Raw genomic sequence first — 72,089 nt, 5'->3', positions numbered from 1 at the left:
ATTCTCTTGTGTTTTCTGATGACTGCACGTTAGCATTTGAGGAGATAAAGAGGAGACTGGTGACTGCACCAATCATCATTGCACCCAACTGAAAGCAACCATTTGAGCTCATGTGTGATGCGAGTGACTATGATATAGGAGCAGTCCTGGGGCAGCGGAAGGACAAACTGGTGCACCCAATTTACTATGCAAGCAGAACGCTAAGCGGTGCACAACTCAATTATACCGTGACTGAGAAAGAGATGTTGGCTGTGGTGTTTGCATTCGACAAATTCAGGTCTTATTTGATTGGTTCAAAAGTGATTGTTTATACTGACCATGCAGCACTTAGGTACCTGATAGCAAAGAAGGAGTCAAAGCCACGCTTGATCCGTTGGGTTCTTTTGATACAAGAATTTGATTTGGATATCCGCGATAGAAAAGGGGCAGAGAACCAAGTGGCAGACCATCTTTCAAGGTTGGAGCGAGCTGAAAAGAAAGTCGAGGTAGAAGATATAACTGAGACATTCCCAGATGAACAATTGCTAGCAGTGACATTGGAGGAAGCGCCATGGTATGCAGGCATTGCAAACTACCTGGCAAGCGGTATTGTCCCCTATGATCTTTCCTCTGTTCAAAAGAAAAAGTTCTTTCGTGACAGTCACAAGTATTATTGGGATGAGCCTTACCTGTTTAGGATTTGTGTTGATAACATGATCCGGAGATGCATCCCCGAGATAGACCAATCTTCTGTTTTGCAGGCTTGTCATGCATCACCATATGGTGGCCTCTTTGGGGGAGTAAGGACCGCCGCGAAAGTGCTGGAATCAGGCTTCTACTGGCCAACAGTGTTCAAAGATGCACACTTATGGGTGAAAGGTTGTGACGAATGCCAACGAACTGGGAATATTTCCCCCTGACATGAGTTGCCTATGAACCCAATTCAAGAGGTAGAAGTGTTTGACGTGTGGTGAATCGATTTCATGGGGCCTTTCGTCAACTCATATAGCAACAAATACATACTCGTAGCTGTGGACTACGTGTCAAAATGGGTGAAGACTGCAGCGCTCACGACAAATGATGCTAAGGGGGTAATTGGCGTTTTAAGAAAGAACATATTCACCCGATTTGGCACTCCAAGGGTGATAATCAGTGACGGAGGCACTCACTTCTGCAATCGAGCCTTCACAAAGCTGTTAGAAAAGTATGGTGTACGTCACAAAGTTGCCACCCCATATCATCCACAAACGAGTGGGCAAGTAGAAGTGTCGAACAGAGAGATAAAGAGTGTTTTGACAAAGACTGTGAATGCTATAAGAACGGATTGGGCAAGAAAGTTAGATGATGCACTCTGGGCCTATCGTACCGCTTTCAAAACTCCAATTGGTATGGCGCCATATAAATTGGTATTTGGGAAGGCATGTCACCTACCAGTGGAGTTGGAGCATAGAGCTTTATGGGCACTGCAACAATTGAATCTTGATATAGAAGCTGCGGGCACAAGTAGAGTCACAGAGCTGTACGAGCTTGATGAATTTCGTTACCACGCTTTTGAGAGCACAAGATTATACAAGGAGGGAATAAAAATAATGCACGATAAAAATATTCTTGAGCAGAGTTTTAAACCTTGAGATAAGGTATTGCTATACAACTCAAGGTTGAGGTTATTCCCCGGTAAGTTAAAGTCACGATGGTCGGGACCATTTAGTGTGGTGGAGATTTACCCCACCAGAGCTATAGAGATTGCTGCATCAAATGACTCTCGCACGTTTAGAGTCAATGGGCACAGGTTAAAACATTATTTGGGCATAGAAGATGCAAAAGTAGTGTTAGTGACTCATTTGCTCGAGCCACCAAGTTTAAGCGAGCTTTAAGTGCAATTATCTGTGTCGTGCCGCGACATTAAATCAGGCGCTCGTTGGGAGGCAACCCAATTCGTTTTTGTTTTGTTTTGTTTTTAGGTACTAACAAGTTTGCAGGCGAGTTTGGCAAGTCGACAGGATTTCAGCATCACCTGACGTACACCAGGAGCTGGGGCAGGCGACGCCAGGATAAAGCCGGCCAAAGCTGGCATTTGGGCTGGCGAAGCCTGGCTAACGCCAGGTTTTGCTTGGCCTTAGGCTTTTGATGCCTGGCTAACGCCAGGTTCTGCTTGGCCTTAGGCTGGCGACGCCTGGATAACGCCAGGTTTTGCTGGGCCTTAGGCTGGCTACACCAGGTACTGGGCCAGGTGACGCCTGGTAAGTTATTTCGACCCAGTTTAAGTTATTTTAGTCGAACCTCCTCACATTACACGCCCTAAACACTGAACGCAATACAAACAACCCTAAGCTCACTTAAACCAAACACACATCAAACTTTAGAAAAGAAATTCACAAGCACACACATCTTCTCATCAGCGTTGCTCTCAACCAAACACACTGCATGAATTACCCTCACCCACAAACACTCAACAGCACATTGCCTTAGTGGTCTCCCTCATCCCCATTGAAGTCAAGATTAGACTTGCTATTCTTTCACACTCATCAGAAATTCTTAGGCAGCTCCCTCCTCTCAAAAGCTTCAAAGGTATGATTTGATCTCTTTCCTTTGTAATTTCGAGCGGGGTACAGGTATACAATTACACACAAAAATTGGTGGTTGTTATTCATTGTAGTATTGAGTTGGTGTGCCCCAACCCCATGAAACCCCATATGAATGGTGCTGCGATTGTGGAAACATGTGGTAGTACGGAACCCCCAAACCGATTTGGGAGGATGAGGCAATCCCTCATTTCCATAAGAACTCCCATGGAACTAATGCATGTTAAGTGTTTGATATAATGCCTCAATGGCATTCCTTGTCCCCATTGGAGCCCGAGTCTCCGAGATTAATAGACTAGTGTTATGAAGTCATACACCACGATAAAATCTTAAGTGTGGGGTGGCTCGCAGGTAGCCCATGTATTGTTATTTGATTCTAATATTAAGAAAATACGAGGTGAAGTCTGAGTAACCTCGAAAAGTCGGGAAAAATTATGTGTGTAGTGTGTAATGCAGTTTTATTTGATTACTGCTTATTTGTGTAGGAACAACGATGCCTCCCAGAAAAGACACAGGCAAAGCCAAGGCTACTTCCACTACGCTGACTAAAGTAAAGGCTACCTCAGCACCTCCCCCAAAGAAGAGAAAAGGGGGGGGGGGGAGAAACTACCTCCAATCTAAGTGGAGTACAAGCTGTGGCAGCTATAGCAGCCATGCGTCAACAACCACAAGGCCAACGAGAGTTTGGCATCAACAGCATACCACCGCATACTAAGGATTGGTGCAGGCGTTGTAGGCCTAAACATGTACACCCGGAAGCAGCTATCAATGAACGTAGCTTGAAAACAAAGTATCAGGCAATTTGGAGGGGCATTCAGGATATGGGGTTGAGCTATGTATTCAAGAACACAGGGAACATTAATCTCAACTTAGTCCGGGAATTCTATGTAGGGTTTGATCCGTAGAGTACTGAATAGCTGGTGTCGATTCGTGGACGATTGATAGATTTTTCACCCACGGCCATATGTAACTTTTTAGGTGCTCCGGATGTTCCTGTAGAGCCATTGGACCACTTCATTCGCCGGCCTACATATAGAGAGTTGAGATACATGCTTTGTGGTGCCGATTCTACGGCATCATGGGTCATGGATAAGATAACTAATCGGCACAAGAGGTTTCCCAAGAAGAAGATGAGGGCGGAGGCTCAAGTGTGGCTTAAACTGATAAATGCACGGCTCCTACCGTGCAATCATGACACACTCATTAGCCGTGAGAGGACCTGTGTACTCTACTTCCTCATGACGGGTCAAAGGGTAAATGTGGGTCATCTGATCTGCTACCAGATGTCTGTAGTCAGAACGAGTAAAAAGATCGATCGAATGCCATTTGCCAATTTTCTAACTCAGTACTAAAGACACGAGGAGGTTGAGGAGGAGCCAGAGTTTGACCACACCATCGATCAACCCCTACGACAAACGGACATCACTAGCCTCCGGCTGAAAGAAGAGACTGCCATGACATCGTTGACAAGTACCGAGCACAACGCTCGGGATGATAGTTTTATGGCCCATCTCTATGGGATGATGGATTTGCAGCTAAGGATAGGAGGTCGACATGCCACATCTGAGGAGAGGACTGAATTGGAGCACCGGTACCCGCTCAATGCTCATGCTCAGCAGCTGGTTGGGTTAGGAGATGGATACAGACTCCCCGATGATGAGGATATCAACACACCAGAGCAGTCTGAGGCTGATCCAGAGCAGTCAGATGGTGAGGGAGATGATTATGATGAGGGGGATGAACATGATGAGGAGTGGAGAGCGTCAGAGGATGAAGGCGTTGCTTGATCAGGGAGTTTCTTTACACCCTACTCATTTTTTCGTGTTTTGTCATTTTGTGCATGCACTGAGGACAATGTATGAGCTATGTGTGGGGTGGGGACTTGTACATAGTTAATTTTAGTTATTTAGTGTTAATTGTTTTAGTATGTGTTTTAGTAGTTTAGTAATTGATTTGGCTATGTGTTTTAGTTATTTAGTGTCGTTAAAAAAAAATAGAAATATTAGACTCATCCCGACGATGGATCTCCCAGACAGTTTTCTTAAGGGAAGTAAGTCAAAAGAAAATACCAAAATAATTTTTTTTGTGTAGGTAGTGTAGTAATTCCCCCTTGGTTTTTCTTTGGGCCGAGGTTCTTTTCTAGAGGCTTTTAGCTGAACCAGGTGTAGTTAGTTTTAATTTTTAGGAGTAGGAACCACGAAGCTATGCATTTAATTATAGCAATATCTCTTAGCTTTGTTATGCCTTGAGAATTGTTAGTACTATAGTTGTGACGCTTAGGCTCGGTTTTTGACTCTCGCATAAGTACCTTAAATCGTAGATTCCTAATTTTGCTTAACTGCTTTGACTGGAGTGTCGCGATGAAACCAATCCTGAGTGAGTTATGTTCCATGTGTGAGTGAGTTTTGTATGTATTTTGTGCATTGCATTTGATGTCTAGAACTTGCCCTGTGTGTGTGCAAAGCGAAATAGTAGTCTTGTTCAGTCTAAGAAGTGATATAGGCATTTTTTTTGTTAAGCCAGATATAAATAGTTTACCCACCTAAAAGTTATGTAACGTAGTTAACTCCTTTGAGCTTGTAATCCTGTTTCTTTGGCAACCACACTACAAGCCTTACCCAATTGTTTGAATTAACCATCTATTTGAACCTTTTCACCTCTAATGAGCACTTGAATTGTTATGAACTTTGTGAAAGTTAAAGTCTGGGGTGGTTGGTTTGGTTTTTGCGTGGAACTAATGAAATAAGGAGAAAGGTGAACTGTTTTGAAAAAAAGTAAGAGCCGCTTGAATTGAAAAAGAAAGAAAGAAAAAAAAAATAGTTGTATTGCTGGGAAAAAGAATATTCTTTGATAAGTGGCGACTCTTAATGTAATTATGCTTAAAGAAATATGGGGTAATATAAATTGAAGTGAATGTGGAATGTTTGGTTTGGCATAAGTATGGGATGTGTATCAAAGTATATGTATTGAAGTGCTTAAGGGAGGTGTAGTCACTCATATCCAAATGTATCCTACCCGACCCGCAGCCTAGATTACAACCAATGAAAGTCCTACTTGATCTTAGACTAGATGAACTCGATTAGTAGAGTATTACACTACGGGCAAGCCTATGGTGCATCATTTATGGCATATGAATGTTATTTATGAGAGCGAGTGAATTTTGTCTATCTTGAGTTCCTATGTTCTTAAAATTCATTGTGTGTGGAACTAAGCTCTTTGATTGAGTGAGGGAACATGATTCATAAAGGAAAGGTAATGTTGTTGACATCCATGTTAGAGTAAGTAAGTGAATTGTGAATAAGGCACGGTATTTGTGAGTCAAATTTTGAGGCGAGGATGTCACACTTGTGTGCTTAAACTATTTTTAAAAAACAATTCTTGGTGTAATGAGTTAAGAGAATTGCTTAAAAAGGTCGTATCTACAAGTGTAGTTTGATTGCTCGAGGACGAGCAATGTTTAAGTGTGGGGTATTGATGTGTGTCTATAATTTCATAGTTTCGTACATTATGTGCCTTGCGTTTTACATGCTTTAATGATAAATTACACTTTATTTGCGCATAATGGAATCTATTTTATGTGTAGGTGAATTAGAGATGAAAGTAGAGCAAAAGGGATACTTAAACGTTGAAAGTGTGCTCGAGAACAGTGAAAAGGAGAGATCTGGTGAGGCCAGCCAAAGGCCAGGCTGAACCAGGCTTTAGCCTGGCGAGGCCAGCCAAACTCCAGCCGTTAGGCTGGCGACGCCAGGCCTGAGGCCAGGTCCAATCCGAGTTTTGAAGACTTAATTCATTTCCGGGTTTGACTAGGACTTGGCCTACACGTTTAGGGTTTCTTATACACATATAAATAGACCTAAAAACACTACTTTGAGGGACTTTTGCAGCCAGAGGCAAGAAGAGCTGGTGGAATCACCTGTTGGGAGTTAGAATCATCAATTTCTAGTAGCTAAATTCCTAATCTAGGGTTTTGATGGAACCTATTGAAGGATGATTTTCTTATTATATTAATATAGATTTGTCGTAGTATTTTCTCTATTTGTTCAACTATATTATTCTTGTGGTTGATTGAACGGCCCTCAATTAGCTGTGCCTATTTAGTATGTATTACTCGGGAGAGAGTGCATATTTAGGTAGTTGTTGAACAACATCACTCCTAAACGTATATGAGGGATAAATACGGAGGTTTAAAGGTGGGTTTAGGGATAACGAAACTTTGATGCGATTTGAGTGGGCTGTACTTAATGCCAGCTAGCGTAATTTGGGAGAATATGCCTAGTAAATTATGGTAATTACTCGGGAGAGAGTTACGACAGTTAGAGTGCTCATGGTCGATAGAGAAGACTTACAAAAATTTGTATAAAATGTAGCGGAAAAGATTCCGACAATAGGGGAAATCACAACCTTAGATCATTCCAATTCTTGTTTACAACCCGTTCGTAGTTAGTTGTTAATTATTACATTTTTATTATGTAATATTTAGTTAATGAAACCCAATCTGTTACTTAAATATTTCTGAAGATTGATTGTGTGAATTTGTGCGAGTCTAGTAGCTGTGTTTGATAGGTTAATTCCCTATGGGATTCGACTCCGGACTTATTAGCCGGAATATATTTGCAACGACCGCTTAATCCTTTTTATAAGGCATAGTTGGGCGTGATCAGAAATCTTAGGAAATGTAGTGAAAGATTGAACGAAACTAGTTTAAAATCACTTACCAGTGATTTGAGGAAGAAAGGTTCTTTGAAAAATCGCCTCTAGGGTTTCTTGTTTTGAAAATTTGAGAGAATGAACCAAAGTCCCGTCTAAGTCCCATTTTGATCAGTTGCAGAAGTCGCATTTGCGACCTAAGGTTCACAAATGCGAAGACCTTCACATCTCTGCTTTCATCGCATTTGCGATGAATTGTTCGCAAATGCGAAATCTGATCTTCCGCAAATGCGACCACCTGATCGCAATTGCAATCTTGTACCCCCCTGACCCACTTCGCAAATGCGAACATAAGGTGGCCCAGCTACTCTTCGCAAATGCGATGAGTTACTCGCAAATGCGAACCCATCAGAGGTCGCAAATGCGATGCCTGATCTCGCAAATGCGAAATCAGAGGCCTGCACCACAACTGAAACACCAGCTGAGTTTTTTCTAAGTCCAAACCACTCTGTAGCCTATCCGAAACTCACCCGAGCTCTCAGGGCTCTAAACCAACTATGTACACAAGTCTCAAAACATCATACAAACTTGCTCACGCGATCAAATCGCCAAAATAACACTTAGAACTACGAATTGAATACCAAATTAAATGAAATGTTCAAGAAAACTTTGAAACTTCTATTTTTACAACCGGACGTCCGAATCACGTCAAACCAACTTCGTTTCTCACTAAATTTAACAGACAAGTTATAAATATAGTATTGGACCTATACCGGATTCCAGAACTAAAATACGGACCTGATATCCAAAAGGTCAAATATTGGTCAAATATTTCAAAATCATTAAGCCTTTAAATTTCAAATTTCAACAAAGCGTGATAACTTGGGCTAGGGACTTCCGAATTCGATTCCGGGCACACGTCCAAGTCCCAAATCACGATACGAACCTACTATGGCCGTCAAAATACGAATCCGAGTCCGTTTGCTCAAAACGTTGACCGAAGTCAACTCAAATAGATTTTAAGGCAAAATTTTCATATTTTTCTTAGTTTTTAACATAAAAGTTTTTTGAAAAAATTCCCGGACTACACATGCAAATCGAGGAAGGTCAGAATGAGGTATTTAAGGCTTTATAGCATAGAATTAGGTTCTAAAACATAAGATGACCTATCGGGTTATCACAAAAGGGACGTGTTCGTAAAATTTATGAGAATTTAGCAATTCAAGAAAATGAACAAGCATCTCTCGAAGACTACTAAGATAATATATATTCTTATGCTAGATCAATATTTGATAAATATAAATCTATGGAAATAACAGGTGGTGAAACTGCTCCTTCTACTTCTAAGGCTAGAGTAGAAATTCTATGGGAAGGTATGAATGATATAACAGGTTTTGATTCTTCTATTGATGATGAACTTTATTCTTATCTAAATCAAGGATTGGAAAGTATTAAAGATGAAGAAGGCAACGAACAACTGTTGACATGGTGGAGAGAGCGTGGCAAGACTTTTCCAACACTTTCAATAATGGCCCGAGATATTCCGGCTATTCAAGCATCATCAGTAGCATCAGAGACTGCTTTTAGCATGACAAGATTTCAAATCGGAGACCATATACATTCATTAGTGGAGGACAGCTTAGAGATTTCTGTATTATTCAGAGATTGGATTAATTCAGAAAGAAGAAATCTTGGTTTTGAAAAATTAACCACTAGGGAAGAAGAAGAATACAATGAGATACTTAGCACTGGGAGCGATGACGGCATGGAACTCATGGAATAACAATCAGCATTGCCAATTCCAGAACAATGTCCGAGAGAAATTATAGATAAGTTACCATGAAGCTATATAGGAGCTTGCAAATATTAGTATGATAATTTATAGTTGGCTACTAAGAGGCCTAGTTCAAACAGAACCCTTCCTAGAAGGTGACTGCGTAGATTAGATGCTCTTCAAAAGAATTATATTTGTATGTGAAATTTGAAAGTTCTATTAATAAAATAAAAGACTCTAAGCCTTGAATTTTTTTATAAATTATCTTACACTCTTACTTAGTTACTTAATGGCTTGAAATTATATTAAATAAATTATAACTCTATTATAATTAGTAAAATATTTCATTACAAGTCTTTTGTTTTAATATTTTATAAATCTTTACTTAGTTTCCTAATTTTCTTATTATTTATTAAGTTTTAAGTTTATTAAATAAGTCAAAAAATTAGTCGTTGCAAACTTTAAAAACTTAGTCATTGTCAAAAAACTAGTCGTTGCCAAACTTAATGCTTAAATAATTAATTTTTTTAAAAAAGGCCCACTTAAGGTCCGCGAAACCGTCCCGTCCCGTCCTATCCCGGGGATGGGATGGGCCTATCGTTTCGTTCCGTTTATCGCATCCCGTTTAGACTCGTCCCGATTAAATGTCGTTATGTCCCGTTTATTTGGTCAAATACATAAAATGACTTGTCCGCATAGACTTTCTATTTTAAATTAAAGAATTCTTAATATGCAACATGTCTTGTCATTATTAATATTATTTTAATTTAATTAAGTGCATGCATCATTTCTAACATCCGCCTTTAATGGTCAAATGTTCGGCAGTTGTCATCTAGGAATTATCATAAGATGGATTCACGTGCCATGTAAAAATTACCATTGCTGTTTTTTTAAAAAAAATAAAATTTAACAAATGGCATGATATGTTTCGGTACTATTTAAAGATAAAATATATAACCTGAATTCTCTAATTTTGAAAGTTTTAGGTTCCATTTAATTCAAAAACTCAAGTTTTTGCAAAAACTATTTTCCAATTGAATGCCAAGAAGAAAACTGAAAACTTATTTTTTTTTGCAAAGACTATTTTCGATATTTTTATGTCCAAACACCTCCCGCCGTCTTTGAAATTTTATTCAAGAACTTTTCGTGGTCTTTACTGGCTACATACAGCTTTTGACAGCTAAATAATGAGTGTATTTTTGGATTGCATATTTACAAAGTCTTTAAAATGAAACGAGAAATATACCTTTAATTTAGTCATACATACAAGTGGTATACAGTTCAGTTGTCAATATGATTAACAATAATTAGAAAGGTCATATTGCTTCATATATAAAAAAGAAATATGGTGTTAGAGAGAAAGTTCAAATATATTGCAAGTGTTATTGGGAATGAGGTAGTGTTGTCCTTGGTTTGCTTGTGTTTCTCCTTGAAGAATGGTAAAAATTCCTTGAAAATAATTGGTATTTCGACAAATTCAGCAAGCAGTTACAACAACTTCACACAACTCACAAATAATTGGATAAGATGGGAATAAACAAGAAGGAAAAAAGAAGTGAACGGATGAAGAAAACAAAATGGGGGAATTTCATGGATGGTATCTGAGAAAATAATGAGCAATTTCAAATTTCAACACAATATGCAGAAATTTCTCTATCTTTTATCCAAATTTTATTTTATATTAACAAAAAGCTATAGATGTTTAAAAATTAACAAGTGATCCAAAAACTGACGATATTTTACGAATCGATCAGTGGTCAAAATTGAGCTCAGTACTACTATTCTCTCCTGGTATGGTGTAACTATCTTTTCAAGTATAAACCCTCAGCATAAACCATTATACATGCTGCATCAATACAATGTCAACGGGTAACTTTTCAACCAATGTCACCGGGTTACAAAATCATACTATTTTTTTTTATGTGAATTAAGTATTTATCCAAACAAAGTATATGTAGTTTCATTTTTAATTTCTTTTTGCGTGTAACAACAATTGGCCGGTCGTACTATTATGTACTAAATTCATAGGTTAAGTAGAATCCTAATCGATTTCCAAACATGAAAGATTTAAAATACATGATTTCACTAGAAATAAAAATCTATCGACAATAAAAGGTGGATTGCGTGTTTTTCTTTAAAACTTTTTCTGTGGAAAGAGCAATTTGAATTAGTGGCAAATGGGGGCATCAAATGATTCATCTGTGCACACTTTGTCAATGAAGGCAATCCTAGCCAAATACTGTAATAACTCCTCCTTTTCTTGTCAAGAATTGAGTGGAAAACTAAGTTTGGAGTGTATGCACAATGGATCATAAAGAAAAGGGTGGATTAACACAAGTCTTTTAAAACATTTGAGTGGCGTTCTCTATTCCCACTTTTTCTCTTCCCTTTTTCCCCTTCAAAAAGACAGCTTTTTAAAGGTGAGAAGAAAAAAGAAAAGAAAATGGCCCTATCTTTTTAACATCACAAAAGTTATTCTTTTCTTTTATTTTTATTTATAGTGTTAATATTCGGATTAGGTTGCGTGCATTTGACTATTTCACTCAGTGCTATCTTACGCTAACTAATATAGTGATTTAACTCTATTATCAAAGGCTTAGGTAGAAGAAAAAAATCAATTAGTATTTCTATCTCTTTATGATTTGAATACTAATTTCTAAAGTTTGCACCTATTTTATTGCTAACTAAGCCACACCAATTGATGCCTCCAAAAGTAACTTTCCTCACAAAAGAACATCAACTAGGAACTAAGAAAGTGACCCTTTTTCATTTCATGCTATGAGTACAGAATCTTGAGTTGGGGGTAAAGGGGATAGGATTCCCTTTGCTAGCTCTAAATTTGAAAGACTTAATTTCTAGTGCAAGTCAACTAGAAAGTTGATTCTTTTGTTAATTATTGGAAGAGAACATTATTCTTTGATGGTGCACCCCATTATATTTTGGTGATTTTAGGGAAGTGTTATCTTGTTTAACATGGCATAAAAGAATATGCAGTGGGAGCATTAATAATTTGACAGAGCCTTTCTCAACTTATTAGACTAATTATGGTGGATTACTTTCAATAATCATCATTTCAAATTTTGACCACCTCTTTGGAAACCTCAAGTAGTTTCTTAGTGTTACAAAGCCTTCAATGAGATTTGTTTTAAGTGAAAAGATATATTCCGTTTGTTTCAATATGAAAGTATATGTGTAGAGATAATTAAACCAGTAAGTATGTGTGTTAACTGTCCTTTATATTTTGTTGGAACATAGATGATAGTGCACAAAAGTTGATGAAAAGAGTCGGAGAGGGAGCACTTTTTTGGTGAGAATAAAGGGTTTCGTTCTTTCCCATATAAGCAAAATATAATCAGCAGTGTAAATAATAGTAATAGGAGCTTTATTATCATGATGTCACATGTGGATTGATCATAATCACTAATCAGTAACAGCAGCAGCAAACAAGTCAAACCTCATCCACTAATGCTGGTTCCATTTGCCAAATACATACTTAAAATTTTGTAAAGGATGTCTTCGAATTCTATGTATAATGTATTATTATTGTTTCATTCACCAAGCTGGGAACCTTAATATAAAAATTACGTGCTCCTTTTTGGGAATATAACTACGAAAAACAATTAACATAATTTTACTGAGCAAATCCTTATTTAGTACACAAGACTAGATCCTGAATTTTATTGATGATTTCTAAATATCCAAAAATCAATCACAAATATAGCACCGTAGGTATTTACTTTATATTTGGCTTATACTATTTTAGTTGTTGTGATTGGAGGTAATCGTTTACTTTCTTGTCGAGCAGGGGCATGTGTGGCCTAAAGTCAAAGTTTAATGTGATGAGACCTAAATTTTTAAAAGAAAGTTGTGATATATATTTTTATTTGATGTCTAACTTTCTACCTTTTTGAGATGCAAAGTTGTTAATAATTTTTTTTATGATTGATTTCCTCTAGTAGTTCATTTTCAATTGATAATATAGCTAATACATATAATCTTTCTTGAGACATTTTAGGTAAGATTTTATCAATTATTATCTTGAAATTTTATTTGTTCTTTAAGGTAACTGTTTGTTATAAGAAAATTCTATTTTTGTACGAAAAGTATTAAATATTATTTTTAAATACTGATAAATCTAAAAAAAAACATGTTCTTCATATTTGAAAGGACAAATCCAACATAGAATGTGCCCTCAGCCTCAAGGGTCCAAAGTCAATACGGGCTATGGACATGTCTAGCTAAGTTGTTGACATTTTCATTTAAAGATAAAACACCTCCCATGGCAATGGTTAATTAATTCAGAGCTATCGAAATTAAAATCTCTACTTTAAAACAATTTAATTCTTGTGCTCTGTTTATATAATAATATGATAAGAGAGGTGTGCCTATTTATAGATGAAAATTATTAAACTTCCACAATCAATGTGTTGATTAGGCTTCTGCATTAATAGTGAACTTTTAAACACCTCAATCGTAATGTTCCTTCAACAACTAAAAAGCCTAAGAGAAACTACTTATTTTTAAAAAAGTACTTTTATTTAAAAATGCTTTTTCAACGTAGCAGTTTGTGTTTGACCAATTCATTTGAATAGTGCTTTTTTAAAGCAAATTGTGTTTGGCCAATCTTTCCGAAAAGTATTTTGAGTATCAAATTACAAAAATAAAAAAATACACTACAGAGCATCTTTCAAAAGTATTTAAGAAAATGATATTAATTCTTGTTTATTCCATATATAGCATATTCTTTTACAATATTAGCATATGGTAAAGATTATGTGCACAATTAATGAATAACATAAATTATGGGATCAGTTTTATCCTTATTTATCTTCTTACATTCTCTCTCCTCCTATTTTCTATTTTAAATTTTAGTTGCTAGATTTAGAATTCAAATCTCTCTCTCTTTTTCTATTCTAAATTTCTTTCCTTTAATTTAGCGTTTTAAAATATTCTTTGAATATTTATATGAATAGTATAAATAAAATATTTCATATACATTATTTATACATATATTATACCCCATTGTATATGCACACGCACTATTATAATATCATGTATATACTTATTCCATGTATATATTTAATTATCAACTATTATTACATGAAAACACAATATATATATATATATATATATATATATATAAAATGGCTGAAGGATGTATATTTATATACTAAAAATACCATTATAATTTATGGACTATTAATACCATCATTATACTGTGTAGAAATTTATCTTGACATACAATTAAAATAAAACTTTATACCAATAGTACATATAATTATACTATTTAATTCGATGTTGTCTGACAAAAACTTGCACGATCATGTTAATCTGCAACAAGTAAGATACATAAAAAATTTCGAAAATAAATGTACGATATGTTTTCAAAATGAAATAGAGTCCACTAATCTCATATGTCCATTAACACTACTAGAAATTCGCTAAAAATCGATCAAAAATACCGACCAACGTTGGTCGGTTATGGCAAATTACCGACCAAAATGCGACCTTTACGGTGTGGACGGTATTTTGATGGTCGGAACGGCTTACCGACCAAAGTTGGTCGGAAATTACCGACCAGCTTTGGTCGGTATATTAAAACGACCATCTGACAAGTTTAATTACTTACCGACCAACTTTGGTCGGAAATATATTTTATTAATTTAATTTTACCGACCAAAGTTGGTCGGATTATCTTTTTTTATTAATTATTAAAATTAAAAAAAACCGACCAACTTTGGTCGGTAATTGAAAATATATATTTTTTAAAACTAATTAAAATTAAACATTACCGACCAACTATGGTCGGTAATCTCAACAATGCAAGCAAAATACCGACCAAAGTTGGACGGTAGTCTTGAATTCTGGGAATTCAACGTTCATTAACCGACCAACTTTGGTCGGTATTTTGGAATAATTTTTTTTATTTTATTAAAAATCGACCAACGTTGGTCGATTTTTCTGGGATTAATTTTGGCATAAAATGCCTGTTTTGGCAGCTAAACCACCTGCCAACATACCAATACAACAACACAACAACACAACAACACAACAATAACAACAACAACAACAAAAACACAACAACAACAACACAACAACAACAACAACAACACAACAACAACAACAACAACAAAAATAAAAATACAACAACAACAACAACAACAACAACAACACAACAACAACAACAACACAACAACAACAACAACCAAAACATTCAATAAATACTTTAAAACTAACAAATTAAAGTTCAATTGAACATAAAAATCCAAAACCAAGTTAAAACTAATTACAACTAGTTCAAAACTGGTTCTATTTGTCTAGTTCAAAGTATATAAAAGTCAAGGGGTATTTTGTACAACATCATCATCACCGTCTGATGAACTTTCATCTACAAGACGATATAGAGAACGGTCTTGTGGAGGACGGGAAGCACGATCACGGGGAGGACGGGAGGAACGATCACGAGCAGGGCGGGAGGAACGATCACGTGGAGGTCGACCCTCTGGAGATGACTCACGAGATCGGGGCAACGGAAAAGCTCCACTAGATAGGAGAGTTCTGATCTGAGCTTGCATGCCAAGGAATTGAGCATCTCTAAGCCTTTCTCTTTCCTTGGCCGCTTCTAGCTCTGATGTGAGCTTTGTCACTGTCTCCCGCATAGCGGAGAGGCTCTCCCTATTAAGTTGCTCGACATGCGAGGAAGTCCCTATTCCTCGCATTCCACACTTATAGCGATGGAAGTTTTTAGTAGGAAGCCCGTATACCTTCCCCCATTTTGGACCGCCAACAGACTCCAACCATATTCTTTCAGCATCCTCGTCCGAAGGTTGGGTTGGCTCACCCGATTCACCAGCTGGATGACTACGGATGAATTCCTCCACGTTACTTTGGTAGCGACCCTATATTATTTTAAATTAAATCAGTATTTCAAGTTGTTTATAAAAGTAAATTATAATACTTAAATAAAATTGAAAGCTTACATATGCAGTCGAGGCCCGGTCCTCGACCCATCTATCTTGATCCCCCTCTTTCTTCTTCTTCACAACATGTGTCTCCTTGAATAGCTCATCATGACTCATTGGACGCCCATACTTCTTTTACTGAAAACAAATTAATTTAGTTAATAAACAGAATAGATATACTTAGAAAAGTAAAATAATTTAAGCAATTACGTACCAATCTTCTTTTTATTGTCCCTAGGCTGATCGCACCTCCAGTGTGCAAGGAGCCTCCCTTCTCGGATGCACGAGCTTTTTTTCCTTTTTCGCTCCTCTCTAAGAACTCTGCGGTAAGCCATTGCCTTTGCAAATCATTCCACAAATTCTCAAGTAACCAGCCAGGCCTCTTGTTCTTCTTTCTAGCATCTGAGAAAGCATCCGCCAATCTCTTGCGAGCTTTATGATGAAAATTTGTAGCCACTTCCGTGCTATAGCGGTCTTCCCATACACACTTGCTCTGTATTTCAAAAGTTAAATATTAGATGGAAACATCATAAATATAAATTATTAAACTGTTTAAAAGAACATTTATACCTTAAATTGATTAAAAATTTGCTCCTTCAGTGAGAATGGGCAATCAGTCCAAGTCGCATAAGGGCCATCATAAAGCTTTCTGATGGCATTGGTGATTATCTTCGTAGTTTTATTACCCGGCCTGAACCTGCAATTTAACAACAAAAACACATTAATATCTTAGTAAAAATGTTACAAATCAATAGACGCAAAAATAATGAATAACACTTACCCATCACCCTCAGGGACTATGATGATCCTGCCATATCGATCATAATGTACTACCTCGTCATCACCATCCGAAGCATGTGTATCAGATGCATGTGAAGACAGTGTAGGCGGGTCAGAGCTAATGCCTCCCAGGCGAAGGCCTGCAATAGATGGAGTCGATGATGAAGATGGTTGCGATCCCTGTGACTGCGACATAGCTGGATGCGACCCAAGTGGATGTGATACCGATGGCTGTGACCCGAGTGGCTGTGACCCGAGTGGCTGTGACATGGGTGGATGCGATCCATGTGGCTGTGATATGTAGGGATGTGATCCATGTGGATATGATGCAGATGGCTATGAGACAGCTGGACTGTATGTCGGACGTATAGTCCTGTGACCCTGTGATGGAAGACTGGGTGTCTGAATGAAGGTGTACGGCTCGTGATGCTGTGGCAGCTCAGTATAGCCGTGTGGTGGAGGATAAGACATAGGCATCTCTGAAAAAGGTGGACAAGAGGGAGTATTATTTTCTACCCTCCTCTTTCCCTTCCTACCCTTTTCTCGACCCCGAGAACTAGTAGGGTCATTGTTATCTTGACCCTTGCCTGCCATCTGCATAATATAATACACATTTAGATTGAAACATATAAGAAACTAGCTATAAAACGAGAGTGCTTTAAAAAACTAACTTTTTAATCCTCATCGACGTATTGTTCCTCGTCCGAGAATTCTTCGTCCTCACTTGTTTGAGCTTCATCAGTTGATTCCTCGTCCTCATTTTCTATAATTGTTACTTCATTTATATCAACTTCTTCCAATATGCGTTCAGGATGTTCCAAATCATTTTCTAACTGATCGTCCACTATTTGGTGAATATTGGAGATATCGTTTTGATATGCAACATCTAACACATTCTCGACTTCCACCCTACCTACAGGCTTAGTTTTTATTACAACCCACCAATCGGACTTATTCCGCCGCAATGGATAAGGAGCATAATACACTTGCCTAACGTTATGTGCAATTATGAAAGGATCATAGCGATCATACTCCCTCATATGATTAACCTCAATTATGTTGTATTGGTTGTGTACTCTTGTACCTCTTGTTGGATTTGGGTCAAACCACTTGCATCTAAAGAGTATCAATTTCTTATATGGCCAACCTGTATATTCTAGTTGTAATATTTCTTTGACCACACCATAATAATCAATATCTCCAACTTGGTTGCCATCACCACCTAGGACCCACACCCCGCTGTTGTTGCTATTTTTATTTTTAGAGCAATCCTCTACGTACTTAGACATTGTTGTGACCTGAAGCCCAGGTCCCCAAGATATATCTTTCAAAAATTGATTTACACCATTATTTGGATTATTTACCTACATAGAGTTAAAAAAAGTCATAAGTTAGCACAACTTATGAATTAATTTTTATACATTCACTACATATATATATATATATATATATATATATATATATATATATATATATATATATATATATATATATATATATATACACTTACAAATTGTTTGAACCACGTATCAAATCTCGTATATACAGCATCATAGCCAAATTGACCCACGAAGTGACTGTGACATATCAAATATTTTTAGTAATTGCATCAATATATAGTCACAGTAAATTTTACATTTTGATAACTAATAAATCAATACTTACTTAAGAAATGGTACAACTTCGGGACAATTTAGCAATACATGAAGTGTAGCTGACTTGTACTCCATATCACTCAAACTTCTCTTTCTAACATCCTTAGAACATCGGCCTGGTTGATTGAATGCATTTTTCATCCTTCTAAACTCATGATCATCAGGCAAGAATTGACGGTGACAATCAAACCATGATTGCTTTCGGCCATGTTTCAAAGTGAACGCTTTACTATTTTTCATGCAGTAAGGACAAGCTAGCTTCCCAGCAGTTATCCACCCAGACAACATTCCATACGCAGGAAAATCATTAATAGTCCACATTAAATTAGCACGCATATTAAAATTATGCTTGGTTGATATGTCATATGTTTCAACACCATCATACCACAATTGTTTTAGCTCATCAATCAAAGGTTGAAAATATACATCAATAAAAATTTTCGAATTACGTGGATCGGGGATAATACAATTTAAGAATATATATGGACTAGTCATACACAACTCAGGTGGTAGATTATCAGGTGTAAGAAAGACAGGCCAACATGAATATGGTGTCGCAGATATAGAAAAAGGCGTGAAGCCATCGGCACACATACCTAACCGAATGTTCCTTGGTTCACTAGCAAAATCTGGATATGTCCTATCAAAGTGCTTCCAAGCTTCTCCATCTGAAGGATGACACATAACACCCGGTGGTCTTCTATTTTCAAAATGCCATCTCATATGAGGAGCAGAACTCATCGACGCATATAACCTCTTTAACCTAGGTATAAGAGGTAAATAATGCATTGCCTTGACAGCGACCATATTCCCGTTGGAAAGCCTCTTGAAACGAGGCTTTTCGCAAAATTTACAACTGTCTAAAGTTGCATCATCTTTATAATATAACATGCAACCATCTTCACAACAATCAATTCTCATTGACGAAAGTCCTAACTTAGAAACCAATATCTTCGCCTTATAGAAATCACCAGGTAAGTTGATATTGGGTCAACTAGTTCACTCATAAGGTCAATGAAACAGTCCATGGCTGCTTGAGAAATATTCCAATTAGATTTGATACTTAGTAATCTAACTGCAACAGACAGCTCAGAGTGCGGACTTCCTTCATGTAGTGGACGACTAGCTTCCTCTAACTGTTCATAAAAATATTTTGCGTCATCATTAGGAGTTTGTTCAACATTTTCATTGGGCTCACCCCCAAAAGCATCCGCAACCATATCCTGAATTCTAGAATCAAGATTTGTATTCTCCACCGACCTACTACTTTCACCAACAACCATGTTATGAAATATCTCACGGCTACCATCGATCTCTCCATGATTAGTCCACACAAAGTAATTCTCTATAAACCCCTTTCTATAAAGATGAAGCTTAACTTCCTCCGATTTTTTAAACTTCATACAATCACACCTGACACAAGGGCACCTAATTACTCCTTCACTTTGGTATGGTGGAAGTGACATTGCATGTCTAATAAAGTCATCAACCCCTTCTACAAAATTCTCCCGCAATCCCCGCCGATTAGGATAATTTTTATTGTACATCCAAGTACGATGTTCCATCTATACAAATAAAACAAGAACAAATTAATTTATTCTACAATTATAAATTAATTATATCTTTTTTAGTTAATTCAAGATAATTATTTTTTTCTAATTACACCAATTTATATCCTAAAAGTTCAATTCCTATCCAAAAGGTCCAATTCATATCTTAAAAGTTCAAATCATATCCTAAAAGTTCAATTCACAAGAACAAATCCTAAAAACTAAAATTTCAATTCATATCCTACGAGTTTAAACATAAACTAACTAAACTAAAGAAATTCAACACATACCCTAAACTACACTAATTCATAAATAATTGACTAATTAATAAAACTAATTAGTTAATAAAATTAATTAACAAAACTAATTAAAACAAGACCTAAACCCTAATCCTCAATAAAATACAATGTTCAAATAATTAAAACACTAATCAATTGAAACTAATTCATAACTAATTAACAAAACCTGGAAATAATAAATAAATGGGTTGTAATTCAAACCTAGAATTTGTAGGAGATGGAGAAGGAGATCGAGGGGCGGCAGTGGCAGTGGCAGAGGCGACAGCGACGGCACGGCGACGGCTGGACGGTGAGGGGAGGCCTGGACGATGAGGGGGAGGGGCTGGGAGAAGGAGAGAAGGGAAGGAAGAAGAGGGAAAATTTTTAGAGAAATGGGGGTTTCCCCCGTTTTTCACTTCTCTGATTTTAGAATTACCGACCAAAGTTGGTCGGTAATTTTGGTCGGTACATTAAGTGCTGACCGTTTGACCAAAAATCGGTTGGTCGGTTTTTTTTTTAAAAAAAAATTAAAATCTTTAACCGACCAACGTTGGTCGGTAATTTTAAATATAAATTCTTAAATATTATAAAATATTTAAGAATAATAAAATAATTATTAAAATTTAAAAAATTGGATCCAAATTACCGACCAACGTTGGTCGGTAATCCAAAATTTTCTTGTCTGACCAGCTATTGACCAATTTACCGACCAACGTTGGTCGGTATTTTGTTTAAAAAAATGTAAATGTTTTTTTTTTCCAGTTTGCGTCCAACCTGGACGGTTTTTGGTCGCATTTTTTGACCGACCAACGTTGGTCGGAAATAGTTGGTCGGTTTTTAGCAGATTTTTAGTAGTGTAATCTCTAGCAAATAGCAACAAAAAATGCTCTAATCTCTTCGTTATTGTTCGGCACTAATTTAGGAAGTGTATTACCTTAAGGAGAAGAACCGGAACACTTTGGATTTTTTTAGGAATTGAATACTTTGAAATTTTTTAAAACGTGATTCTAGATCCATATTTATAGCTTGCTGCTAAAAAATATTTATTTAGCTGCTTGTTTTGTAAAATACCTATTGTTGCTAGGTATCTGAAAAAATTTCTTAAATATTGCCTACTTATGTTTTTTTCCCCTCTATGGCCAAACAAGCTACTCTTGTAAATTTTTGGGAACATATACCACTTAACAATTACAAAGAAAAATTCATATTTTCTGAGAACTTAACCAAGTAATCCTCCAGGCCATTGGAAATGGTCATTACCAACTTTTGAAATTAAAATAAGAAGAAACGGATCTCCAGAAGATGTAATAAACCTTAGAAACAATATATTAGCAGCCAAAAAAGGAGCAGAATTTTTTTAATAAAAGTCATGATTAGATTTTAGGTTGAGTTAGGTCCAAAGTCTATTTGTTCTGACACGTTCAGAAACTTACTAAGTACTCCGTAGTTTTCTTGGTTGTTAATTAAAACTCTCTCTTAGGGGTCGTTTGGTAGGGTATATAAAAATAGTGCCAAATAAGGTGTATTAGTAATGCAACGATTAGTAATGCATGTGTTAGTAATGCAAGCATTAGTTATGCAGAGATTATTTCTGTTTAGTGTGGTGTATTAAGAATAAAAAGTATTGCATAATTTAAGAAAAATAGTTGTTTACAAACATGCCCTCCGTATTCTTTAGCTTTAAGGGACTTTAAAGTCAATTTTGTCTTTAACCATGCTAATGTATGCATTAAGAGGTCGTTTGGTAGCTGGTTAGGAGAAAAGTTATCCATGTATTGGGGGCAACATAACTTATATAATGTTTGGTAGCCATTAATTATTTTGTACAAAATTCAGCATAACTAGTACCATGGTTGGTTGTCATTTACAATTCTACATAAATAATACATGTATAAGTTATGAATCAATCTGTGTATTATTTTATGCGGGGTAGAAGATGGAATAACTAATACATGTATTAGTAATACATGGATAAAATATTGAAATGACAAATTTACCCCTATCATTTTACACATAAAGGTTCCTTCTATAGATTGATCTGTATCAAACCCTTTGAAGAACAAGCATGGAGATATTGATGCCTCACTCCTATGTTCTTCCTCTTCTCAATCTATTGGAGACAAAATCAGTAAATAAGTATTTTACTTTAAAATTTATATAATTTATATCAATTTCTAATACAACAAACCAAATATTTTAAAAAAATAATCCCCGCGTAACTAATTCATGTATAACTAATACCTGCAAAACTAATCTCTACATTACTTATTCCTGCATAACTAATACATGCATAACTAATACATGTATAACTAATACCTGCATAACTATAATCAACAACCAAACGACCCCTAATAGTCTTGGCATTACTAATACTATGGTTTGCTATGTATTAGTTATACATAGGATAATACCAAATATGTTGTATAACTAATACTTGCATTAGTAATACATAGGTTGAAAAAGTGTAGCAAATAAGGAATTAGTAATACCAAAAGCTAATGCATACATTATTTTCTCGGATACATCCTACCAAACTACTCATTACTTTCCCTTTGGGGGACTGCCTAATATATTTGTTTTTAGTTTGTGATTGGATATACAAATAATGAAGGGTGTGTTTGGTACGAAAGAAAATATTTTTCGGAAAATGATTTTTAATTTTTTCATGTTTGGTTGGCCTAAATGTTTTGGAAAATATTTTCCTCATGAACTCATTTTCCTCCAATTGGAATAAAATGTTTTCCCTATTAAGAGAAGGGAAAACATTTTTCAAAACTCCTTCTCTTCCCCACCCTATTCCCCATCCCAACCAAACACTAGAAAATATTTTTCATTCACTAACCCAAAAAGAGAAAATAAGTGATAAAACCACTCATTTTCCATGAAAATATTTTCTAGCAAAATATTTTCCTTCGTTTCAAACACACCCGAAGTGTTTCTTGTTTTTCCTAGAACAAGCCAAAATATTTTGTTTTCTTCAAGCCAATAACTGAACATATTGTTCCACAACATTCATAGGCATAATGATTTCTTGAATGCTTCTACTTATGTAGATGGAGTCTACTATATCTATTGAAAATTCCCAGGATACCATTGGAAATACCCATCTTATATGATATGCACTAGAACCTCAAACTTTTTCCCGCTATACCCAACCAATTCTCAAGGGAAAAAGCTATAGCATTACATTTTAACAGACAAATTAAAGCTAGGTATCTACATCTTTACGAGTAAGAAATGCTCGACGTAAGGTCCTTAGCGGTGCAAAGCCTTAGTCATGTGCATTATTGCCCAAGAGTTCAGAAAACTTCTTTTTCTCTCCTAATTCTTGATCATGCCCACACCGAATATGAACTTAAAAGAAGGGGAGAAGAGTGAGTGTGTGCGCGCGCGCGTGTATTTGATAACTGCGTATAAAATTACAGAAAAAGGGCAACGGTATTATCACTATATCAAAGATGACTACTGAAGGAATACAGACTTCAAGAACCAACAAAGATCATGCATCATCTAAAGATTCAAAAGAGGGGAAAATTTACAAAAATGAGATAATGCATGATTCAATGATCTCTCTTCAATTAATCACTTTTGAAAACTTTTTTCTGTTTTTTAATCTCCGAGAAATGCTGTAAATCTCAGCACCTTGATATTGTTTCTCATATGCTCTTCCATCTCAAGTCAACATGTATGACTCCATTCTTTGAATCTATTAGATGGTATTTCTCATTTATACGTCCATTGTGAACTACATCATCAAGGTTGATGTCGACATGTCCAAGCGACTCCTGAATAAATTAAGGACAAGAATCAGCCAATTAACTTTTAAATGTAGGGAGAAAGAAAAGGAGAAGAGTCACATGCATGTAATTTTAAAGTACCTTTGAACGGAAGCTGATGCCATTTCGCTTACTCAAAACCTCTAAATGGATTTTCTCATGGACAGGAGGATCTTCGAGCATAAAATGGAACTCTTCACACCATTGAGGATCACGAGTTTTCTTAACCATCTGAATCAACAAGAATTATGCGAGTCAATGATACAGACAATACAAAGCGAACCAAGAATGATAAGTTTCTAGTAGTTATCTGTTCAATATTTCAAATTATCGTGTCCCCAAGATTGTTCTGGAGTTCCGCGGCTAACTATACTAGTTGATGTCTTTAACTTGCGTTATCCTTTGATCAAGTCGTTACCAAAATCATAAAAAAGGGGTTAGATTGTTTGTATATCAGATGTTACCTTGGATTTTCTCTTTTCCCCTCTGAAAAATATGACCACATATGGATTATTGTGGCGTGAGCCCTCTACATCTTTCGCTCCTTGGACAGTAACAAATAGCAAACCTGCTCCCCTTGGACTATCATTACCGGATATCATTTCCAACCCATTCTCCTTCCAACTGAAGCTATTTAAAGGCCCACTCATACCATCAGTATCCTCTCTGAAAGGAGCATATGTCAGCTCAACGACAATCTGCCCTCTCTGCTTCTTGTCATGTGCAACACTTATACTTGAGCTCTTAACTAAGTCTAGAGTGAACTCCTTTGTTTCATTTGGAATTAGAAGCTTCAAAGGAAGTAATTGTGACCCCAGCCGGTCGTGTGCTCCCACCTGCATATGTAGAAGTGCAGCACATCAGCAAAATGCCACTTTAGTTCACCTTATGGAGAAAATCCTTGTAAAATGTATGTCATTCTTAGACCTTTAAATAATAACTAGAAGTCAATACTTTCAAGAATTAGTGGCTGCTGACACTTTTGCAGCCATTAGCAGTTATATTTTCAGGTTAAAGCTTCTCTCTTGATGAACCATTACCAAATGTGGCACTATTTCCTTATTGGCCTATTAAAAAAAAAAGAATGATACATTACCATTTTTTGAAATAATTTAATTTCATACTTTCCATTTTACCATTAATGGCATGTTTTTTTAGCCACATAAGTCTCATGGTATGGTTAAGACCACAAGTTCTAAAAGTTTTTCTTTCTTTCTTAAACTTTGTGCCCAATCAAATTACGCCACATAAATTGAAACGGAGGGAGTATCAAATTTTCTTCTCCAAATTTCAGGTATCTTCAAGCTCAAATTGGAAATGGTGGAATTAAGAAGAATGGGTGAAAGACGAACCTTGTCCCAATCAATGACGTCTAAGTGAAGAATTTGGGACTGTGGATCCTTCACAGTAAGCTTGAAGCTTTCATTCCACTCAGGATTCAGGTTTTTCTTCTTGATGGAGGTTTTTCTAGAAGGCAGGCTGTCTCCACTCAAGCTTAGCTTAACATAAGGATCAGATAATCCCAGTAAATCCATCTTCAGGAGTTTCATTGCTCTAACCACTTTAACATGCAATATCCCCACAGGCTTCTTTATGCCCACTCTTTAAGTAGCAAAAGATAAAGTCATGCAACCATATGAAGAGCAACACCAAATAAAAAGGTAAAAGCACGAGATCTTCAATAAGAAGTAAGAGAAACAGGAGAATGGTTTCTCACAATGAAGCATCAAGAACTGGTATTTCAAGAGTTTGAGGCCAGTGATAAAGGACTGCCACTTGTTTCTTTATAATCTCCTGCCAAAATATAAGAAACGTAGCTGTAATATTGAGTGGAACAAACACAAAGAGATGCTAAGAAAATTATCCAGTAATCTAGTACCTGAACATATCGATAAAGGCCAGGGATTGCCATAACATCCCCACCGAGAACCTTCAGTCCGAAATCAACATGTGGCTGAACAAAACAAAAATTTACATTGTTCAGTGACCTCTATATCCATGCATGAAAAGGCGAAAAGGTAATAGCCGAAAATATTCAGATTACCTTCTCCATCAAAGATACCATTATATTAGCAAAACATGGAAAACTGGGTACAAGAGGTTTCAAAGTAACACGTGGTGCGACGAAAATTTGTAAGTCCACCAACTGGAAAGAAGATTCACCAGTATGTAAATTAGCACATTACTCAGAAACTATATTACTTCTACATTATTTTCGGTAGGATTCTTTCTGTGATATTACTGACCTGCAATTTGATCTGTAGATTCTGTAAAGATGATGAAGTTACCACCACCACGATGTTTGGGTTGCCAGCCCATTTAATTGCTGGTTCCATCACTAACTCCCTCTCATTTGTCTCGTATACCTTGAGACCTGCCAATATGTGAAGTGAGAAAGAAAATTAATTTTACTCTACAATGTTCAGAGGATAATGAATCTGACTGAGAACTGAATTAAAATTGTCTGAATTTTCTTCTGAAACAAAAAATATATCAGCATCCATCAAAAATCTTGTGAGAATTTTAACTCAGAGACACTTCAAATATAAGATATCATTTAACTTCGGATTTCTTTTGAAAATCTCTTTGCTATATCTATGGTTGTCAAAAAATATGAGATTGGTATGTGTCCCTTGTTTTCAATGTAATTGGATAATTTAACAACTTTAACATTCTCTTCTTTTGTTAATTACTCCTGTGTGAGATCCTAAATAATAATATAGCAGCAGGAAAAAGTCATAACAAAATAGAGAAAATAGAAATTAGTTCAAGGAGAATTAGAGAAACTGACCTTGAAGTACTGGCGGAAGAGTTCCGGGGTTTAGGGTCACAAAATCAATTTTTGTTATTGTATATTGCCCTATGTATTCTGCAAATATGGGCTCTGCGACGCTTCTAATTGTGCTACAAATAGCCTGTACGTTAGATAGACTAAGTAAATCAACAGAGTGCATCTTGGAAAAGACTGAAATACTAGAAGTTTAAAGATACCTTGTCAAGGAAAGGCCACATATTCTGAAGAAATTTGTTTAACCAGTCTACCTGCAACACAAGCCATTCATTTATATAAATGGAAAGAAAGCAAATAAAATAGAATGAAAGGAAATACGTACTCGATCATAATCTGGACTTTTAACCCACAATGGAATATCCGGAATAAGATCTTGTAATGCATCTGTATCAAGCTCACAAAGAGGACTGACAACAGGATCCTGAACTCATTACAATAAAGTCAGTATCATAATTTTCAAAATGATTTAAGATCAAGAATGCGAAAATGTGAAATTCATACTGGTGGATTTACTTGAGTTCAGTTTTATGATGACTGGATGCAGGAAATTTAAGACTGCAATAGTTACTGAGGAATTTTCGTAAGCCAAGAGAAGGTTTTTCCTTTGCTCAATGCAATCAAATCACTACATTCTACAAGGCACATATTTCTCTTGTTTGACAATCATTGCCATCTTACAGTATTGTGTTCCATTAATCTACTCATTCTTCATTTGTTCTTTTAATCTACCTTTTTTGCTTAATGAAAAACATATTCATGAATGTATAACATATTGGTAAACAAACGGTATTTTACTATAGTGATAGGTCAGATAGTAGTTATCAGATGATAGTAGAACTTCTATTGTACTTAAATTTCAGATTAAAAAAGCCAAAACTTTCTTTTTGCCACTTCTCTTTGGTGTCAAGTTGGTGGAAGCAATCATTTTACTTTGAGTTTGAGCAAGTTCATATGTGAATTCAGAGAATTGTTCATTCGAGTTGTAAGCACATATTATATTGTTTGTCGAATGTTATCACATTCAGATATTGATGCATATGTAAAGACTTTGAAATCACTTTAAATTGATTGCCAGTTTTCTTCCTTTTCTATCCCCTTTTTCTAACATCATCTCACTAGCTTTTTTTGAAAAATCAACCGTACCAACTCAGCCTATTAACACACATAAATGGAGTTTTTTTGTATGCACAAATAACAGGTCCACAAGAAGTTCTAGACAATCAATGAAGTATCATATCCAATCAGCAGTACAGCAAAGCTATGATGATCAAGCTATTTGAGCTAAATTTAACAGAAGTAAAATTGAAAGAATATAAAAACATCAAACATATGCACAAGTAATTCAAGCACACATAGAGATGGCCAAACACCAAAATAAAACCAAAATAATTAATCTTTTGCAACTCTTTAACTCTTGTTATTAAATACCTCAACGTCAGTGGGTTCAGAGTAGATGAAGAAATAAAATCCAATAAAAACACCAAGCAAGAATCCAATTCCAAAGCCAAGAATTCCTAAGAGACTGCTCAGTAATCCCATTTCGTTACAGTACCCCCTCCAAACTCCAAGAACATCAATTAATTCTTGCTGCAAATTAAAAGCCAATTCAGAATACATCAAGAAATTGAAAAATAAAACATTTACATAACGAAACAAAACAAAACAAGAAGCGAAAAGTGGGAATAGAAGTAGTCAAGAATGGGATGGCATCGATAGAATCAAAGAGAAGAAAGAGTACTTGCAACAGAGACTGATTCATATGAAAACACCCAAAGCAGAAACACAAAGTATTTGCACCAAAAAACAATGCACTCTGCTGCTGCTAATTAAGCGTTTACGTGAACTTTGTCTTTTCGGCCTACTTATATATGGGGAAGAAGAAACTTGTTCCATCACCACTTCTGTTAAATGACAATTCTGTCCCTGTTTGTTTTAAATACTCCCTCTTCTCCTTTTTATTTTTACGTTTAGGTTTGACACACTAATTTTTATTTTTATTTTTAAAAAAAGGACCACATTTACTTTTTTACTATTTAAAATTGTTCAAAGAATAATTGATCCCTATATTTCTTGGTAAATAACTTAATCTTTAATCAAGTGCACCATTCAACCTTCTTGGAGCATGAGTGCTCACAGTTAATATTATACCAATTTAAAAAAAATATATATATATATAATATTTAAATTTACGAAAAGACCATGAATTTACGTGCCCCATAATTATACATATAAATCCGCCTTTGTTTTCATCCACTCACACTCATCTCATTAGCACATCGTCTCTTATTTTCCCTTGACACTATCAAAGCTCCAATATGAGATGTATTGTCTAAATTCTTCGAGAAAAAAAATTCAAATATTAGGTATATATAAAAAAATTTATTTCCCTCTTTTCTTCTTTTATATTTTTTTGGCCTTTTCGGTTCCCTAAATTTTTCCAATTTCCCTCCTCTCTTCCTTTACTTTTTTTTTGGGTTTGGGGGGGGGGGGAGGGGGGGGTCTTCGAATCCTTGTTAAAACAGTTTTTTCATCGAAAATCGATATTTAAAACTCTAAAGTTAGAAATAGGCTATTGGCCTGATATACTTGGACAAAAAGGTACTTTTCTCTTGTTTTCTCCACTTTATTTTTCTATCAAAACAAAAGCACTAACATTCTATTAAATACAATTTTCCTTATTTCAACTCAATATATATCTCTTCTTTGTCAATTTCATGAATCTTTCTTCTCTTATGTGGCTAATTTATAACAGATTAACTACATCTATATAATAACGGGTAGTATGGGATATTATTAATCTAAATTGGATTTTAGACCTTCAAGGATCGTCCATTTATTTTGTAATTTGCACTAAATCATAGCCTTTGTTCAAGCCGGGTATATTCCTATGCTATACTATTTACGATTATAATACTATTTTGAACTATTCTTATAGCAATGTAAACAAAACATTTTAATAGTCATTGTGAAGGAATAAAATAAAGCAATTTGTTGCTTGTGGCGAAAAAGCAGAGGCCTTGTTATGAGAACGTATCTAAAATATCTTATGTTTACTTAGACAAGAGATTCCTAGGTTTTTGGCAAATTTTTCTTTTTTATTTTTTATTTTTTTCAACTTTTGTCAAAATCACTTTTTAAAGATGAAATATCGGTGCATTAAGCTGTATAATAAAGATTGACTTAAAGTAAGCATTTACAAAAGTTGCATTTTCGTTGTAAAGCCACCACTTGGAATATTATGATTTATGATAAATGCCCTTGGGATAGGTTTATATTGGTTATAGAAGCCTTGAAATTTAATGCAATTGATTAACGAATTAGTTGTACATGACGTTAAAATCAATTGCACATTATCATTTGTATATCGCTTAAGTTTTGGCACCCCATTAAAAAATTTATTACCTCTATCGGTCCACAATAAGTGATTTTTTGGATGTTTTCATACAGATTAAGAAATTCACTTTTTAACATTAATTAACAATGAAATTGACCATATTAACCTTTACTATCTCTTCACATAAACCTCTAACACATACTCCAACATTATTTACTCCAAGGACAATGTAAAAAAAATAATTAATTCATTCTTGAAATCTGAAAAAATTACTTATTTTAGACTACAAAAAAAAGGCCAAAAAATTATTTATTGTAGACTGGAGGGAGTAGTAATGTTATTTAACTCAACTCCTCTTTATCTCTTCTCGTAATGTATTATAACTATTCAGAGATATTTTAGAAAAATGTAGATATGAAAAAATAATAACTAATATCTTTTTGATTTTTTAAATTAACACTTATTTTGGACCAAATTATTTGGTTAAAATTAAAATGACATCTATAAAAGACCGGAGGAAATATTATGTGACTAGTCTTTATCATGATTAAAATTCTTGATAGAATTAATCGGATTTCTGTAAAATCAACTTTCTCTAAACATTACAATTTCTAGTTGATGTGTTTCTTTCTTGCTGTACGACTATGAAATTTTGTGACATGCTCTATGCAATTTTCAAAAATTGGGCCCCGCGTATGTGCCTTCATAGCTAAGAAATAAATTAAATATCTCATTTTATTGTGTTCCATTATATTCAAAAATTTTGAGCAGTCAAATTAGATACCAAATTGATGACTAATAGCTCTATAAAATCTAGCCATTTAAAGTTTGATGACCAAGTTTCGAGTTCTTTTTCTTTTTTGCTTATTAGAGCCATCATTTGAGAAGATAAAGTCAAAAGACGGACCTAGCGTATTCAGGAGCGAGTTCAATTGAACTCATCATTTTAATCATCGACCATAGAGATATATTTTTGTATGTATGAGTAAGAAGTAATTTAAATATTACGATTTTGAATTTATATTTTCAAAGATCTCAGAACCTGAAATCTATTAAGCTTAGATTTTTAATTTATCTTTGAGTAGAACAAGTCGGGAGGGAAAAGAATGGAGAGATAAAGTCACTTGAACGATTGTTTTTCTTTTTAAAGAAAAAAATGTTTTCCTAGTTCAAACTTCTCTAATGAAGAGTCATTTTAATAGATTTTCTTGTTTTGGTTTACAAGTATAAATTATATTTTGATGACACATAGGTCTTGCCTTTTTTTATTTTTTTGATATAGGTTTTGCCTTCGTATCAAAAAACATATTTTACTTTCGCAAGAATATTCTTAAGAAAAAATCCATCACACAAAAGACTGAAGGAATGACGAACGAACTATATGTAATAAAGATCAAAGAACAGCCCAATTCAGTCAACAAAAGAACTAGGGAAATAAAGAAAAAGAAAAAAGAGAAATAGATCTCAAGAAAAAGAAAAGGAAGAGAAAAAACAAGAATCTAGATAAAGAAAGGGAAACAGTCCAAATTTACTATTGTCTACATCTCACCTCCGATTATAGTATTCGGCCAAATTTACCCCCACCGCTATACTATTCGGCCAAATTTATTTCTACAACAAACTTTTCAAAATTAGCTATCAATCCGTTAGGTGACCCAGAATCTCCCAAATTATTTTAGTTAAATCACTTATTCTTCTTCTCGATCCACTATTTTCAAAATAGTTGACATTTACCTACTTTCTTAATTAAAAAAAAATAAGAGAAAGAAATATTAAAATAATACAGCAGTTAGTAAACAAAGTATAGTAAATTGAAGAATTTAAATTAAGTAGCTTGTCTAAATTTCAAAAGTATTTACAATACCCCCAACTTTAATGAATTCGTTCCACCAAAGGTATGAACACTTGGCAAGTATTAGTGATAGAAGTTGAAGTTCCTTTGAAATTTTGCGTTGTCGAATTCAACTTTACATTAATCAAATGCCTACGCATTGTGCACTCTTAAGTTAGTCGACCGAACTCTATACTAGCTAGACAATTACAAAATATATTCGAATATACATGTACATACATGATGAGTAGCCGCATATAATACATAACAAATAGACCCACAGAATTCTGCGGTGTGAATATGGTTGAAAAATTATTAAATTTTTAAACCAATTCCAAAATTATTATCACAAGAAGAGAAGTGAGTGCAATGGTAATTAAAAATATCCATGGATAATTTGTATAGTTTAGCACCTTTAGCATTCACATTGATAGTAATTTCTGAAAATAGTGGATCAAGAAGAACAAGTGATTTAAATAAAAGAAATTTGGGAGATTTTGGGTTACCTAACGGACTAAGAGGTACTTTTTAAAAGCTTACTGATGGTGGAGATAAATTTGGCCGAATAATATAATTATAGGGGTAAATTTGGACCTTTTCCCTAAAAGAAATGAGAAAAAAGGGAATACACGTGCGTAAATTCTGTATCAGACAGAGAAGATGCCTTTGGAGAAGGTCATAAAGGTTTAACGCAACATTAAAATATTATCAAATATAGGGTGTGTTTGGTATGGAGGAAAATGTTTTTCATGGAAAATTTTCTATCATGGAAAAAGAGTGATTTTATCACTTATTTTCCCTTGTTTGGTTGGTGAGTGAAAAATAATTTTTCAAAAAATATTTTCTAGTGTTTGGTTAGAGATTAGAAAATATGTTTTTAGAAAAATATATTTTTATGCTACTCTCCTCACCCCCTTTCCCCAAGTCCCATGTTTCCTCCCCCCTCCCCCCAATACCCAACATTTTCAAGACTCTATTTTTTCAACAATTTAATTATTCTTTTAAAAATTCACACAAATCCAAAGGAACTAATATGCTGCTTTACTTTTTGTTATGCAAAACAACATTGAAATTTATGCTCCATAACTATAAAAGAATACTCTTTTTTGGTTGAAAAAGAAAGTACTCTTTCTCCAACATGAAAATAAAGTAATTATTTTATTGAAATAAAAGAAAATACATTTTCTATATCATGAAAAGAAAATACTCATTTTGTTAAAATAAAAAAAATATTTTTTCTATATCATGAAAAGAAATTATTTTTTTGTTGAAATGAAAGAAAATACTTTTTCTATATCATGAAAAGAAAATACTCATTTTGTTGAAATGAAAGAAAATAATTTTTCAACATCACGAAAGAAAGTACTTTTTTTTGTATCATGAAAATAAAATACTCATTTGTTGAAATAAAAAAAAATCTATCTATAACATTAAAAGAAAGTATGATTAATAACATTTTTATTTAGGGTGGGGGCGGGGTGAGGTGGGAGCGGGTGTGTGGAGTAGGTTGGTGGGGATGGGAAATTGGGTGGGAAAGGATGAAAAGAGTTTTGGAAAATGTTTTCTCTTTTCTTGGCAGGGAAAATATTTTCCTCCAATTGGAGAAAAATGAGTTCTTGGAAAAAATATTTTCCAAAATATTTAAATCAATCAAACATGAAAAAAATATTTTCCGAAAAATATTTTCCTTCGTACCAAACACACCCTTAGAATTCTTTTGAAACATCCCCTCGTGGAAGAAAGAAACAAAGAAATACTAGAGACCACACGTTTAGGATTGTAGATAAATATTTGCAAAAAGACAACACTGTAAAATACTTCTTCCACGTCTCTAAGGTACAATTTTAACAAAAGATTAAGCTCTACGCACCAATTGGGTAAAAATATTTATACATAGATTACTTAATTATAAGGGGACTACTAGTAAATAATTATAATAAGTATAATTGCTAACCTAATAAAAATTTTAACTTACTACCATAGGTAACAACTACATTGATAGTCATTTATGTTGGGATCGAAATAACAAGGCGTCATGCTGAAACTAGCAAAGTAAATTTTGAACGACGATAAATCCGACAACAAAGAAAAGTATATTAAAAGAGGTATGATAGTTTAATATGATTTGGTCGATTGACCTACATATAAGAAAATAATATAACAAATATAAAAAATTATCGAAAAAATAATCTTCCCCTAATAAGATTCTTTTAATGACTACATGATGAATGCTATTGTAGTGTTGTCATATGAGAAGGAAGAATCTTTGATTTATAAAATTGTGAAACTTCTTCCAAGAAAAGGATCTGTTAAATATGAAGAGATCTATATTTTCTTTTTAGGAATAGTAAGTCAATTATGGTTAATATTTTGTCTTTCCCTCAAGTAAAAAAAACTCAAACATGGTAAGGAAGTCAGGGCAAACCCTTACAATTCTCCCAGTTTACTTGAGTTTCTTGACAAAATTTGATTGCCGTCTTCACAATCTTCATCACTGTTGCTTGTCATAATTAAAAGTGGGTATGAGTTGAAAATAGGAGCCTTGTGCATAAGTGAACACGAGTTGAAAATATTGGAGCCATACGTTAAAAGTGAAACCCTGCATTAAAAATTAACAGGGTTAAAAGTGGAACTAATATTGTGGATGTTATTATAATGTTGTTGCACGAGAAGGAAAATCTTTAATTTGTAGAAGTGTGAAACTTCTCCTTTAGTAAAAAGATCTATCAAATATGAAAGAGATTTTTATTTTTCTTTTAGGAAAAGTAAATCAATTATAGTTAATATTCTGCCTTTTCTTGGAGTAAAGGAAAAATCCTAATATGATACAAAAAAAAATGGCAAATCCTAACAATCCTTCCATTTGATCAAAGACATTCAAGCCGAAGTAATTCAACTTACTCAAAAGGAGAAAAGCGTTAAGCATCCTCAACTATAGCTCCAGAAGGCTCTAGTTCTGTGAGTTTTTACTGAAGGTATTACCTATAAGCTATAATAAAATGAGTGAAAATAGTTGTCAACGCTTCTTAGCTAAGATCAGCTTGCTTAATTAGTAAGAAATTCTCGTAATTTGTCTCAGTAAACAAGGAATTTTGGTCAATCTGATTCTAGAAATTGAAAAATCAAGCCTCCACTAATTTGGCTTTTTTAAGTAATTGGTCAACATGTTAAGGAGTTAGCACACCAGATCCATTCACAAACACACGACACAGTATGATGCATTGAGACAGTCCAAAATGTCAATAGCCTAATCAAGAATAAGCTATGTCTAATTCCAATAGTCAAAAAGCAGACAACATCATGAACAAAAAAGGCAGATTATTGCTGACATCATTATTATGACAAGTGAATAAAATCAAATTTGCTAGTCCAAATTGAGCAACTTTAAAAACTTTTCATCTACTATTACCCCATAGTTAGGAAAGTCTCATTTTTACCCTTGACCTTTAAAGGAGCTTCAAATTGACAACTTGATGGTATTTTTAAATCATAGTAAAAGGTGGAGGGATAAATTGGGATAAACCCTTTTTCGAGGAATATAGACACGTGGAGTCAACCCATTTCATGCTGGAGGTCCATAAATAGTAAGGGCAAATATGAGACGATTTGCTAACGATAAGGGTATGAATGAACAAAAATGTAATAGTGGGCAAGATTGAGCAATTTCGTATAGTACATGAGCAAATTTTGACCTTTATGACAATAGACATTCTTGGGCAAAAAGAATTCAAGATCATAGTTCATATAGCATCCCCCTACAATCTCATAATCTGAAAATTACATATGGTCTATCATCAGCACTAAATTGAAGTCTGAAAGTGCAATGAGAAGTTAGGATGCCTTTGCCAAATGATCCTGCTGTGAATGCCAAGCCACAACATCTTTGTATGATAAGTTACCTCCGAATATATTCAAAGCACTGCCTACTGTGACATCCACACGCCCCATGCCTGCAACTTTGATATTTTCCAGATCATCCATTATAGTAACACCTCCAGCATATGTTACAGGAGTCTGATAGGAACATGAAGATAATTAGGTCACATAATATATTAAAGAAATAGCAAACCGAAAAGCACAATAGCATAGTACTAGGCTGCTACAAAGGTAAAAGTGTGCAACGAAAGGTTCAATAATGTTTCATCATAGCCCATACATGCATTAGGCTTGAGATTGCACACATCCTCTCAGGATATTTCTGCATGGGAGCTAAATGAGTATGATAACAATGTAACAGGTCTCTGCGCTTAAAGACAGATCATGATTCGTCAACCTTTCTAGATAGTAAAAGCAAATGAATGCAGGAAAAGAAGTGTTACTGCCATGTCTAGATGAGCACTGTCTAATGCAACCAATTTATACCGTCCCAAAAAATTGAGTGAATTTAGAAAGGATAATGGGGAAAACATATACACATAGGTCAAGAATCATGCCAGGCACTTACAGGGGAGTACTTGCCAAGCAATGCCACAAGTTCCTCATCTATTCCCAGCCTGAGGTACAAAAGAAGCAGAATGTCACGTTTGCTTAATGAACAGTGACACAAAAGCATGTCCCAATTTAACTAATCCATTGTTCTTCATATTAATATCGCATTCTAGTGTGTTATATTTTGAGAATGCAGCAGAAGGAGATACATGTAACAAAATTCAAGATCTTCACTTTTTCTTTCCAGCGATACTCAACAGTCAACAATTATAGTGGATTACAACAGCATACTTTTCTTCAAGCAGAGACAAATCAAGACATTTAAAGGTCAGTAGTATGCTTATTCAGAATTGTTGCTAGGGTAAATGGTTTGCCTTCAAAAAGTTACGGGAACAGTTGACATGGTTCTCTTTTCTCTTTCTTAAGCATATAGATAATAGTTGAACCAAATTTGTTTGGGATTGAGGAGCTGTTCATTGATTTCTTAAGCATTTTTGGCAGTCCGACAACTTGCGCAGTTTTGGTCTAAAATACCAAGCCATAGAACCTTTCATTATCACATCTATTTTAATTGTTGTAGCAACTCAACCAAGGGATAAGATATTGTGCTGGGACTGACTTTTTGCCTTCAACATCAACTCCATGAACCAGAAACTCATCAGCATACTGCGCAAGAAAATCCAGAAGCTTCTGATCGAGATGTACATCACTGAACTTCTGCCATCTGTCTGTAACAATTACATATTCACCCTCCTGCATGCCATAATTTCAGGTCATCGGTGTGACTTATATATGATAGAAGAAAGGAAGCATGAACTGAGTCAATTGCACAAATTTAATCAATGAATCCAGCGTAAGCCAGTCTCATTAACATTACCAATTTGGATTGCCTAGTTCAATAAGAAACATTCTGCAAGTAAATTAATTAGTTGTAACCCTTTAAGAATTCTTGTTTAATCCTATTCTGACATGGCCTGAAGTTTTCTTTAGCCTTGCCAGGAAAAGAAGAATTCATATAAGATAGAACTAATTTCCTTAGGTTCCAGCAAAAGAAGACAATTAATCTATTTAAAAGCAAAAGGTAAGAGAGAGAAGAGAAGAGAGAACAAATTTACCTTTTTCCGGCAACTAAGATCCAAAACAAGCCTTTGTTTTCCAACAACACGAGAGAGTTCCTTCAGTCTCTCAAGGTCCATTTGCCCATTGTTAAAAACATACTGCATTGTAGTAAAAAAGTATCCAATTAAGAATATCTGCATAATATTATTTTCTTTGGCAAAAAAGCCGTCAATGCCCCATTCATCAAGAATCCAATCGAGTAAAAGGAAAGCAAACACGATTTGAGACTATTTTAATTATTCAATCTAGAGAAATAAACGAGGTATAACAACAATTTCTCTGCAAAACTTGGGAAAAAGAACCATCAAAGAACACAAGAAATTCAAAGGAAATCATAATCCCTATGCTAACTATTTTTTATTTTTTTTTTAAAAGAATCCCTATGCTAATGTTATACAATTCATCTTCAAAGCTTATTCCTTTTCCTGAATTTATCTATTGTTTCTAGTACTTATTAATGCTGCAGATTTCAAGGTTTTATTCTGATTTGGGATATTAAGGCGCTGTTGTTGGGTCTTTTGGGATTTAATACAGTTCTTTATAGCAAGTGTTGCTCACACAGACTAGTTCTTGTTTAAATTCCAAAGTATTTTCTGGTCAACAGGTTGTGGTTTGTCGATCAACCTTTTTTTTACAAGTTGGCAATTAACTTCTTCTATAGGAGAACTGCTGTCATCCTTCAGTATCAAGAACAAAAGGTTAACACAAATGTTACGTAAGGCCCTCTCCTCACTCTCGCTAGCCCCTACCCCAGCTACTTGTAATTTCTCTCTTTTAATTCTGCAACTGATGCTGCTTCAACAGCACTTCTGCAGCCCAACCACCTTCAAACAGTAATCTGTCATTAATTTCATTGTTTGCTTCCAGATCAACCACATGTTTGCTTTAGCTCTTTCATCTCATGCTAGTTTACTTCCAGCTAACAAATGTTTATCATAGTTATACCAATGCTAAATTTAACCTTTTAGAGCTGGAAATAATGGCTCCGCAGAATTTTATTTGATCTATTAAACAAGTGTAGGTGCACATGCTGATTCAGATTAAGACGGACAATGACTCCTCCATGCCCTGCCCAATCCTACCAACAGACATGTGGAGAGGTCTGGACTGTTAGGTGAATACATACTAATATGAAAAGATCAATTCAAGGATTAGAATAGGCCTTCATCTGCTTCCATTCTCATGAAATGTGCAATATTAGTCTATTAGAAAAAAATCGTATTCAATGTGGTAGGCATTTAAATCTCTTTATATCCATGCAAATTGTACAAGTATTTTAATGATCTGTAAGCTCAAGAGATAAATGATAGCTATAGATCCTGAGAAAATGTAACATGAAAGAATGGCTCAAAAGATTGCTGCTTAACAAGAAATTACTATTGAAAACATACTGATGTGACAATGACATGGCTGGCTCCTTCTTCAATGTAACTTAATGAATTTTCCGATTTGATTCCACCTCCAACTTGCAACCCACCTAGATGTTTTTTTATCCTCAAAGGAGTTCACCAGAGGAAAAAATCTGTGAGATGAAATATAGTATCGACCCTATTCTAAGACGCTCACTGATTCCAGAAACAGAAATCGAAGTAAAGAGTTTCTTGGTAAAGTTGTAATTGAGGGGGTCAACAGCTTAAAGATCAAATGCAGTTAGATAATTGTATCAGTAACCAAGTAAAAATGAGGATTCGTGTAGCACACTCCAACTACTTTGGTATAGAGTTTAATTGAGTCAATTGGCGCCTAAACACACAATTTAGATAAGCTTGGTCTTCCAGGAAAATGGCATGAAAGATAAAAATGTAACATGGAATTGAAAGAGCACAGCCGAGAGTGGAGGAGTGCTACGCTATATGAAAATACCAAAAAAGGTGCAAGGCAAGCTGTAAATAAAGATTGTGAGACCAGAAAATGCGAGGAGCACACATATGGACAATATCAGAAATAATCACATCAGACAAAATGCAAAGTAGTAACACAAAGGACAAAATGAGAGAAGGTGCTCTGAAATTGTATGTCCAGTTTTAAATCAACCTTCATATGCATCTGCCAGTTGGTGTGGCAATATGATTGTTAAAGATGATAAAAGCTAATAGAATAGAAATCACATGAAACACAGTTATCTCAAAAGACCTACAACCTCCTATATCCAATGAGAATTTAGCTAAAAACATAATACTGCGGAAGTAGAAGACCAATATGAGCTGTAACTAGTTGGGTTAAGGCTTAGTTGTTGACTTTTATTACACTTAAATTAGGTACGATGTTTGTTAGGAGTCTTTTTATTCTGGTTAGAGATGCGTATGCTCATATAGGGAAAAGAGTGAGATTTAGCAAATTTTAGAGAACCAACAATTTGTTCTATTATTGAGCATTGGAATAAAATTAATCTACATCTAGTGGAAATGATACGGAGAATTCATACAGCGGACCCCACTTGTTGTTACTGCTTTTTACCTTCTCAAGGTAGGGGTAAGGTTGTGTACGCACTACCCTCCCAAGATCCCACTTGAGGGATACACTGGGTTTGTTGTTGTTTTTGTTGTTGTTGTAATAGCACATGTGCACGATTGTGATACTCGGATAAAGCATCTGCGGCTACTGTGAAGTTTGATAGAAGTTTTCTAACAATACTTTCTATAACAGCATCAAATCACATCCTCCTTTTTAGAAACCTCAAAAAGTAAACTCTTAAAGATGGTGTTATCAGTATGCTTAAGAATAATTTGATTGCTTTCATTATTGAGAAGCTTGTTTATCTCACAGAAAAAGAACCTGTAATCTCTATAACATCAACAACTAGAATAAACAGAGATATACATTGTTATGACGCAAAGGTCAGACAAGAAAGATTGGAATGGCAAAAAAGACAATTACTGTTAAAGAAACAAGAAAAAAGAACACTAATTACCAGGGTAAGCATGCAATGCTTCAATTGCAGCTGATATGCTCAAAGGATCTACTCCAAGCATAATAACATGGCCACCTAAAAGTCCATCAACTCTGTAAAGCTTCGCATATTCTGCAGCTGATTTATCAGATTCAAAGTTAGTGACCAGACTCATATTTCCCTCCTTAGAATCTCGAAGAGTGGATCCAACAATTTGTTTAACTTTTCCCTGAAACACAACTTAATTTTTGTAAGTATTCAGTATTGAATAATGTGATCTAAGTAACAAAAATTCTGAATCAAGTGCAACTCTGACCTTGTCAAGTAATCATCACATACTCGAAGGATTTCTTCACCTTCTCTAACATATACATACCTATTTTAACAAGTTTCAAGTATGGGTGTTTAACGGGCGGGCTGGGACGGGCTGGACACAAAAAAAACCAGCCTGTCCGTTTAACGTTGCGGGCTGAGTTAACAGGCTGTACTTTTTCGGGGTTTTTTTTGTCCGTCCGGGTTCGGGCTTAGCGGGCTGGACCGGTCCGTGCAATTTTTATTTTTTTTTAAAGTAAATTTTGTTTTTCTTATTCAATGTTATTGATACTTAAGTGTTTGCAAACTTTTAAGGCTTAGAATTAAACTTTGAAGTTTAAAGTTTTAAATTTGAAATTTGAATTTTACAATTTGAAATTTGAATTTTACAACTTTAAAATTGAAATTTGAAAGTAAGTGGCTACAAAAAATTATTTAATAAGACCAATAGGCAATATGTAAGGATCAAGCTCCGAAAACTTTCATTTGATATTTTTATTGAATAATATATAATACTTCAAATTAAGTTGCAAGTTCTTTTTTGATTTATTTATTTTTGAACTTGCAAATTAAAAGTTTACAACAATTATAAAAAAAGAAATAGTACATCACATGCTTTGCATCATTTTTGTAAGTTCATCCATGTCAACATGAGGTTCCTGGTTTCCGGCATTGGTTAAATCAGAACCATACACCATTATATCTCCAATTTCTTGGTCCTCCGCTTCATCTACCTAGTCACGCCCTTGATTTCGCCGTTCTGATCTTATCTAATCTCTGAAGCATAGATTTAACAACAAAAGTATATCCTTCTTTCTTCTTCAAATTATGTAGTAAAAGAGAAATTTCAGCAATATGAACTAAACCATTTGCAATAATAGGATAATTTGCAATATTTGAGAAAAAAAAAAAAAAAAGAAGTTAAAAAACGGGCTGAACCGGGCTGTAGCCCGTTAAAAACCCGTTAACAGGCTTAGCGGGTTCCGGTGCACCCGTATCAAAAACTGTTAGTTTGAAACCCGCTCCCCGCCCAACCCGTCCCAGCCCGCCCCCCACGCTACAGTACCGGGCTGACCCGGGTTGTAAACGGGTCAGCCCGGCCCGATTAACATGTATAGTTTCAAGTATGAGTTATTAGCCTAAATAACTACTAATATCTTTTGCACCTTTTTTTAATTTTCTTTTATTTTCTATTATCCTTTTTTTTTAACAAGGTAAGTAAATTTTATTAAAGAAAGTATCAAGATGTTACTGCAAAATAGGATATAAATAAAAAAAGTCACAATATAGCATTAGTACAATCATCTAAATGAATCTAAAAAGTCTAAAACATCTGAGAAATCTTCTATTGCCCTCTCCTTACACCAGAAACAAATTCTCTATGCATTTATACTTCGCAACTGCTATCTGTTTCTTTTCTCCATCAAAATACCCCCTATTTCTTTCCAACCATATACTCCCTAAGATGCATAAAGGAGGTGTTCTCCGAATTTTGTTATTGCTTCCTCCAATCTTCCTTACTTGCCAGCTTGACAATAAACTCTACACATCTATTGGCATCACAGGTTGCACTCCAAACATACATAACAAGACTGTCCAGAACTACCAGGAGAATTCACAGTAAATCAGCATGTGATTGCTGATTCTACTTCCTTCTCACACAGATAACACCTGCTGCATATTATAAATCCTCTCCTCTGGAGCAAATCTTGAGTTCAACAGGCATTTCTTGCAGCAACCCGGCCAAAGAATGATAGTTCTGATGGTGCTTTCGTTTTCTATATCATCTTCCATGGCAATGCCTTCGTCCAGTTATTCAGATTTTCCTGAAACACGTTATGGCAGCTACTAACTGTAAAATTCCTTTATTATTTGCCAGCCACACCTGTGTATCTTTCTTTCTACTGTCCAGCTTGAAGGGTTCTAAAATAACCAACAGCTTTTCTCATCTAAACCAGAATACCAGACTATTTTAAGTCTTCCTACATTATGACAGTTTTTGTCGCACAGATTTCAGTCATTCTATCAGTGCTAGCACTTGAAACCAGTAGAAATAACTTTAACTTCAAATAGTATAACGAAATGACTACCAAACCCCTGCATTGCACTCATCTAACATAATAAACCCTAAGAAAAGTAGACTAACTACCCCTCAATTGGTTTCACAGCTCAATTTAGGGAAGGGAAGGAGACAAACAGGCATTAGGCCTTTCCAAGTTAAAATTAAACCTTTGAAAGATATATATAGCTCAAACTAGGGATACCAAAATGTCAAAGGTAAACCATAAAAAAAAAAACCACTACACCTTGTGTATGTCAATGCAAGGGAGAAACCTAACCCCACATCGTATGGACAGTCTCTGAAATCCTGTATGAGAACCTGTATAGTTCGAAGCAATAGAATATATATCACTTCACCCGATACAGCAAATGATGCTATTAAATAAGACATACCATAAGGAGGCAAAGCCATAGCGGGCATGCAATCTTGCATTCTTCTAAGAGCACAATATGCAGAGTTGAGATTCTTCCCCATTAATAAATTGCTGAGATATGATGCGGTTGGAGTTGCTTGAAGGCTCTGCATTCTCGGATTTAGCTTTCAACCGAATGCCTATCCAATATATATTTTTCAGCTAGTTTGCTTATTTAGAGTAGCGTGGATATAGACACGAGAGTTGTTAAAGCCACAAAATGTTTGAAAATTAATGGTGTAAGACATAGATTGGACACAACATTATCTTTAACTGGCAGAATAAATCACCCTCAGTACCCTTATAATATTAATTTTACACAGTCGTGGATATGTCCTTTTATTTCAAAATCAAGAACCTAAGCTCCTATATAATGAAAATCCTAGAACAAACATTAACCATTACAACAACAACTAAGCCTCAATCCCTAACAAAATGGGGTCGGCTATATGAATCCGCACTGATCATCCTATTCCATATATTAACTCATCTCAAGTTTGATCGGCTATATGAATCCTCACTGATCATCTCAATCCACATAAACTCATCACAAGTTGGGGTCGTTTATATGAATCCTAGCATCTCACTCCATATAAACTCATCTCAGGCCAACCAACAACAACAATAACAAAAAACCTAGTATATTCCTACAGGTGGGGTCTGGGGAGGGTAGTGTGTACGCAGACCTTACCTCTACCTAGTGAAGATAAAAGAAATTAAAAATGATGATAAAAATAAAAATGAAAGTATTAGAAATTCTTTATATTTTCTACTGACGTATATATCTTAACCATTAATGGGGCAAAGTTATAAACGTGTTCCGAATATATTAACCATTAATCAAAAAGAGAAAGAACGAGTGTCAATGTATTCCAAGTACTTTGTATACGATTTCCATTAGATAGGGAGTCAAAGTATTTGATATTAAAACAAGCGGAGTATATCCGTGACGCATAAATCAATATAATTTAAGTGAAATAATCACAAGGAAAATTGAAATTAAAAGATCAATATTTCTATACTAGAGTTTATGGAATTATAAAAAAGAGACCAAACATAACTTACGAATACAAAATGCAAATATACCATTATTAGGAATTGGTTGTACTCATTTTCCCTTTAGGGGTTCTAAAAGATATATATTCTTATTTTCCTACTTAAAAGGTTTAATCACGCCTGAAGTTTTCCCATTTCCTGTTCAAAGGATTTGAAACTTTCTTACAACATATTACACCCATTACTTTTCTGGCCAGTTTAACATCCGAAAGAAAATGTGACAAATATATTAGGTTTAAACAACTCTAACAAGATTTCTAATCAAAATATTCAAACATATGCCCACATAAATATTTATTCTCTTTTTCAAAAATCCATAAAAGTTAATATCTAAAAATCTTATTTCTTTAATTTCACTTTTTCGTTTGATTACTTTACTTTTTCAATTTATTTTAATCAACTTATACATGGATACAACTTCTCTATTTTAAAACCTAACACTTAATTTCTTATATAATAAAAATACTAAAGCCGATATATTTGTGTAGCATTTCCATTACACATTGGGTTTGTAAGAAAAGCGCCTTGAATTTTCTTTATTCAAAACTTGGCAAGTTGTTTAGTGGCAACTTGTACTAAGTTAACTTGCAACTTGTTTATGTTGAGAGCAAGCTCGTTTGCTGGAAGTTCGAGGGGAGGTAGAGAAAACCACCATACCACCGAATTCCTATTAAATGCATTCTACTGCAAGCCAAGAGAAAGGTACTATGCTGCTATAATAAAAATGGAAGGTGGAGTGCTGATGCAAGGATGTGTAGATTCACAACTCAGAGGAGTTCATAAAAAAGATCATACATAGGAAGATACAGTTAGAACTCAAAATATTTCCCTGATAACAGAAGTTGCCATGAAGTTGGGGAACTTCAAGTAATAGATTGAGCTGATCCACCGTAATAGAAAATGCAACCCAAGGTGGAGATTTGTTAGAAAAGTGTCTTGAAGTAACTTTTTCGGCCAGAACGCTACTCTTCTTAGTCATGGCTGTTTTTGAGAAGTCTTGAAACGGAAGCTTGGATCTTAAAAACGAGATAATCAATATTAAATCCTTTGTACTAAAGCAGAAGCTTCGATCTTGAAGCGGAAGCTTGGCATAACTTAGAATTACTTCTTTGTGTACATAGTTTAGCCGAAAATTTTCTAGCAAAAACTATTTATTTTCCGGCAATAAGTATGAGGAGTTTGTTTTTTGGACCATTTCACGCGCTTGAAAAATGTGAAAAACTTTCACCTTGCCATGTCAGCCTTTTGTGTTTGAATGACACACTAAATACCTGGTTAAAGTGTTCAAATGAAACGGGCTTAAGATTAAGCATCAAAGTGAAAAGTAAAAGCAAGTTAAAGGGGCTGCCGATGTATTTGCATTCGAACTTTTGCTCCTGCTTGGGTTATCTCTTACATCATAAGAGGTTGTCAATTTCAAACTTTTCAAGTCATAAACAAGTTACAATCCAACTTAGTACAACTTGTGATGTATTTTCAATGTTTTCTTCCTCCTGCTTGATTCCACGCTGACATCATGTTTATCAATTCGAACTTTTGCTCCTGCCTGGGTTATCTCTTACATCATAAGAGGTTGTCAATTTCAAACTTTTCAAGTCATAAACAAGTTACAATCCAACTTAGTACAACTTGTAATGTATTTTCAAGGTTTTGCACCTCTCAAGCACGAAGAAGGGAGAAAAACAAAAGCACCCTGCTAAAGTTTTTCACAAAACTAGCAAAAGCGTAATTCAAACTCAAGTGAGAAGAATGTAAAATGAAAAGAACCTTACCCACTCGTTCCTCAATCCCGCAAGATTTAAAGAAGTATTGAATAAAGGAAGAAGAATCAAACAAAAGAGAAATCACGTTTTTGAAACAAGAGCTTAGAAAAACTAATCACCAATGTTAATATTCAGCATATTGAGCCCTATAAATAGGCATTACAATGAGTAGAATTGATGAGGTTAAAGAAAACTAATCCTAATTAAACTAAAATAAGAATAAGGCTAGGAAAAACATATTCTAACTAAAATAAGAGAAAGAATTCTATAGGAATGGGATGCCAATTAACAATGCTAGTTTGACTAGAACTACAAATTTAATCCTACTAAAACAGGAATCAAATTACCAGGAAACAAGAAATAAGAAATCCTAAACTTCAAGGAAAAGAAATTCTAATCTTGAATGGATTTTTGGACTTCTTGAATCTCTTGGATTTTTGGCCTTCTTGATCTTGCATCAACTTGCACACAAGTTGTCACTATATAACTTGCCAATTTGAATAGAAAAAATTCAAGACGCTTTTTCTAACAAATGTCCTCACTTGAATTTTCTAATACAATGGATCGGTTCAGTCTCAATCCGCTCAGTCTTAAAGCTCTCTAACTTCATGGGAATGTTTCAATCTCTCTAGAATCGTGCCTCCTATGCAAAAACTTTCTTATGAACTCCTCTGTGTTGCGCACCTGCACATGCTCCAGTGCATCTGTACTACAGTTCAATTTCAGTATTATGGTAGCTTACTCAACCTCTAACCGAACTTCCCATCAAGAAGCTCCTGCAAAGAAGCAAGCCTTTCAATCCCCCTCGACCTGAATCACCTTGCGCATTCCCAACACTAGCTTGAACTCTATAGTGTTCACCTGTTGAATAGATATCTAAACGCCTTATACATGCCGTAAAAAGGTCTTCACCTTCCATCCATTATAACCCCAAGATAGGTAGGTATACAGGGGAACTCATATTCACTCATCATATTTTATTGTTAACAAGCCGAAGTGATAGGAAATACACAATCAAAGTGTATAAAAAATTGTGAACTGCACCTTAGCGTGAACACAATGCATCAAGCTCTTATACCAATTTGTTAACCCTGAACACGATCAATTGATTCTTTTGATTGAAAAGGACAACAAAATAAGATAGTAACTGCAACAGAAAAATAGTGACACCGAAATTTATGTGGTTCGGCCAATTATGTCCATGCCCGCGAAAGGAGGAGGAATTCTACTATTATAAAAGTGTGTATAGCGATAATACAAATTAGAGACTCCACTCTAATTTACCCAAAAAAATACCGAAAGTATATCAGAAATTCACTTCAAGAGGAATGTCACACAAGTGTATCCCAAACACTTATTCTCTAACATTTCTCACAATTCTCCCATTCTACTTTACAATTCTCTTTACTCCTTATAATTGCATAAAAAAAACTCTCTACCTCTCTATTGCCTACAGACGACTACATCTTTCTGATCTTGATACTTTCAAATGAAAGAGGAGTACTCTTTATATGGAGTATGGAACCTTCTGCTTATGTTATTGCTGATATCATCAAAGGTCATCAATTTGAAATTTTCTTCCTCCTACTTGAGTCATCTCTTAAAGGCTGCCAATTCAAACTTTTCAAGTCTTAAACAAATTGTCAACCAACTTAGTATAACTTACACACAAGTTGCCACTAAGAAACTTGTCATATTTGAATACAGAAAATTCAAGAAACTTTTCTAACAGGGCTAAATTTTTGTTTCAAACACGTGACGAGAAAATTATTTATTTAAAAACTTAATATATAAAAATTTGATTGCTTTAATTTCAATTTGCCTTTTGACTACTTTAAATCAATTTAATTTAATCTACTTATATATGGATACAACTAAAATCCAGAGGCAATAACTGTGATCTCGTTTTTTTGGGGTCTAATCTTGGTTTCTTGCTCACGTATCATGTCGCTACCAGCGAAAAGAATATATGTGAGTTATTATTAATACCGTTAATCTGCTCTCTCTCTCTCTTACTTTTCTCTTTCTGGCGAACTTGTAAACCCAACCAGTAATTTCCGGCGGAACTCTGGCGCAGGTAAGGATCTCTCTTCTCTCTCTCCCCTCTCCCCTCTCTCCTCTCTCCTATTCTTCGCAGTTCCCTTCCCTTCTCTCTGCTACACTGCCGCTTCTTTCTTTTCTTGAACGCACAGCGGGTGTCCTCTCTTTCCCCAACTTCATTCCCTCCCCTCTCATTATGCGTGTGTGTGTGTGTGTGGTGTGTTTGTGAACACGTTTTCCGATCAGATTTCCAGCGCTGACTACGAGCGTCGGCCGTCAGGCAGGTTTTCGGTGAGCAGTTAGACGCTGCAGTTGGAGGTCAGATTTCCGGCGGATATCTTGGCTCAAGGCGACATTCTACCAGGGTCTAGTCGATTTGGCAGTCCGTCTACAATCCAGGTTTCGTCGCTCTTGTTTACTTTTATCGGGAGTTGGCACCTCTTATTCTTCAATTAGTATTTCTATTTTCCTTGTTGTTAACCAATTAGTTTGGGATAGATTAAGCCTAATTCTTGATTGCCTACTTGTACTCTTAATTAGTGCATTTGCCTGTCTACTTTCTTGATAGTAACTGTTTTGGGATTTCTAGTTTGTAATTTTGATTCCTATTTTCTTTGCGGCTGGCTTTTTTATATATCTATTTTTATCGCTAGTTTAATTCTTGCTTGTTTGTTTTCTTATCTGTACGCATAATTAGTGGTTAGAGCTTAAGTATTAGACTTGCCTCTTTTAGTTTAATCCTTTGCCTGTTTGAGCGCCAGTTCTAGCATAATTTTCCTTAGATTATAGTGGCTGGAGTGAGTGATGGTAGAATAAAGTCATGTCCTCGGGTGGGGTGCGGGTGGCGAGGGGCGGGGGAAGGTGGCAAGGGAACCTCTAAACTGAGAGTTGGGTCCTGGAACGTAGGTACTCTGACGGGGAAGTCAATAAAGTTAGCGAAGATCCTCCAGACGAGGAAGATCAATATAGCTTGTGTCCAGGAGACTAGATGGATGGGTTATAAGGCTCGAGATGCTAATGGGTATAAATTGTGGTACTTAGGGCGCGTGAGGGGTAAAAATGGGGTAGGCATCTTGGTTGACATGGATCTTAGGGAGCTAGTGGCAGAAGTTAGGAGAGTGAACGATAGGCTGATGGCTATTAAGCTGGTTGTGGGAGGGTCTACTTTAAACGTGATTAGTGCTTACGCGCCTCAAGGGGGTTTGGACGAGGAGATTAAGAGGCATTCCTGGGAAGACCTTGACGGGTTGGTCTGTGGCATTCCGCACACCGAGAAGTTATTCATAGGAGGAGATTTCAATTGTCACATTGGGGCGACCTCTAGGGGTTATGACGATGTGCATGGCGGCTTTGGTTTTGGAGTTAGGAACGGAGGTGGTACTTCGTTGTTGGACTGTGCTAAAGCCTTAGATTTGGTGATTGCTTACTCGTGTTTTCCAAAGAAGGAAGAGCACTTGGTCACCTTCAAGAATTCATTAGCCAAGACTCAAATTGATTATCTACTCCTCCGGAAGGGTGATAAGGGTCTTTGCATGGATTGCAAGGTTATACCGAGCGAGAACCTCACGACTCAGCATAGGTTATTGGTGATGGACTTAGAGATCGTGAGGAAGAAGAAGAAGCGGTCTGGTATGGTCAGCCTAGGATGAGGTGGGGTGCCTTGACTAATGACAAAGCCTAGGAGTTGGGGGAGGGGGGGAGGGGAGGAAGTTATTGGCTATGGGAGCCTGGAAGAGCAGTGGGGATGCGAGTTGTATGTGGACCACGACAGCGAAATGTATTAGAGTAGCTGCGAGAGAGGTGTTAGGGGTCTCGAACTGTTTCTCTGGCGGCCGCAAAGGTGACTGGTGGTGGAGTGAAGGGGTAGAAGAGAAAGTGGAGGCCAAGAAAGCAGCGTACTTGAAGTTTATAGAGAGCATGGACGAGGAGGCGAAGAGGACGAACAGGGAGGGGTATAAGAAGACTAAGAAAGAGGCGAAGTTAGCGGTTACTGCGGCTAAGACTGCGGCGTATGGGCGTTTGTATGAGGAGTTTGGGGCCAAAGGCGGGGACAAGAAGTTATACAGGCTAGCCAAGGTGAGGGAGAGGAAGGCCCGTGATCTAGATCAAGTGAAGTGCATCAAAGATGAGGAAGGTAGAGTTTTGATCGAAGAGGCTCAGATTAGGCGAAGGTGGCAGACATACTTCCATAAACTCCTAAATGAAGAGGGTGATAGGAACATTGTGCTGGGCGATTTGGAGCACTCCGAGATTCGCCGGGATTTCGGGTATTGTAGGCGCATAAGAGTAGAGGAGGTTGAGGGGGTTATGCGCAAGATACACAGGGGTAGAGCAACCGGGCCAGACGAATTCCCTGTGGAATTTTGGAAGAATGCAGGTAGGGCAGGTTTGGAGTGGCTCACTAGGTTGTTCAACGTCATTTTTAGGACGAAGAAGGTGCCCGAAGAATGGAGGTAGAGTACGATGATTTCGGTGTATAAGAACAAGGGTGACATCTAAAGTTGCAATAATTATAGGGGGATTAAGCTGCTGAGTCATACGATAAAAGTTTGGGAGATGGTGGTTGAAGCGAGGGTGAGGAGCAATGTGTCCATTTCTGAGAACCGGTTCGGTTTCATGCGGGGACGTTCGACTATGGAAGCCATTCACCTTGTGAGGAGATTGGTGGAGCGGTATAGGGAGATGAAAAAGAATTTGCATATGGTGTTCATTGACCTAAAAAAAGCTTATGACAAAGTCTCAAGAGAGGTGCGCTTTGGAGATGTTTGGAGGCTAAAGGGGTCCCAGTAGCCTATATTAGGGTGATTAAGGACATGTATGATGGAGCCAAAACTCGGGTTAGGACAGCGGAAGGAGACTCAAAACACTTTCCGGTTGTGATGGGGTTGCACCAGGGATCAACTCTTAGCCCATTTCTATTTTCCTTGGCAATGGATGCATTGACGCGACACATTCAAGGAGAGGTGCCATGGTGTATGTTATTTGTTGATGACATTGTTCTTATTGACAAGACGCGGGGTGGTGTTAACGAGAGGCTGAAGGTCTAGAGGCAGACCCTTGAGTCTAAGGGTTTCAAGTTAAGCAGGACCAAGACGGAATACTTGGAGTGTAAGTTCAACAACGTTATCCAGGAAGCTGATATGGAGGTGAGGCTTGATATACAAGTCATCACCAAGAGAGATAGTTTCAAGTACCTTGGATCTATAATACAAGGTAACAGGGAAATTGATAAGGATGTCACGCACCGTATCGGAGCAGGATGGATGAAGTGGAAGCTCGCTTCCGATGTCTTGTGTGATAAGAATGTGCCGCTGAGACTTAAAGGCAAGTTCTACAAGGTTGTAGTTAAACCGACTATGCTGTATGGAGCAGAGTGTTGGCCTGTTAAAAATCCTCATATCCAGAAGATAAAAGTAGCTGAGATGAGGATGTTAAGGTGGATGTGTGGGCATACCAGGTTGGATAAGATTAGGAATGAAGTTATTCGGGATAAGGTGGGAGTAGCCCCTGTGGAGAATAAGATGCGGGAAGCGAGGTTGAGATGGTTCGGGCATGTTAAGAAGAGAAGTATAGAAGCCCCGGTCAGAAGGTGCGAGAGGTTAGCCTCAGTAGGTATTATGAGGGGTAGAGGAAGGCCTAATAAGTCTTGGGGAGAGGTTATTAGGCGGGATATGACGCAGCTGGAGCTGACTGAGGACATGGCCCTAGATAGGAGGGTGTGGAGGTCGAAGATTAGGGTAGAAGGCTAGTAGGTAGTCGAGCGTTTCTCTTTGTTTTACTCAGTTCGCTAGCATTAGTGTTAGTATGATATCCTTCTACTCATTGGCTTTTACTACCTATAGTTTAACTGCTTTCTTGACTTCGGTATTTTTTATTTTGTTGTTATTCCTACTTGTTGCCACCTTTTTCCCTTATCTTCTTCCATCCGTTCTCTAGCCGAGGGTCTATCAGAAACAACCTCTCTGCCCTTCCAGGGTAGGGGTAAGGCTGCGTACATCTTACCCTCCCCAAACCCCACTTGTGAAAAATTACTAGGCTTATTGTTGTTGTTATATATGGATACAACTCCTCAATATTAAAACCAAACACTTAAGGGCCCGTTTGGACATACAATTTGGTTGAAGATTTTTCCAAAAAAATTTTACTTTTTTTCGAAATCAGCGTTTGTTCATAAAATTTTAAATTTTCACTTAAGATGTATTTTGGAAATTTTCGAAAATTTGAAAAACCGCAAAAAGCTATTTTTCAAAATTTTCACTCACAAAACTTCAAAAACAACCCAAACTTAAATTTATGTCCAAACACAACTCAAAATTTCAAATACCATTTTCACTTGAAAATATTTTTCACCATTTTTTCGAATTTTACAATTCTTATGTCCAAACGCCTACTAAGTCCTTACATAATAGAAATCATATGCCCCATATATTTGTGTAATATTTCCATTATACTTGGGGTTAAGTACTTATTTGAAATGCAGGAGTGTGCCCACATATACATCGGATAACAGATAGATGAATGTCAAGAATAATTTACTTTAATAAACATAATTCTCATGTTAGCAAAATATTCTCAAAAAACAATTCTCATATTAGCTAAATCAAAAAGAAAATGCAAGATAATTATAATAGGCAAAAAGACGTATTCCACATACTACATCCAAATATCAAATAACTGCAATATAATTAGCAGCATAATTATCACATTACATGCATGGCTGAAAAATAGCACAATACTGAAATGTGATAGAAAGAAATAAAATCAGAATAGCAATTTCAGAAAATTGAATAAAAAGATTCGTTATACAGAACCAGAATGAGAAAAAAAAGGAAGAAGAATGGTGTGGACGAGAATTACCTCCACCAATTTGGAGCACGTCTCAGTCGCCGCAGCAGTAGGAGGCAGGCAAGTAGCTTCTTCGTCCCTCCCAAAATGCGTCAGGGTTGGGATAGTTTTTTCGATTTTTTTTTTTTATCGGATGTCCCCGAAGTAACAAATTTTGATTTTTTATTAACTTTCTTTTTTCAAACACGCAGAAAACATTTCCTTTTGAGTTATAGCTTTGTTTTGCTTTTTATGTTTGTTATATTTTTTGTTTGAATTATTCCCTAGCAAGTTCAATTTTTTTTTTTAGCAAATATACCACTAAGTTGTGTGCTTAGTGGTATTTTTTATTAATAATAATCAAAACAAAAATAACAAAATACAAAGTGTCAGGAGGTCTCACAAAGTGTAAATGAGTGAAATATGAAAGTACATCAATCCTATTATCAAAGTTGAGGAGTCACGCCTGGACTCCTCAACTTTGATAGTACAAAAAGAACTATGAAGCATATTCCTTAGAGGAGTCACGCCTGGACTTGAACATGTATAACCATTGCTTTCCAAGCTTTTATAGCATATTTTGTAACTCTACACTTCTGATTCTGGGCATAAACCTTTGGAATCCTGATTATATGGTAGGTCCAGATGATACCTAAAACAGTACTCCACTCTTGACAAAGCCAATTTTGTAACTAAATTACACGCAATTAAGTACATTGTTACTGTCCAAGTCAAGGCATTGGTGATGTAGTTGTGACTTTGCCTTAGGGTTTTGCACTTGTATCTGTCCTCTCTCATTACATACCTGCCAAAACTATCATCCTCATGTGTGAAGATGAATAATATACCTGGCATTTCCTCCGAATGATGCTCAACTGGCCCGCAACATGTTGGGAACTCCCATGGTTTAAAGTGTCCAGCCTTGACATTAGCACAGTAATACGCGTGTCCACAGCCCTTGTGTTGTCATGTGGCCTGCCAGTATTACCTTGTATGACCTCTAGGAAGCAGCAGATGTAATGGAAGGTGCATCTTCTAGTATAGTACTTCCCATCTTCACCAAACTGTAATTCTATAATGCTTCAGTTTGGTTGGCTCATGTACAACCTTCACCCTGTCTTGTTAAGTAAGTATTTGGGCTGGTTTATGTAGTGCCTACACCTACAGGGAATGAGTATCAAAGATACTAATACCACCCTAATAGGCTTGGCCAACACATAGAACCAAGCACCATCTAAAGTACCTGCAAAACAAGAAACTATGTTAGTGGAAAAATTTTCCTACTCTCCTCACAATAGATTCGAGTAGAAAGAGCAGTGAGATATCCTTCCCCTAAGACCTTCCCATAACCTCCAGTATACATCCTCATCAACCTCCTTACTACCCAGAAACTCCCTATCGACTTCAGTTCGTTGGAATGCATCATCATTTGGAGTTTGGCTTGCCAGTTCTTACCCTAATGTAGGGTATCTGTAGCTTGTCATTGTTCAATATCTTCCTCATTTGTGTGTCTAGTTCCTCAAACGAATGTACTTGTACCAATGCATGTTGTTCGAGTGTCAAGTTAGCTAAATGATCTGCTAACTTGTTGCCCTCCCTCAGTACATGAATTACTTGAAACACTCCTCTAGACAATAGTGTTTTAATTTCCTCTACTTATTGGCTATGCTACAGGGTGGTTCCCAGACTTCCTCCAGTATTCTCTTCATCAGCAAGGAATCTGTTTCAATTTGACATGGAGGGAACTGCTATTGAGTTATGTATCTGAGAGCTTCAAGGATAACTTGTGCTTCAGCTATGGAGTTTATTGCATCAACAATTGAGTCTGCCTGAGCATATATAAGGTTACCTATTACATCTCTTATGCAGAATGCATACGAAGCTCCTCTATTGTCTCCTTTGCAAGCACCATCAATATTGCATTTGATCCAGCCCACATGAGGTAAATGCCATAACACCTTAGTATACTTTAGTTTAGGGACATGATGTAGTAACTTCTCATGAAGGTCTGGCCAATTTGCAGTAACTCCCTTGAAGTTTGGCCTCCTTACCTTTAAGAGTATTTGTATTGAGGTTGAAATCAGAAATATCAGCATGTTAATAGACACATTCTTCCCATGCATTCCTGAATTTCTCCTCTTTCATAGGTGCCACACAATTAGACTTGGCATAGCATGATACACTACCTTCAAACTTGTGTTAACTGGCCTACTCCACCATTTATTTATGACTTGTGCTAACTGTTTCCCTGCTTTTTTAATCCCTGCAGGTGCACCAAAGTAGTCCCAAATATATCTGGCAACTGGAGACTTCAAAAAGACATGAGGCAGTGTTTTCTTCTTAGGATTTCTACAGTACCAACACCTTGAAGTTCTAAAGTATCCCATCCTTAAGAACCAGTCATCTAGTGGCAACTTTGTTTTCCTTAACCTCCACATAAAGAAACTAACTTTGAATGGTAAGCCTTTTACCCAAACGAATTTGTATAGCCTGTTTTCTTCCCTTCTTCTCCTTGTGTATTGCCATACAAATTTCATTGTGAAGTGGCCTTTTGATTCCAGTTCCACCATGGTTTGTCCTTCACAAGATAGTCTGCAAGTGATGTGATGTTCTCCAGTATATGGTCAGCTATATAATCAGGCAACAACTCCCCCAACAACACATCATTCCATGCTCCATTCTTCACCACTTCATCAACGTACCTTATGGATTCATCAGACCAATGGTCTGCCCCTGAAGCATGGTAAAGAGCTTCAAGTCCAGTCCAATTGTCATACCAGAAGAAAGAGTTTCCACTCTTAAATTGCCACCACACCTTTGGTTGGAATTCTTTTTTCTGTGAATTGATCTTGAAAAAAGTCCACTGCCTCCCTAGCTATTTCACCTGTGTTTCAATCCAATTGCCATTGTTATAAAATATTCTGGATACCTGCAACCTTTTCCTTTTGCCTTTGACATGAGCATGAAAGAATTTTGTGTTTCTATCCCCATCCTTGAACCACTGCATACCAGCCTTTTGCCTCCAAATTTCTTCTTCTAAGTGATAGAACCTTGTAAGATCAGCCTCAACCTTATGCAGCTTAGCTTTATTTTGAGTTGTTGGATTTAGTTCAAACTCCACCTCATGTACCTTAATGGTATCTTTTAGTGCTGTAATTTGTTTAAATATGTCTCCAAAAGTCTCCTTGCTCCAACCTGCTAGTGCTTTCTTTACATTTTTTAGCTTGTTTTAAAACATAATACATGGATTCCCCACACTATCAGTTGACAAATTCTCCTTCACCACATTCAGGAAAGTATCATGTTTTCTCCAAAAATTTAGAAACTTGAAAGGTTTCTTAACCTAGACAGTATCAATGTTACAAGATAACAAGATAGGGACATGATCGGAACCATATTTAATCAAATGCTCAACTTCGGTACTGGGAAAAGATCCTGAAATTGTTGATTAGCCAATAATTTGTCAAGCCTCTTGAAAATGCAATCATCATCAGACCTCTCATTCCATGTATATAGACTCATTTTGAAGCCCAAATCATACAATGCACATGTATCAACACATTGTGCAAAGTCTTCTACTTCACTTAGGTATACTGGACGTCCACCATACTTCTCTTTTTCAGATAAGATAACATTAAAATCACCCCTACAAGCCATGGTGATTCCATATCTGAGGCTAAATAGTACATAGATGCCCACAATTCAATCCTCTCTATGGCATCACATTTAGCATACACTAGTGTAATAATGATCTCCATACTCAAATTTCTATGAAACAACCTTAAAGTCATTTATTGCTCCATATCCATCATAATGTCAACGTCTATTTTCTCATCTACAAAAGCCCATATCTTACCATTCATGTTTGCAAAGGCATAATGGATCTTAGCCTTCTTCTATACTTCTCCAGCTTATTGGTATCTTGCCAAGGCTCCATCAAACCAATGAGATAAAAATTGTACTTCATATGTAGATTAATTAATTTTTGGAAAGCTTTTTGTGTGTTCACAAACCTCACATTCCATACTAATGCATTATCTATAAGATCACTTGGAAGTTGAGAGCCCACTCCTCTTTGGTTGTACCCTCATAGGGACAATCTTCTCTTCGTGTTTCTTTGATTGTTTCCCAGTAGATTTCTTTTTATCAACACTCCTAGGTGACATGTCGCCAGCCCTAACTGCTTATTGAAAGTTGGCAGCAGTAAATTCTTCCTCAATATCCTCGCCTATTTCCTCTTGCTCACCTTTATCATTGTCAACCACATGGAGAACCATAAGATTTGGCTCATGTCTCTTAGCTATCATTCCCAACTCCTTTTGGCCCCTATGATTGATAAGCATACCTTTTGCCAATATGCCACTAGTAACACTAAATATTTTTCAAGCTAGAATCCCAGGATAATCTACTGCCAACCCTGTAGTTTGGATTGCCTTGTTGTTTGTGTTTGACTGCCCAGCTTCAGAATCACAAGCTATTATTGCTAGGTCAATTTGATCATGTGATTGACTTGTAGCCTCCTTCAATACTAATGCATTCTTCTCCATAGTCCCCAATGCCTCCTGCATCACCCTAAATTGAAGATCATAGACTGATCCTAATGTAGGGTTTACTGTAGCACTTGTTGCAAACACTGTTCCATTGGTTTTCATCTCCTTTCCTTCAGCTATGTGATGATCTGACTTCATTGTATCCTCTAATACCTTAGTACTAGCCTTCTCAACATGATCACCACTCAAAATTTCCAGCGGAGCACCTCCAGCATCATTTACAACCTATACAACCTACCTAGGAATTACTATTACATTAGATTTCTTCTTAAATGAAGCTCCACCTGTTGATTCTCCAGCAGTCTTAGCTTGTTTATGATATCTTTGAGTCTCGTTAGCTGATGGTGTACCATGTTTCTTATTCAATTCTTTAGAATCTTCAACCCTAGATTTCTGGGTACTAGGTTTTAATGTAGCAGGAGTAATTAGGTCAACTGTTTTTCCCCGCACTCTTCCAGTTTGCACATGCAGTCTTGTACTATTTTCTTCATTGTTTTCCTCCCTATTCTCAACTTCATCACTCCATAATGGATATCCAGATGTTGCTTCATAGTCAGCTGCATTCAGTTTGGTGGATTCTTCTAACGTTTGTGAGGGAATTTCATGGCATGAATGATTAATTGTCACATTGAGTTGCCTCAATTATTCTTTGTTTGTACCAAACCTTCTATGTACCTATTCAATGGTCGACTCCTTTTTGTTAGCTTCCTCAATCCCAGAAATAGTAGGATTAGGATTCTTTTCTTTGGTCGCACTTGTGCTCCCACCCTTCTTTGGACTAGAAGTCCCAGTAGCACTAGGATTTGACTTGTTTCCCTTATTTGGATCAGCTTCATCATTGTTCAGTACCTTCTGCACTGCCTCCTTCTTTATCTATATTGCTTCCTCAATTTCTCCTTCCTCCAATAATGCAAATTTGTTCTTTGTTTGAATTGGATCCTTGGTTTTCTGCTCCATATTCTTAGTCTCCTTTACAGTAACCTCTTTGCTCTTCTTCTCCTCTTCCTTCCCAGCATGATCCTTCTTTGGCCTACTGTCCTTGACCTCCGTCCACTTACCATTAGGATAACCAACTATTTTTCCACTCGTTAGCATTCTAATTGTTGGCTTAATATTATTTAGTTGCACCTGATTCTTATCAGTAGCATCACTTTGAACTTGTGCCTCTGATTGAGTTTCCACAGCTAGTATAAGATTTGGATATAGTCTTCTACATTCCTCTTCATTGTGACCTTGAGGCCTGCATTTCTTACAATATTTGGGAATATAGTCACATTGCACCTTCACCCATTCAGTTCTAATCGTCCAGTTGTCTCATTCTCAATGTCCATCTTTACCTTTTTAGGCAATTTAGATAGTAAGTCTACTTGTATTTTGACTCTAGCACAACTAGGTCTAGTTTTGTTGATCGTGGCCATATCAAGATGCAATATTTTACCAACTGCTGAGGCTAATGAGAATAAATACTCCTTTACAAAGTAAGTTGGTAATAAATTAGGGAACGAAATCCAAGCCATTGCTATAGGTGTTTCCTTACCAACTTTGAATTTAGCATCATAGATTAAAGGCCTCATCTGATATGGGTAAGCTCTCTTTGATGTAAGCATGATCAACACATGCCTATCTCTAAGAAAACCAACATTGCACTCACATTTTATCCCATATTGATTAGGTATCAACTTACGCAGCTCCTGCAATTCTGGCCATCCATACAAAAATTTGCCAATGACAGCATATTGCAATCCTTCAATGATATGCATGCGAGTAACTTCTGCTTCTGTCCATTTGATTAATGGCTGCCCATGTAGGAAAGTAACAGGTTTTATGGGGATAGGGGCAACAGTGATCATATTAGGTTTTACGTGCATGATCATATTTAATGCACTAGGTTTGAGAATATGCGTGTAATCTAATGGTTGAGGAATGATTGGAGTATTTCTAGAGGATGGTGTACGGTTGTTAGGGGGCTGACTAGCCGGTAACACAGGCTGGCTGCCGGCCGGCGAGGCCATGAGAGAGCTCACGAATATTTTGCACAGTCTTCGCAAAATCGCCTATCGCTAGAGCTCTAGGGAAAAATGATGTAGTATCCACATGTTTCTTCTTTCTATGAGTTTTTTTGTAGTATTTATTTTAGGAGAATAGGTTCTGGTAAGGCACATAGAGAAATTAAGGTCTCATTCACTTTTATTAACATTGAGACGTTTGCATTTGAACGCATAATGAAGACTCTTTATTCTTAATATTTTGTGGATATATTCATTTTAAAATTAATAAAAATTAAATTAAAAATCAACGAATATAATATCCACAAAATATTAGTGAAAATATAAATTACAAGTTGGTGTATAAATTCTTTCTTTGATGAACTACACTCTAAAAACTAGTGATGGCAGCGACAATGGTAGTGGTGATATGTGATGATAGCTTTAAAGGTAATGATTGGTGGTGATCATGATTATATGGAGGAAATTGGCAATAGTAGTTGTGTAGTGGCGATCAATGGTGATTGTATCTCAGTGACCATAGGTGATGAATGTGTGAAATTTATTGATGGTGGAAGATGGAGGCAGATGGCGACAATGGTTATTATACGGTATAAATTAACGGTAAAAGTAGTTGGTGGTGGTAGTGCTGAAGGTAGTTGGTGGTGACAATTGTATGGTGAAGTTTGGTGGTAGAGGAATTTGATAATGATGACTAATGTTGAAGGTAGTTGGTGATGATGGTGCTTGTATGGTAAAGGATGGTGGTAATTGTGGCTCATGATAGATTTAATTGGTAGTTGTGATTCACGGCTGTGGAGGAAAATGGTGGTGACAAGTTATGGAGATGGTTGGTGGTAAAAATGGCTGATGAAGGTAGTAGTTGACTGTAATAAAAATAGAAAAGTAGCAAAATGCTACATTCAAAGGAATTTTTAAGTAAATAATGAATTTAAGACTAGAAAATCTGAATGACCCAGGCTTATTAAGAGCTGATGAGTGGTTGTGAGAAGAACAAAACAAGAAAATGTACTTAATCATACGATAATTGAGTGATTTAATTTTAGATTCAAACCTCTATTAACTGGAAACAAATATGTTGTAAGTAAATCTTTAATGTGGCAATTGGTACGGGAATAACAACTACACAACTTACTTGCTATGATCCAAATCTCACCAAGTCATGATGGTATCTAACTTAACCCATTATGGGAATCAACCAACACAAATATAACTTAAGCTGAAAAATTATCATATAAATAATAAGGTTAAAATGCGAAATTTAATTACAAACTACCCCAAATTTTGGTGTCACAAGTCATAAGCTATTAAAAGTTGGAACACAATGCTGATATGAAAAATATATCATCTGTTTGAAATATAAACTCACGAACAAACTTGCAGCTCACAATTGGAATACTAATATATCTTCAATGCTCACTCTCAAACTTTACAATAGCTCAGCTCCAATGCGTTGCACATAAAGTGTGAAAGTGTAGTATTAGTACACTAGCACAGTACTCACTAAGTGTCACTAATAATGTGCTTCCAATAAAATAGTGGTGAGGGTTTAGTCAAAAGATACTCTCTTTATCAACTTGTACAGTTAATAATAATAATAATAATAATAATAATAAGATATGCACAATCAAAGCATATAACAGAATGCGCATACAGGGCATATGACATGATGCAAACTATCTCAACGACACAAGTACAATGCATGTAGCAATGCATCAAATTAACATATATAATGGTATGCTCAACTCAACATTTATATGAGATGCTCGCTAATAAGTCATATACATGTGTGTGAGTTTTGGCTTGATTCAGTGGCGTTCTTTGGCATGTGGTGTCTAGTGAGGGGATCAAGATGAATCCGAAGAAGATTGAGGCAGTTCAAAGTTGGCCTAGATCGTCTTTAGCTACAGAGATTCAGAGCTTCTTGGGTTTGGCTGGATATTATCGCCGCTTTGTGGAGGGTTTCTCGACCATTATTGCACCTTTGGCTAGATTGATCCAGAATGGTGCTCCTTTCAGATGGTCTGAGGAGTGTGAGAAGAGATTTCAGAAGCTCAAGACTACATTGACTACAACCTAGTGTTAGTGTTACCTACAGGTACGGGATCTTACACCGTGTATTATGACGTGTCACGTATTGGGCTTGGCATAGTGTTGATGATGGACGATAGGGTGATTGCATACGCATCTCGGCAGTTGAAGGTTCATGAGAAGAATTATCCTATACATGATTTAGAGTTGGCAGCTATTGTTCACGCATTGAAAATTTGGAGGCACTATCTGTACGGTGTTTATTGTGAGTTCGATACCGACCATCAGAGCCTCCAACATCTGTTCAAGCAGAAGGATCCTAATTTGCGTCAACGGAGATGGTTAAAGTTGCTGAAAGACTATGATATCACCATATTATATCATCCGGGGAAGGCCAATATGGTGGCAGATGCATTGAGTAGGAAAGTTGAGAGTATGGGCAGCTTGGCATATTTACCGGTAGTAGAGAGGCCACTAGCCATGGACGTTCAGGCCTTGGCCAATCAATTTGTGAGATTGGATGTCTCGGAGTCTAGTCGGGTTCTTGCTGGCATTGTGGCTCAGTCATCATTGTTGGAGCGTATCAAGGCTTACTAGTTTGATGATCTTCACTTATTGGTGTTGAAGGATACATTGCAGCGAGGTGGTGCTAAAGAGGTTGTGATTGGTGATGATGGTGTTATGCGACTTAAAGTCCGGATTTGTATTCCAAATATTGATGGGTTGGGAGATTTCATCCTTGAAGAGGCTCAAAGCTCGCGTTATTCCATTCACCCAGGTGTCACGAAGATGTACCGTGACTTTAAACAACACTATTGGTGGCAGAGAATGAAGAAAGATATCGTTGCTTATGTCTCTCGGTGTTTGAATTGTCAACCGGTGAAGTATGAACATCAGAAATCGGGAGGGTTGACTCAGAGATTGGAGATACTGGAGTGGAAGTGGGAGCGCATTACCATGGATTTTATTGTCGGACTCCCACGGATTTTGATGAAGTATGATGCAGTTTGGGTTATTGCGGACCTGTTTACTAAGTCCGCATACTTCATTCAAATGGTGACTTCCTATTCTGCAATGCGGTTGGCTCATATTTACATCTGGGAGATTATCCGCTTGCATGGAATGCTCATTTCCATCATTTCTGACCAAGGCATGCAGTTCACATCACAATTCTTAAGAGTAGTGTAGCGAGAGTTAGGCACACGGGTTGATCTGAGTACAACATTTCATCCTCAGACGGACGGGCAGTCCGAGTGCACTATTCAGATCTTAGAGGATATGTTACGTTCATGTGTTATGGATTTCAGAGATTCATGGGATCAGTTTCTTCCATTAGCAGAGTTCGCCTACAACAACAACTTTCAGTTGAGTATCTAGATGGCTTCTTATGAGGCCTTATATGGGAGGAGATGTCGTTCTCCAGTTGGTTGGTTTGAGCCTGAGGAGGCTAGATTGTTGGGCACTGATTTGGTCCGTGATGCCTTGGATAAGGTAAAGTTGATTCAGGAACAGCTCCGTACAGCACAGTCTAGGCATAAGATTTATACTGATAGGAAGGTTCGTGATGTTGCATATATGGTGGGTGAGAAGGTTCTTCTTAGAATTTCACCCATGAATGGTGTGATGAGATTCGGGAAGAAGGGCAAGTTAAGCCCTCGGAATATTGGTCCCTTTGAGGTGCTTGAGAGAGTTGGAGAGGTGGCCTACAAGCTTGCATTGCCACCTAGTCTATCAGGTGTTCACCCAGTGTTTTATGTTTCTATACTCCGGAAGTATTATGGTGATCCGTCATATATTTTGGACTTCAGAATGATACAACTAGATGGGGATTTCACTTATGATGTGGAGTCGGTGGCCATTTTAGATCGGCAGGTTCGAAAGTGAAGATCAAAGACTATAACTTCGGTGAAGGTTCAGTGGAGAGACCAGCCAATTGATGAGGTTGCTTGGGAGACCGAGCAGGAGATGCGGAGCAGATATCCACACCTATTTGAGACTTCAGGTATGATTTTAGACTCGTTCGAGGACGAACTTTTGTTTAAGAGGAGGAGAATATAACGACCCAGCCAGTCATTTTGTGTATTATAGCCCCGTTCCCAGATTTATTGCTTCTTTTGTGTTTGTTTGTGGCTATGTGACTTTTCGAGGTGATTGGATTTGTTTTGGGGAAGTTTCGAAGTGAATTGGGACACTTAGTCCCAAGGTTGGAAGTTTAAGTTGAAAGAATTGACCGGATTTTGACTTTTGTGTAGACGACTACGGAATGATATTTTGATGATTCCAATAGTTTCGTATGGTAATTTTGGACTTAGGCATATGTCCGAATATTGCTTTGGAAGTTCGTAGGTTAATTTGAGGCTCTTTGGCGAAAGTTGAAAAGTTGAAGGTTTGGAAAGTTGAGAGGTTTGACCGAGAGTTGACTTTGTTGATACTGAAAGTTGGAGTAGTTTCGTTGTGTTATTTTTGACTTATGTGCAAAATTTGAGGTCATTCAGAGTTGTTTTGATATGGTTCAGCATTAGTTTTAGAAGTTGGAAGATTATTAGTTCATTAGGCTTGAATTGGAGTGCGATTCGTGATTTTGATGTTATTTCATGTGATTTGAGGCTTCGACTAAGTTCGTATCGTATTTTAGTACTTGTTGGTATGTTTGGATGAGGTCTCGGGGGCCTCGAGTGCGATTCGGATGATGTGCGGATCATGTTTGGACTTAGTGGAAATGCTGAAGAATTTCAAGTTTTTGTGCAATCACACCTTCAAGGATTTGGTTGCAGGTGCAAGATCGCAGAAGCGGTCAGGCCATCGCAGGTGCGGAATATACTTGGGCTGGGGAAATGCGCAGGTGCGAATGTTGGTCCGCATCTGCGAGAAGTGGAGCGCAGAAGCGAGGTGGAGTATGGTCATGGGTTTACGCAGATGTAGACGTTGAGACACATGTGCGCGTGCGTAGAAGCGCAGGTGTGACCATAGAAGCGGATGTTAGATGGAAGGTATGGGACCGCAGATACGACAACTTTTTCGCAGAAGCGGGATCGTAGATGCGGTTAAGTGACCGCAGGTGCGGTTTCACTGGCAGAGTTATATTCGAAGGGTTTCGTGACTTTTCTCATTTGGAGAGTTTTGGGACTCCGCTAAGGGCACTTTTTGAGAGGGTTTTGGCTACAATTGAAGAGGTAAGTAAAGTTTAATCACTTTTGATATTAAATATTGATTACCCATTGATTATTACACCTAGTTTATGTGAATTTGAAGTAAAAATTGAGGATTGTAGACTATGTTGTTGGAGAGTAAGAATTGAGAATTTGGGGGCCGATTTGTAGATAGAATTGGATGAAATTAGTATGGTTGGACCCGTAATTGAATGAGTGTTCGAAATTTGTGAATTTTATCGAGTTCCGGGGTACGAGCCTAGGGTTGACTTTTTGGGTTGACTTTCTGATTTTGATTAAAGATTCTAGTTTTATCATTTGAGATTGTTTCCTATGGCTATTATTGATGGTATGAAATTATTGTGACTAGATTCGAGTCGTTCGAAGGCCGATTCGCGAGGCAAAGGCTTATTGGAGTATTGATTTGCGCGTTTTGAGGTAAGTAACATTTCTAAACTTGGAGTTGAGGGTAATTATCCCTGGAAAATATGTTATTGGTATTGTGTTGGGGTGACGCACATGCCAGGTGATGGGCGTGTAGGCATGCACTGTGGTAATCGTGATCCGAGTTGACTTTTATATTGTGCTACTATCAAATCTTGTTTTATCCGTATAATTCCTACTTGTTAAAGTAATTGAGTTGTGATTCATATTAGAAATCATGTTTAGGATTTGTGCTTAATTCGTTTAGACCTAATGGGGCTATTTCCGTTGTTTTGAGTTATCTGCTTTAACTGTAATTATACACTCAGTCATGGTTCATTATTTGCATATCATATCTTAGTCTCTGTTTATCATTCATTATTACATCATATGTTATCATTGCTGGGCTGAGTGGTATGAGATTGTGAGCCCTTGAGACTTGAGAGGTTGATGACTGAGGTGGGCCTTAGAGCCGTGTTGAGAGTATTATTGTGGATCGGGCTGCACGCCGCAGCAGGCCTTATTGGCTCTACTATTACTATTATTATTGTGGATCGGGATGCACGCCGCAACATGCCTTATTGGCTTTTGATTAGCGCTTGGGCAGGATCCGCCCCTCCGGATCTGACATACCAGCAATGAGCGTATGCACAATGATATATATACACGTGCTTTAGTGAGAGGCATTGATGCCAGGCACCCGTACAGTGCTGAGTGATTGTGTGTGTGATGAATGGACATTTGAGGCAGATAGATTGAGTATGTTGAGAGTGAGAGTACTTGGGAATATCACGGTGAAATCATTCATTTGACACACATACTTGACATATAGGCATAGACATGTACCATTCCTCATGCTAGCTGTAATTGATATGTTCTTATCAGTGTTGGGCTTTAATTGTTAAACTTGAAAGCATATCTAAATTTTTGTAATATGAACGACCCGAATATAATAATTACTTTGAGTTACTTATTGTTATTGTCATCATCATATCTGTATAGTCATTATATTGGATTCTGACTGTCTTCTTCTAAGCTTGTCACTGCTTTCATCCCAAGGTTAGTTCTGTTACTTATTGAGTACATGGAGTCAGTTGTACTCATACTACACTCTGTACTTTGTGTGCAGATCCAAGTGCATCTAGACGTGGTGATTACTAGAGCCGTATTGGATACTAGTATTTGGAGATTTCGAGGTAGCTGCTATGACATCCGCGAGGAGTCATATTTCAATTGTGATAACTCATATTCAAATTAGGCGACTATTCAAAGCCTTTGGCGTTTGTAAAGTTTTTTCAGAAGTATATCTAACGTTTTTTTGTTCTTAAAATATTTATAACACATAAAAATAAACCAACATGTTTGCCAAATCTATTTCTTCTAAATACTTAATTAGGTAAATTTTATATACGAGTTTGAACTATAAAGCGTGGTTCAATGCTTTTAAATTTAAGTATATATTACATAGAGTTCCTACTAAAGGTCTTCCTCTTTTACACATATTTTTTCTTACATCACTTTATACAGATTTATCCTTCTTGAGCACTTTATAGTTCTTAAGCCCAAAAGTAAACTTGTATAACCCCAACGGAAAATGATGAGAGAAAAATATATACATTATAAAACATATTTACAATTAATTAGTATACATATATAATTATTTACAAATAGATTAATATTTTTGGTTGGTTTAATTCGCCTTTTTCAATTATTTTATATAAAATCAACCAAATAAATATTATTTGTTTCTAAAATTTAGTTCCTAAACAAACCAAATCAAATAGATAATTGATTTATCAGGTTGGTTTAAATTGAATTTTGACTTAGTGCAATTTCTTTTTATTTTAACACCCCTTTAATCAAGGGTCATTACATAGTCAAGTGCCAAGCTTGACCCGTCTCACCCTCCGATTCAAATTTATTTTTGAATTGTTAAATTTCATTTTGATACTAAATCTTAACCCAGCACCAACAACAACCATAAATGATAAGTATTAAAGATGCGATACTTTTTTACTATTTAGATCATCTTACATTTTTGGTCAAAATATTTTACTACTTTAGATCATCACAATGTAAGAGGATTATATTCAATATCTATCATTTAAGGTATTGCATTTAATAATTGGGAGGTTTTAAGAATATAATTTAATTTCTTCACTATTTTGGTTTATCTCAATCTAACTGAAATAATTTCAGTATCCACCATTTGATAATGTTCTATAAGATTTGAATTTAATTCTTTTATTAACTTTACAACACTCTTTAATATTGAAGAATTCCAAGAATACAATTAATTTCTTTACTGTTTTGATTTATTTCAATCTACAATCTGATACTATTCTATAAGTTGTAATATTATTTTTCTCTCCAATTTACGTTATTCATGATATTTTTTCCCTATAAATTGGAGATGCACATTTCTCCTTTCATACAAGGATGGCTTCGAAAGTTTTGATTTTCCTCTTCACTTTGTGCGCAATTAAGGCTGGCAAGTGGGCCGGTCCAGGCCCGGGATCGGCCCGAGACCGCGGGCCAAACGGCTAAACGGGCCAGGACCGTTTGGTCCGGTTTAGCGGGCCTGGTCCGGTCTCGTGGGCCGGCCCTATGATTTGGGCCCGTCAGGCCCGGGACCGTTTGGCCCGCCAGGGCCCGGGACCAGTCCGGTCCCTTAGAGGGTCCCAACGGAAAAAAAATAGCTGTTGGGCTGTCAAAAATAGTCGTTGGCTATTTATAAAATAGCCATTTAACCCCCCTCCCCTCCCAACTTTGTTTTAATCCCAAACTTTTTATAATTACATTTTTTCCCTATTTTCAACTATAAATACCCCATCATTATTTTATTTTTTCTTACAAAATCATCAATCTATCACAATCTCTCTCTAATTTACTTCTATAATTGTTACTATTGCTTACTTTATTGTTACAATTTGTGAAACAATTGTGAAGTTGGTGAATTGAAGTCTTCAACGATAATTAATTTTCAACAAGTTGTTCGTCAATTCGATAAACTCGTTCCAACTCTTAAGTTTTAATATTATAATTTGTTTGTTTTATTTACTTTGCTTGATTAATTAAGATGGCTTATTCCTTAAAAAATATGTTTAGTAAAAATAAGGAAAAATCGAAGAGTGGTGAATCTAGTGGCCAATCTGTTCCTCCTCCACTTCCTCCGACTCCCCGACCCAAACCCGTTACCCGTCCTACACCTCCTATTCTTGATAGCGATAATAGTTTATTACAATTTACCGAGAGTCAATTTTGCCATAATATTGCACCCGGTGAACAATTAAACCATGAATATATGAATGCTCTTTATGGTAATCCAACTATTGATGAAAATGATGATGAAGAAATAGATTTTGATTAAACACAACCGGATGACGATACACCCACTAGTCCTGCTCCTGAAGTTAACCCAACTAATAATAATCCAGATGATCCCCCGTCTGACCCTTCTATTAGTGCCCCTACTTTTTCTAGACAACCTTCTAAACGGGCAGAAACATCTCTTGTTTGGTAATTTTTTACTCAACTAAGAGAAAAAAATAGGGCTAAGCAGTATTGTGATATGAGACTTGAGACTGTGTTATTCTGGAACACTCTGATAGTTGACCTTCGGGTCCGTTTATATGATTTTATTTCTTTATTTCTATTATTGTATTCCTGTTATTATTATTTCGCACAGGTTAATTGTGAGTGACTTGCCATAGCCTTGTCACTATTTCGTCGAGCTTAGGCTTGGTACTTACAGAGTACATGGGGTCGGTTGTACTCATGCTACACTTCTATACTTCTTGTATAGATACCTGTGTTGATCCTAGTGGCGCGTAGCGGGACTGCTCAAATTCAGCTGCTTTTGGAGACTTGAGATATAGTTGCACGACGTCCGCAACCCTGAAGTCCCCTTCCATTCTATCTTTATTGTTTATTTAGTTCAAACAGTTGTATTTTGTTTAGACTTTATCTGTTGCACTCTAGATGCTCATGTATTCATGACTTCGGATTCTAGGATATGTTTAGATTTCGTCCTTTGGTATTTTATTATTCTATTTCATATTATTACAGTTTATTTTTATTAATATTTTAATTTGAATTGTTAAAATCTGGTTAAGTAAATTAGCTAACATTGTCTTGCCTAGCAAATAAAACTTTAGGCGCCCTTTGGGATTTTGGGTCGTGATAGGAACTCGTTGGCATGATTGAAGGGGGTCCCGTGGAACTAGGATGTCATTCGGGGTGGTTTCGGACAATTCCTCCCCCCCCCCCCCCTTTTTAGAGTTGTTGGTTTTCTGGTGTCCAACAATGCTTCACAATCGTGGATCTTATCTCTCGTTCGCGGAGAAGGGGAGCTGGCAGGCACGGTTTCTTCTTCGCTATCGCAAACAGTAGTTCTTGTGGTTGGCTCAACAACGTAATAGGGGCATCGAATATGAATCTCCTTTTGAACAAATATGTGTGGATATGAAATTATTTACCAAACGGACGCCCCTTAGTCACCGCAATCTAATGGACTTGCGGAAAGAAATACCCATAAGCCATAATCCTCATACTCGCCAAATACGTGTATATCAATAACAAGAACGCTACGTGCATTAAATAATCATGGGAAGTCAAATACAACCTAATAACGTCAAACAAAGCCATAGAAATTGAACCTAAATGATAAAGTTCAAATCTTTAATAAAATTTATAAAGTGAACCAAAAAATCAATCAGGGCCCGCTTCCCAAAATCCGTCAAAACTCATAAATTCCGAACATGTATTTTTCAATACGAGCTCAAATATATAAATTTCATCCAAACCTGACTCCAAATAGAGGTTCAAATCTCAATTATTCATTTTCCAAAAGTTTTGCCAAAATTCCCAAATTTCTCTTTAAAATCCAAGCTTTTATGTGTAGAAATTCATGGAAAAATATGATATAAAGTCAAATATAAGAGTAAATTGCTTACCTACAATGATGTAGTGAATTTGCTCTTTAACATGTCCCACTCTCGATGTCCAGGGCTTAAAGTACGATAAAGTGGGTAAAAGTCTCGAAATTTCAACTTAAATATCCTGCCCAGTGATGTATTTCACGTTCGTGATACTGCCTCCACGATCGCGAAGGCAAAAATCTACCCAGTTAAAAACTTATCTTTGCAAACGTGAAGGCACCACCACGAACACGACACCTGCCCAGTTAAGCTTACGTGAACGTGGTCCCAGCCTCGCGATCGCGAAGGCAATCCTCCTGCCTGGCGCCACTCCATCACGAACGTGTCCCCTGTGTGCGAGCGCGAAGCTTCTGTTCCATCCCTCCACAAACGCGTCCCATCCTGTCACGACAGAGCCAGAATTATTAAATGGTGAACTTTTTAATCTTCAAACCAATATGACACGTTCAGAATTAATAAACAGTGAAGTTTTTAATCTTCAAATCGAGTAATATCTAATACAACTAGATCTAATAAACGGTGAAGTTTTTAATAAATTAGAATAGAAAATCGCTAAGATTTTAATCTCCAAAATGAGTATAAAGTCATTTAGACTTTAATTTCTGATAAATGAGTAGAAAGTCACGAAAACTTTAATCTCAACGAACGAGTAAAAAATCATGCAGATTTTAATTACAAAGCAGGAGTAGAAAATTACGAAGATTTTAGTCTCTATAATAGGGGTAGAAAATCATAAGTATTTTAATTTTCTTTTCAAATAGCTTTCCAACAAAACCATTGTAACCCCTAAATATTTCAATAGTTTGATATATTATTCTTATCACACTAACATATGTATATCTTTACATATAGTATTTTAATATCTCACGCATACTTCAAGTATTAGTGTAAGCCTCGCAAGCATAAGCACAATTTTGTGCACACTTATTAGTAAAAAACTTGTGACAATACAATTTACTGAAAAATTGTATCCAAACGTTACGACTTTCCGGACCAGAAATGTTTGATCCCCTTACAAGGTTTTCGCTAGTGCTTTACCGTTCAGATAATTGTGGGTCTTCTACGTGTAGTCCAACGTCGGATGAACAAATTCATATTAATATTTTAATTTTCAAAATCAACTTGGGAATTCACACTTCGGATCAAGAATCTAAGGGGTAATTTCGATTGTGGTCACTCAACTTTGTTTTAATTTCACAAAAGTCATTCAACTTCCGCTTATAACTTAAAAGTCATTCAACTTTGGCCACATCACTTAAAAGTCACACCTGATGTAATATGGATATATCATCACCGGAAAAATAACATGGCAAACTTTTAGTTATTTTTTATGCCACGTGAGCAACCACATAGGATACCATGTGGTATATTTGTGTCTTTCTTTTGTTTAAGCTGTCGTCTTGGGCTGCCCGTATTTGTGGGTATTCCTTATTAAAATATTGCTAGAATGACATGAATTTAAAAGAACTTTCTTATGACTTGCATTTGTAATCCATGTGATTAATAGCCTATTTGGCCAAGCTTCTCTAAACTTGTATTTTTATTTTTTTTTTAAAAATGCTTTTTCCCCCAATGTTTAAGTGTACGTTTGTCAAACTTTTGGAAGAAAAAAAATACTTTTAAGGAGAAGCACGAAAAAAATAGGTTCTTCCCCAAAAGCACTTTTTTGAAAAGCGCTTTTGAGAAAAAATACACATAAACGTGCTTTTTAAAAGTATGGCCAAACACTAATTACTTCTTAAAAATAATTTTTAAAATAATTAGTCAACCACAAACTGCTTATCATCAAAAATACTTTTGAGAAAAACAGTTTAAAGAAAAAACACTTCTTAAAATAAGCTGATTTTAGTAGTTTGGCCAAACATGCTATAATTCATGTACAACTATCTAGTACGTTTAAAGGAAAAAAATTATGGTTACGACTTTTCACATCCAAGCAAGAACCGACACAACATGTATTAAATTATCTAATTCGTTGTTAAAATCCTATGTGGTTGCTCACGTGGCATAAAAAATAACTAAAAGTTTGCCATGTCATTTTTCCGGTGTTGATATATTCATATTCCATCAGATGTGACTTTTAAGTGATGTAGTCAAAGTTGAATGACTTTTACGTTATAAACAAAAATTAAGTGACTTTTGTGA

The 72,089-nt window shown here is 36.3% G+C and overlaps 4 protein-coding genes and 1 long non-coding RNA gene across 10 annotated transcripts in view; 3 read left to right on the top strand and 2 right to left on the bottom strand.

Moving 5' to 3' along the window:
• The window catches only part of LOC138892761 (uncharacterized mitochondrial protein AtMg00860-like), a 447-nt gene extending 355 nt beyond the window's left edge, over positions 1-92 (top strand). The window contains exon 1 of the mRNA XM_070176497.1: positions 1-92. This exon is cut by the window's left edge and continues 355 nt beyond it. Coding sequence (XP_070032598.1) covers positions 1-92 — 92 coding nt within the window.
• Positions 93-110: 18 nt separating this feature from the next.
• Positions 111-899, top strand: LOC138892760 (uncharacterized). Its single transcript, XM_070176496.1, has 2 exons — positions 111-207; positions 325-899. Exons 1-2 carry the CDS (start codon positions 111-113, stop codon positions 897-899), a joined length of 672 nt encoding a protein of 223 aa, XP_070032597.1.
• A 22,549-nt stretch (positions 900-23,448) lies between these two features.
• Positions 23,449-28,596, bottom strand: LOC104102486 (synaptotagmin-3-like). Of its 3 annotated transcripts, XM_070175071.1 has the most exons (14): positions 28,513-28,596; positions 28,203-28,361; positions 27,097-27,195; positions 26,975-27,025; positions 26,775-26,898; positions 26,230-26,357; positions 26,028-26,129; positions 25,863-25,937; positions 25,701-25,777; positions 25,336-25,585; positions 24,448-24,819; positions 24,086-24,214; positions 23,850-23,992; positions 23,449-23,561 (listed from the first exon to the last, which is right to left on the bottom strand). In XM_070175071.1, the coding sequence occupies exons 1-13, from the start codon at positions 28,531-28,533 to the stop codon at positions 23,864-23,866; spliced, it is 1,716 nt and encodes a 571-aa protein (XP_070031172.1). In that variant the 5' UTR covers positions 28,534-28,596; the 3' UTR covers positions 23,449-23,561; positions 23,850-23,863. The 3 variants fall into 3 exon arrangements, with proteins under 3 accessions (XP_070031172.1, XP_009608496.1, XP_009608497.1); XM_009610201.4 differs by lacking the exon at positions 23,449-23,561 and having other exon boundaries at positions 23,591-23,992; XM_009610202.4 differs by lacking the exons at positions 23,449-23,561; positions 26,775-26,898; positions 28,203-28,361; positions 28,513-28,596 and having other exon boundaries at positions 23,591-23,992; positions 27,097-27,175.
• Positions 28,597-35,563: 6,967 nt separating this feature from the next.
• Positions 35,564-53,069, bottom strand: LOC104102484 (1-(5-phosphoribosyl)-5-[(5-phosphoribosylamino)methylideneamino] imidazole-4-carboxamide isomerase, chloroplastic-like). 2 transcript variants are annotated; one of them, XM_009610198.4, is made up of 9 exons: positions 52,879-53,069; positions 43,143-43,302; positions 42,995-43,068; positions 40,398-40,605; positions 38,878-38,963; positions 37,483-37,584; positions 36,987-37,120; positions 36,384-36,432; positions 35,564-35,953 (listed from the first exon to the last, which is right to left on the bottom strand). In XM_009610198.4, exons 2-9 carry the CDS (start codon positions 43,273-43,275, stop codon positions 35,771-35,773), a joined length of 969 nt encoding a protein of 322 aa, XP_009608493.1. In that variant the 5' UTR covers positions 43,276-43,302; positions 52,879-53,069; the 3' UTR covers positions 35,564-35,770. The 2 variants fall into 2 exon arrangements, with proteins under 2 accessions (XP_009608493.1, XP_009608495.1); XM_009610200.4 differs by lacking the exons at positions 43,143-43,302; positions 52,879-53,069 and adding an exon at positions 40,693-40,752.
• LOC104102485 (uncharacterized) lies at positions 47,837-56,100 on the top strand. 3 transcript variants are annotated; one of them, XR_001970500.3, is made up of 4 exons: positions 47,837-48,058; positions 48,268-48,420; positions 54,520-54,787; positions 55,115-56,100. It is a non-coding gene; the product is annotated as an uncharacterized lncRNA (long non-coding RNA). The 3 variants fall into 3 exon arrangements; XR_001970501.3 differs by having other exon boundaries at positions 47,842-48,058; positions 48,306-48,420; XR_001970499.3 differs by having other exon boundaries at positions 47,847-48,058; positions 48,302-48,420.
• The last annotated feature ends 15,989 nt before the right edge of the window (positions 56,101-72,089 follow it).

Source organism: Nicotiana tomentosiformis, chromosome 5 (assembly GCF_000390325.3).
Source record: "Nicotiana tomentosiformis chromosome 5, ASM39032v3, whole genome shotgun sequence".
In the NCBI taxonomy this organism is placed as follows: domain Eukaryota; kingdom Viridiplantae; phylum Streptophyta; class Magnoliopsida; order Solanales; family Solanaceae; genus Nicotiana; species Nicotiana tomentosiformis.
The sequence above is the reverse complement of the archived record's forward strand: the minus strand, read 5'-3'. Positions and strand labels throughout refer to the sequence as shown.

Excerpts from the sequence above, each read along its gene's own strand:
- LOC138892760 (XM_070176496.1), top strand. The coding sequence starts at position 111 with ATGTGTGATGCGAGTGACTATGATATAGGAGCAGTCCTGGGGCAGCGG. Across the intron at positions 208-324 it reads TGCAAGCAGAACGCTAAGCG|CACTTAGGTACCTGATAGCA; the intron begins GTGCACAACTCA and ends CTGACCATGCAG.
- LOC104102486 (XM_070175071.1), bottom strand. The coding sequence starts at position 28,533 with ATGAATCAGTCTCTGTTGCAA. Across the intron at positions 28,362-28,512 it reads TGAATCAGTCTCTGTTGCAA|CAAGAATTAATTGATGTTCT; the intron begins GTACTCTTTCTT and ends TTTAATTTGCAG. Across the intron at positions 26,899-26,974 it reads TGTGGCCTTTCCTTGACAAG|GCTATTTGTAGCACAATTAG; the intron begins GTATCTTTAAAC and ends TCTAACGTACAG.
- LOC104102484 (XM_009610198.4), bottom strand. The coding sequence starts at position 43,275 with ATGCAGAGCCTTCAAGCAACTCCAACCGCATCATATCTCAGCAATTTA. Across the intron at positions 36,433-36,986 it reads GTTGATGTTGAAGGCAAAAA|GCTGGGAATAGATGAGGAAC; the intron begins GTCAGTCCCAGC and ends TTTGTACCTCAG. Across the intron at positions 35,954-36,383 it reads TGCTTGGCAAGTACTCCCCT|ACTCCTGTAACATATGCTGG; the intron begins GTAAGTGCCTGG and ends TGTTCCTATCAG.